This window comes from Pleurodeles waltl, chromosome 7 (assembly GCF_031143425.1).
Source record: "Pleurodeles waltl isolate 20211129_DDA chromosome 7, aPleWal1.hap1.20221129, whole genome shotgun sequence".
Lineage (NCBI taxonomy): Eukaryota > Metazoa > Chordata > Amphibia > Caudata > Salamandridae > Pleurodeles > Pleurodeles waltl.
The window spans coordinates 501,299,497-501,371,585 of record NC_090446.1 but is presented as its reverse complement, the minus strand read 5'-3'; the positions used below and the strand labels follow the sequence as shown (position 1 = coordinate 501,371,585).

General features: G+C 48.4%; 1 long non-coding RNA gene across 1 annotated transcript; it reads right to left on the bottom strand.

The window, feature by feature from the left end:
* Window positions 1-14,234: 14,234 nt before the first annotated feature.
* Window positions 14,235-52,980, bottom strand: LOC138304266 (uncharacterized). The gene is made up of 3 exons (XR_011205528.1): window positions 52,845-52,980; window positions 15,445-15,819; window positions 14,235-14,659 (listed from the first exon to the last, which is right to left on the bottom strand). It is a non-coding gene; the product is annotated as an uncharacterized lncRNA (long non-coding RNA).
* Window positions 52,981-72,089: the final 19,109 nt, after the last annotated feature.

Below are 72,089 nucleotides of genomic sequence, written 5' to 3'. Positions count from 1 at the left end.
GGGCCCTGTTCAGCGGTGCTTGACTTGAAGGGCCCTGTTCAGCGGTTCTTGACACGGCGGTGCCCTGTTCAGCGGTTCTTGACTTGAAGGGCCCTGTTCAGCGGTGCTAGACTTGAAGGGCCCTGTTTAGCGGTGCTTGAGATGAGTGTCCAGGTCAGCAGATCCGGCCATGCCATGGATGTCACTTGCCACCTGACATGTGGCTGCCGGGGCCTTCCTGCCCATCTGTCTTTTCGCTTGCGGGCCCTCCTGTGCTGCAGTACCGGGCCTGTGGGTGTCCTCCTACACACCTGGAATGGGGCTGGTGGGGCCCTCCTGGGCAGCTGGCCTGCTGCCGGACTTGTCGGGCGTGCTGCCCTTGCCACCCTTCCCTGCTCGTCTGTGGCCCTTTCCTCCCTTTGGCGGTGTGCCAGGTGGCACCCCACTTCCTGACGGAGCCAGGGTAGTGATTTTGGAGCCTGCTGTCTTTGGCCTCTCGCGCCGGGCACTGGGAATCTTTGCTTTTTTTTCCAGGGGTGGGCCGGCCGTGTCTTTGCTCCTAGCCGAACTAGCTGGCCTTGAGGGTGGGTGACTCCAAAGTCCTTGGACTATTGTCTTTGTAGGTCCGGGTTTTGTGGTGGCTGAGGTGCTGATTGGAGTCTTATGAGATGGACGGGGTGGGGGAGTTGTTGGAAAGAGGTCAAGTTTGGAAAGGAAAAGCAATTTTGAAAGAGAGGGACGGGTAGGTGTAGTGGGTATGGGAGTAGAGGAAGAGGATGTGGTTGTAGGAGAGTGAAGTCTGGTGTCTTTGGGTGCAGATGCTGGTGCTGGAGGCTGTCGTGAGGTGGATGGCTGTTGGGTGGGTGGCTGCCTGCGTTTGTATGGTTTGGAAGAGGGGGTGACAGACACACTGGGAGAGGACACAGGGGACGTGTAAATGGTAGTGGGGGTGGTGACTGCACATGTGCGGAGTGTTCTGGTGAGTGTGCTGGTGATGGACGTAGTGGCTGAAGATGTCGTGCATGCAAGTGTGAGTGGAGACGTCACAGGGAGGGAGGAGGGAGACGAGGAGGAGGGGGACACTGAGGAGGCAGTGGCTGTTGGTATGTCTGAATGTGGATGTTGCTTGAGTGAATGCTTGTGTGATGTGTGGTGCTTATGTCTGGATGAGCTTCCCTTGGGTGTTGAGGTGTGTGCAGGCTGGTCTGATGGTGTGTCTGGGATAGGCAGAGTTACAGGGGAGTGGGACTGGGTGGAGGAAGTTGGAGGGGGGAGGCAGGAGACAGGGACAATGGCTGCCATCAGTGCTGAGGCCAGAGCGTTGAACGATCGCTGATGGGCAGCCTGACCAGAATGAATGCCCTCCAGGTATGCATTACTCCAGTGCACCTCCCTTTCTACACCCTGGATGGCATTCAAAAGGGTAGACTGCCCAACAATGATGGTCCTCAGGAGGTCAATGACCTCCTCACTGAGGGCAGCAGGGGTGACTGGGGCAGGGCCTGAGGTGCCTGGGGCGAAGGAGATGCCCACCTTCCTGGGTGAGCGGACACGGGGCGAACGCTGAGGGGCTGCTGGGAGGGCGGTGCTGGTGCGCTGGGTGGCGGCTGTACCTGTTGTTGCGGGGGGCACGGATGTTGCAGCCACCACAAGGGAGCTCCCTTCCGAGGACGAGTCTGTGTCGCTGGTGTCACCACGTGTCCCCGCTGTGGAGCTCCCCTCGCCCTCCGTCCCACTGGTGTACTCAGAGTCAGTTGCATGGCCCTCCAGGGCCATGTGGGATGCAGCTCCCTCGTGCTCCGATGCCACTTCTCCTCCGCCTGATGATGCTAATGCACACATGAACAGGAAGAGCACAAAAAAAGGGGGGGGGGAGAAATAAAGACATGTTGAGTGCATGCATTGGCGACACCGTTGGCGGAGAGGACAGACACAGAAGCCCCCTGCACTACGCCGCGCACTTGGGGTACACTACTCAATCAGTGGAACATGGCCTACAAGCCTATGGACGACAACTCCACATATAGGGGACACAGGGCCATGAATAGCTGTACTAGGCACCCTACAGAGGTGGGGGGCGGGGGCACAGGGCCATGCCTTACGGAGGGGCCTAGCCTACAGAAATCGCCCTGGCCTAGGGATACCCACAGCCCTCCTCCCCCACCCAGACACCTCCACTGCGCGCAAAGATTGCAGAATGTGCTTGTACTCACCCCCTTGTGTCTGCTGTGATGTCCTCACGCGCCCATCCAAATCGGGGTAGGGCACCGCCAGGATCCGGGACATCAGGGAGGTCAAAGTACGACTGGCACCCCTCCTACGTTGGGAGGCCATCCCCAGCTGAGCCTCCTCCGTCTTCCTGCTCCAGCGTCGGATGTCCTCCCACCTCTTCCGGCAGTGGGTGCCCCGTCTGTTGTGGACCCCCAGGGTCCGGACGTCCTTGGCGATGGCACGCCAAATAGCGACTTTCTGGTGGGCGCTGACCTATGTGACATGTACAGGGGGAGAAAAAAATCATCACCTTCTGCATGCTCGATGTGAGTGGCCCCCGATCCCCACCCTTGCCATGTGGCACATGCTCTCATCTGTCGTTTGATGCATGCCTCAATCGCTCCCCTCCCCACCATCTTTCATTCACCACACTCAACACAGGCATTGGCCACAAAGCATGCTCCCACTGTACTTACCTGTTGGTCTGGAGGACCGTAGAGTAGCGCATACTGGGGGAGGACCCCATCCACGAGTTTCTCCAATTCTTCAGAAGTGAAGGCAGGAGCCCTTTCCCCAGTCGCAGCAGCCATTGTCCCTTCCAGGCCGAGGTCACAGCAGCACTTGCAGTATAGGTCCTCTCCTGTGGAAGATCAGGTATCGAGTGATTAAGCAGATAGAAAATGGCAGTCACGCCCGCGGCGGTGCGTACCGCGACCGCCGGCGCACATCGGCATTGGCTCCTGAAACCTATAGAGTTCAATGTTAACCAATGCGGCTTTGCGCCGTGGTCTTCGACCGCCTACCGCCACGGTGTGCCACGCCAGCGCATTGACCTCACATCCCACTGTCGCACTTCACAGGTCAGGCAGCCGCCATTTCAAGGGCCCACATGGCTTAATTTCTACTGCGTCACACATACCTAGGCCTTGCATCGACACTCATACAAGCCATTCAATGCATTGAGAATCGTGTACTGTGCAAGCTGTGGGAACGTACCTGTGGGTTGATTGACTCTGTGCTCCATGTTGTCCTTCATAGGCACCGTCCGCTGGGACATGCAAGGAGATGGAGGAATCTTCCCGTGTACAGACCGCTGGTGGACCTGTCGACAATGGTGGAACGACATGTCATACTGACATACAGGCTTGACCGAGCCACTATACGGGAACTATGTACCCAGTTGGAGCCAGACCTGATGTCACCCATCCGCCAACCCACAGGGATCCCCCTTCTAGTGCAGGTGCTGTCAGTGCTCCATTTCCTAGCAAGTGGGTCATTTCAAACAACAGTGGCCATATCATCAGGGATGTCCCAGCCCATGTTTTCCAAGGTGTTGTCCAGAGTGTTGTCTGCCCTGCTCAAACACATGCGGAGCTACATAGTTTTCCCTGTGGTGGTGGATTTGCCTACCGTGAAGGGTGATTTTGATGCCCATGGACATATCCCCAACATCATAGGTGCCATTGATGGGACACATGTTGCTTTGGTCCCCCCAGCAGGAGTGAACAGGTGTACAGGAACAGGAAGAGTTATTATTCCATGAATATCCAGGTGGTCTGTTTGGCAGACCAGTACATCTCCCATGTTAATGCCAAGTTCCCTAGCTCAGTGCATGACGCCTACATCCTGCGGAATAGCAGCATCCCGTATGTGATGGGTCAACTCCAGAGGCACCGGGTGTGGCTATTAGGGGACTCTGGTTACCCCAACCTTCGCTGGCTATTGACCCTAGTGAGGAATCCCAGGACCAGGGCAGAGGAACGGTACATTGAGGCCCATGGGAGAACTAGGAGGGTGATCGAGCGAACCTTTGGCCTCCTGAAGGCAAGGTTTAGGTGCCTCCATATGACAGGTGGATCCCTAATGTACTCACCAAAGAAGGTGTGCCAGATCATCGTGGCCTGCTGTATGCTTCACAACCTGGCTTTGCGACGCCAGGTGCCTTTTCTGCAGGAGGATGGTCCAGATGGTGGTGTTGTAGCAGCTGTGGAGCCTGTGGAGAGTGAAGAGGAGGAAGGCGAAGAGGACGACATAGAGAACAGGAACACAGTAATACAGCAGTATTTTCAGTGACCCACAGGTAAGAGTCCAACCCGTCATATTACATTTACTTAAACACTCCTACCTCTCTACTGTCTGACTTTTTCCTCCAGTGTATGGTAACTGTGTTGTGACTTTCCCTTCCGTTTTCAGATATGTGGGCCCCACTGCGTGACATCTGCTTTGTTTCCCCATGGACTAAAGCTGTGTGACAGCGGTTTGTTGGCATCACAATGTGAATGAACATTTTGGCACGGTCATGTCTAATACATTTGTTCAAAATCACAGCCAGACTCCAGATTGTTTTGTGCAACAAGTGTGTTTATTCAAGTGCTCTAAATTGGATGGGTGGTTGCAAATTGGTGAGGGGTGATGGTGGAGGATTGTCCATGGCAGAGTCCAGACTATCAGTATCACAGGTGCATTGTCCAAATGCCTGTGGGAAGTGGAGCAGGGGCAATTTAAGGTTGGACAGGGTGACAATGTGGGACAGTGGGATGACAATCAGGGCGGTATCCTTTGCTGGCGGGGGTCTTGACATCTTACTCTGTCTTCTTCCTGGATCTCAGGGCCCGCTTGCGGGGTGGTTCTCCTTCTGCAGGGGGTGGGGTTCTGGTGGCCTGTTGGTCTTGTGTCGGGGCCTCCTGTCCACTAGCGCCGGCGGAGGTGGTAGGCATTTCTTGGTCCATGCTAGTGTCAGGGGCCCTTTGTGGTGCCACAGTGTCCCGCAATGTGGTGACTACCTGATTCAGGGCCACTACGATGGTACCCATTGCGGAACTGATGTTTCTTAGTTCCTCCCTGAACCCCATATACTGTTGCTCCTGCAGAAGTTGGATCTCCTGAAACCTGGCCAGTATCGTCGCCATCGTCTCCTGGGAGTGGTGGTATGCTCCCATGATGGAGGAGAGGGCCTCGTGGAGAGTGGGTTCCCTGGGCCTGTCCCCCACCTGTCGCACAGCAGCCCTCCCAGTTCCCCTGTTTCCCTGGGCCTCTGTCCCCTGGACCGTGTGCCCACTACCACTGCCCCCAGGTCCCTGTTGTTGTTGGGGTGGTGGGTTAGCCTGGGTTCCCTGTAGTGGTGGACACACAGCTGATTGACGTGTCCTGGGGACAGAGGAATGGGCCCGCTGGGTGGGTGCTGTGCTGGTGTTCCCAGAGGGGGGAAGGTCTGCTGTGGCCTGTGACTGCCTGAGGGGAACCTACTGTCCCGAGGTCCCCGATGGACCGGGCTGGTCATCTAGATCCAGGTCGACAGAGCTGCTGTCCTCACTGTGGGCCTCTTCTGGGGGTGGAGTGGACATTTGTGGACCCTCCTGCACGGTGACGTGGCGTTCGGGTCCTGCAGGGGTACAAAAGTATGATTATTGCATCTGTGTGTGCCATAGTGTGCAATGGGTGGGTGCCCGTGTACCCCAGGGCTGGCATTCCTTTGTGGGGGCTGTTGTGACGGTGCTTTGGGGGGGGGGTGGGTATGTGCAGTGGGCATGCTTTGGTGATGGGTGTCCATGGTTTGTGGTCGGATGCAAGGCCAGGTTTTGGGATGGGTGAGTTGTGATGGTGAGACATTTGCAAGGAGTAGGTGTGATGGGGGTGGGGGTGTGGGTGGGGGTTTGAGTTGGCATGCTGGTGGGGTGGGGGGATGAAGTATTGAAGATTTGACTTACCAAAGTCCATTCCTCCAGATACTCCTGCGAGGCCCTCAGGATGCAGGATGTTCAAGACTTGCTCCTCCCATGCTGTAAATTCTGGAGGAGGAGGTGGGGGTCCGCCGCCAGTCTTCTGCACCGCGATGTTGTGCCTGGATACCATGGAACGCACCTTCCCCCATAGGTCGTTCCACCTCTTCCTGATGTCGACCCTATTTCTTGGGTGCTGTCCCACAGCGTTGACCCTGTCGACTATTCTGCTCCATAGCTCCATCTTCCTGGCAATGGTGGTGTGCTGCACCTGTGTCCCGAACAGCTGGGGCTCTACTCGTACAATTTCCTCCACCATGACCCTGAGTTCATCATCTGAGAACCTGGGGTGTCTTTGAGGTGCCATGGGGTGGTGTGGGTGATTTGTGGGGTGGTGTGTGTGGTGATAAGTTTGGTGATATGTAGTGGTGTGTGGTGTTTGTGCATGGAAGTTGTGTGGGTGATGGTGTTGTGTGCCTTTGGCTGCTAGTTTATAGATGGTGTGGTCTCTCTCTGGCCTTCTGTCGCAATTGTGGTCGTAAGGGTTTTTGGGTGATATGGGTGTGTGTTTTATATTGTAATGGGTGTGTGGGTGTGGTGTGTGTATGTGTATCAGGTGTGTGTATTTTGAATTGTCCAATGTGGCTGTGTTTTGTAAATGTGTGTGTATTTCGAGCGTGGCGGTGTGTACCGCCAATGAAATACCACGGTTGAAAGACCGCCGCGTGGATTCGTGTGTCGTGATAGTGTGGGCGTATTTCTGTTGGCGTGACGGTGGAGGTTTGGTCATCGCCAGTTTATCGCTTGCCTTTGGTGTGGCGGACTTTTGTGGATGTCGGGATTTTGGCGGTTTGCCTGTTGTGGGTCAGAATGACCGTGGCGGTTTACCGCGACGGTGTTATGGCGGTCTTCTGTCTGGCGGTAAGCGCCTTTTACCGCCGAGGTTGGAATGACCCCCTCAATTATGCCATATACAATGAGATCTGGAAGCTTTCTCAAATAGAAACAGCTGCGCATTTAAGGCATACTGATAAGGAAAATTTGGAAAAGATGTTAGCTATTGTCGATAATGGCATGAACACTCTTTCCAACAGAATATACTCCCTTAATAACACAGTGTCATCTGTAATAGACATCATTCAGAATGACATGTCCTTTTTACACCATGGACAAAGTCAACTGCGTTCCATCATGCAGTTAGGTTGGATACTGCAGATTCAGAAAAATGCCCATGTTCCCTGGAAATATATTAACAGTAGTGACCTTTTTGCTGCTTTTAATTTATCCAGGGAACCACAGACAATGACTTAAAGGGAAGCATGTTTCCCCATGCTTCATATAGAAAAATTGCCTTTCATGGTTGCAGAAAATCCATTGACAGTATGGCTTGTCCATGGTATTATAAATCTGCTTATTTCCACCTTTCGTTTTTCTCAGTGCTTGAAACATCTTGCCGTGGGCAGATGTGGGCAGCTAGGCGATAGCTATATATTAAAGAAGAGAGGGAGTTGCCCTTTGAATATAAATGTCTGAAAGGCGAAACAGAGGTCTTTCTCAGCGGAAGCAAATGTGAGATTACTGTTAGTCATTCAATGATTTGCAAACAGGTGCCCCTTCATATCCTTTGCAATGCAGGGATCACAAACTTGGCCTGTTTTCTGGAGGGTACTGCCGTCCCTTTGATTCGGCCAGCATTTCATATACTTTCGAATGGAAGTTATGTGGTCCTGAACGAACAGAGCTGTTGCGGTATGAGACCAGGAATTGCCTACGCAATTTCAGTCTCCAAGATTGTAACTTGTTACGGACATGTTCTATTCCCTCCACCCCACACAAGAGATAAGAGTGCCTCCTGTGGACCAAGAACTGTTGATGTTCCTGATGAGGGTTCATTCACGGTCATGCTCCATGAGACTGAGGTTGATTAGTGAGGCCACTTACAAGCAGCCCTTGATGGACTATCTGGCTCCCTCATGCACCTTGGATGGTGCTGCCCTCGCCGGTGATCCTGCCCTTGAGGCTGCTGCACACTACTGCTCCGTGGATCCATCCGCCAATCCTGCCATTAATCTGACATCTGACTGTGTATTCATTCCTGGATGCCCTTCATTTTGATGACTTCGGAGACATTCTTCAAGATCATGAATATTGTTCGATTAATTTGACCATTGGCTTTATTCTACAATTCCAAAGTCATGCCAAAAAGGCCTTTTTGATCGAATTAACTTTGGTCTGCTGCTGTCATGTTTGACATTTTGTCTCTTTGTATGTTTTAGCTATTTTTAACTGTTTTCTAATTAGATTGTGCTTTTAGTTCACAGCATTTTAGCTTGGGTTCAGGCTCCTTCTCTGGCATCATCATTATGGCATCATACTTCTCTTGGCAATGTGGAGGGTATAGTGGATCCTATTTAGTTTTAAATGGAATCAGGAGTTTAGCTTAGCTTTCTGTCTTGCAGGCCTGTGCCCCCGTCACCTAGTGACTTTTAACTTATTTAGCCTGCTCTGTTTTAGCACATTTATTTAGTTATTTCTTCTAAGATGGCTGCTGTGTGTATAGTTAGGAAGATGTTTTGATTTCACGATATAAGGGCCACCCTGTGAAGGCGTCACTATCAGCGTCAAAGACAATAAATATACGTAGGTATTCACATCATGTCCCTTTCCCACTTGTAAAAGGAACATAATGTACTTTTGGAAAGAATTGTTTATGTAATTGCTGCCCCAAGCATGCTTTCTTATCTATTGTTTGGGAACATAACTGTGTCAGGAGTCCTACAAGATCTGTATAAATACACCTCACACAGAAAGGTTTATCAGAGGGATTCTTACCAGATGTTATCAATCCTATCTATGCTACACATCGCCTTGATGCAGACCTAGCCTTCATGTCCCCACGGAGTCTGATCTAGAGACCTCATTCCAAGGGTTGGGGCGCTCTTCTCATGGAAATGGTACTGGCAGATTAGGTTTAACACACCTATCTCTCTTTAGGTTAGAGATTAAGTTCATCATGCTAGGATATTAGGGCCTATTTCACATCTCATGTTATTGCAAGATGGTGGGGATCTCCATATTCACGACTCTCCTTTTTACATTTCTTGCAGTGCTCATTATCCTAATCATTGCAGCTCATGCATTTTACAGTAGATTGCAGTCTTGTTAATAAAAACGATTGAAAACTTTACTGCATCTTCTTCATTGCCTGCATGTGACTGAGGCTTGTTGCTCATGTGAGAAAAGGGTAATCTCTGTTTAGCCACAACTTCCCTGAGATGTCTCACTCTTGAGCCCATGCATAAAGGAGGGTTGGGTCGACAGTTGCGATTTGTTGCAGGATTGGCCTAGTAACTGTAGTAGGCTGGCCTGGTTTGTAGTGGGTACCCAAGGTACTTACACCCTATTCCAGGTCCAATTATCCCTTATTAGAGAAATGTAGGCAGTGTTCTAGAAGCTTAGGCTGTCTAGGGGTAGCTGTAGCAGAGCAGCCAAGGCCGAACTAGGAGACATGCAAAGCTCCTGCAATACCACTATAGTTACACAGTACTTATACACAATAAAAGACAATACTCAGTCTTACTAAAAATAAAGGTACTTTATTTTAGTGACACAAGGCCAAAAATATCTTACAGGCAATACTCCTTCTGGAGGTAAGTATTATACACAATATATACACTAATAACCAAAATCAGGTAAGTAAACAGTTATAGAATAGTGCAAATAGTAGAAAATACAATAGATTGCAATGGGCCTGTGGTAACACAAACCATATACTAAAATAGTGGAATGCAAATGTTGAATTTCCCCCTAGGCAGGTGTAGAGGGGTGCTGGGAGTGTAAGAAAACACAAAAGGTAAGTAAAGTGCCCCACCCCAGAGCCCAGGAAAGCAGGAGTAAAGTACAGCAAGTTTCTGCAGAACACACTTCAAATTGTGATGAAGAATTATGCAAGAACCAAGCAACACTGCAAGCAACCACCAATGGGATTCCTGGACCTGAAGACCTGCGGGTAGAGGAGACCAAGTCCAGAAGTCGAAGAAGAGTCCAGGAAGAACAGGAGCCCCTGCCAACCTAGAAGAAGGTGCAAAAGTGGATTCTCTGATTAGAAGAAAAGTACAGAAGTGCACCAAAGAAGATGGCTGCGGGTATGTGCTTGGTGCAAGAGATGTCCCACGTCGAGATGTTGGAAGCAGGCTGTTTGCGTCACTGGATTCCGCCATCAAGCCTTGGTTCAAGCAAGTACGCATTTTGCGTCAAAGAGGAGCTGCTTAGACCCAGGAGGGACCTGGGGGTCTCAACTCAGACCGAGGAGACAGAGGGGGCTCTCAGCACTTCAGAGAGTCCTCAGAAGACCAGACAGCACCCACGGGAGTCCCAGAACATGGGACAAAGAAGATGCAAAGTGCTGTCGTCACAGCACTACACTGGAGGGTCTCACGCCGCTGGGGAACAAATCAGTGTGTCGCAGGATGGAGTGCTGGGGACCTGGGCTACGCTGTGCACGAAGAACTCTTATGAAGTGCACAGAGGCCCAAGAAGCTTCAGAAGACGCAGTGCACAGGGTTACTGTCGCAGCACGGGGGTCAAGCTCTTACCTCCACCAAATTTGGACAGCTGGACCTTTGGACAGTCTGGGTCACTTAGGTCCACCACCTGTGTTCCAGTGAGCACGCTCATCATCAGGAGAGGAGTACCAGAGTACCGCTCGTCATTGCAGAAGGGTGCCTGCTGAAGCAGGGTAGTGACTCCGTCACTCCACGGGAGATTCCTTTGGTTCCTATGGTGCAGTGTGAAGACAGGCAGTCCTCGGAGCGTGCACACCTTGGAAACTGTTGCAAATGCTGTCTGGAGCTGAAGTTGCAGGTCACAGAAGTTGTCCTGGATACTTTGTTGCATATACAGCGGTTCCCGGAGCAGTCTGCGGTTGATCTGATGGTCAGAAGCTGAAGCAGATGATGCAGAGGAGTCCTGGAAGAATCTTGCAAACCGAATCTCAGGAAACACACAGAGGAGAGGCCCTAAATAGCCCTGAGAGGGGGATTGGCTACCTACCCAGGTATGCACCTATCAGGAGGGGTCTCTGACGTCACCTGTTGGCACTGGCCACTCCAAGGTCTCCAGAGGGTCCCCACACCTTGGAATCCAAGATGGCTAATGCCAGGGACACTCTGGAGGAGCTCTGGGCACCCCCCTGGGGTGGTGATGGACAGGGGAGTGGTCACTCCCCTTTCCTTTGTCCAGTTTCGCGCCAGAGCAGGGACTGGGGGTCCCTGAACCGGTGTAGACTGGATTATGCAAGGAGGGCACTGTTTGTGCCCTTCAAAGCATTTCCAGAGGCTCTGGAAGGATACCCCTCCCATGCCTGTAACACCTATTTCCAATGAGAAAGGGTGTAACACCCCTCTCGAAAAGGAAATGCTTTGTTCTGCCTTCCTGTGATTGAGCTGCTGGGATTGGCCCCCCAATACCAGATTTGGATTGGGGGTCAATTCCATGTTTTTAGACACCCACATGTCCATATTCGGAGTTAACATTGTGAATCTACATATATGTATTGACATACATGTAGTGCACACTTATAATGGTGTCCCCGCACTCACAGGGTCTGGGCAATTGGCCCTGGACAACGTGGGGGCACCTTTGCTAGAGCAACGGTGCCCTCACACACAGTAACTTTGCACCTAGCCTTCAGTAAATGAAGGTTAGACATATAGGTGACTTATAAGTTACTTAGTGCAGTCAAAAATGGCTGTGAAATAGTGTGTGCACTATTTCACTCAGGCTGCAGTGGCAGTCCTGAAGAAAGGTTTGTCTGACCTCCTTCTGGGCAGCAAAAGAAATGCTGCAGCTTGTAAGGATCTCCTGGAACCCCAATGCCCTCGGTACCTAGGTATCATATAGTAGGGACTTATAAGGGGGATCTGGTGTGCCAATCAGAATTGGAATATGGAGTCACTAAACTGTAGTGACTAATTTGGTAAGTAGAAACAGCATAAGCACTGGAGTTCTGGTTAGCAGAACTTTAGTGACATGGTTAAGCATACTGACAACACACATAGACCACAAACTATGAGCACTGGGGTTCTGGCTAGCAGGATCCCAGTGTGACAGGCAAAACACACTGGCAAATAGGTTTTAAACTATGAGCACTGGGGGTTCTGGCCAGCAGGATCCCAGTGAGACAGTAAAAACACACTGACAAACAGGCCAAAATTGGGGGTAACCATGCTAGAAAGAGGATATGTCCTCGCAGTTGTCAACAAACAAAAGTGCTGTCACCCCTAAACCAACAGTCTTGCCTAGAGCAAGAGTCCAACTATGACAAAGATGGAGTAATTGCTTAATTTTGGTAGTTTCGCATTACAAGACTCAGGGCATGATTATGGAAATTACTCCGTCGTAATTCAAATTTTGCCCAGACCTAGTTAAAGTCTGTCATGTTGGCTTTGCCAGAGCTGGGGGAAGTACCAAAAAAAGATTACTTTCTGTATAGAATACCTGCAGGAAATAAAGAATTGAATGCGAGAAATTGCACAATTAGTTTACTTTTCGCATGTTAAGTAGTTCTTTCTGTATTCCAGTGGATGCACTTTTTGGAAGGAAGAATGACACACCAATTAGCCAATATAATTAGGTGAGAGAGCCACAGTTCTCTAAATGGAGCAACCTCTATATATACCTAAAATAACTGGTAACAGGTTGTCCCGGAGTCTGCTTGTATGTCAAGTCAAACCTAAAAAGGGATGTTTTGGATGCTCATATCTGATTTGTTGTGGTTTGGGATTTCTATTTATGACCTTCATCTATAAAGTTTGCGTGTGTCTTGCATTTTACGTGTGGTATAAGCTATTAGATCATCAATTATTTGCACAGCAAAGAACCATTCTGCTGATGACTAGTAGCCTTCCTGCAACCAAGACCTCTTCATCACAAGCCCACCCAAGAAACATTCTAACTTACTTTTTTTAAAATGAAATTTAATCAGTTCATGTAACGTGCATCTATGGTCCTGGTTTCCATTTTATTGTTGCTGCTAGTTCTTGTAAGAAAGAAAAATAGCCACCATTCCTGCAAAATACTAATAACACCTAGCCTTAACTCCTCATTATATCTCTTTAGCTTGCTTTTTTGCATGTTTATCTCTCCTCAGTTTATTTGTCAGCATTTTCCTTTCTTTTGCTTCCTCCTTTTTTCTACTTTTGTGTATTTTCTCTCATGCTGTGGACAAAGATGGGTAATAAAAAAATCAGTCACAGTCCCCAAAAAGGAATGCTGATGATCACCACCTGCGACCACTGACACCAGTAAGCACTGCACATTTCGATTCTTTGCCCTAGAAGTTAAGGGCCAGATGTATCAAGCTCCCGGTTTGCATTTCTTAAATAACAAATTTTAAGAAATCGCTATATAAGAAATGCAAAATGGGATGTATCAAAACTGCGAGTCGGTAATAGCGATTTCTTAAAATTCGCAAAAGCAATTTGCGAGTTGCACATACCGGATCGGAAAAAAATTGCAAATTGGTATTTGAAAATCGCAAATTGCAAAAACGGCAAACGGGAACAGGCTGATGAAACCACAACCAGGAAGTGAGTCAGCCCATGCTGGTTCCAGGAGCCACAGCCACAGGAGCAGGCAGAGAAACACAGCCCAGCACCAGGGAGGCAGCGCTGAGAGCAACGCAGGACCAAACAGCAACATGGTCATTGATGGGAATGTGAAGGAGAAAGGTGACAGGAAGCACTAGCTCAAATTCAGTAAGCAGGAATTGGAGATGCTCACTGAGTAGGTGGTCAGGAACCACGACAAACTCTTCGGGAAGAACTCACTCCAGGTACCTGAAAGTGAGAAGAGGAAACTGTGGTCAGACATCCAGACCAAAATATGTGCAGTGGGTGTTGCGCAGCACACCGTGAAGGAGATATGCAAGCGGCGGTACGACTTGCATTCCCGTCCCAAAGAGACGGTGGCCAGCAGGCTAAAGGAGGCAAGAAACACCAGAGGAGGACCACCTACCCAGACACCATCCACACCAATGGAAGACATGATGGAATCCACACTGCTTCCTGAAGCACCTCAGGGACACCCAGCACCACCAAAGGTAAGAGCAGCAATGATGTGTATTCCCCATATGGGCACGTAGAAATGCCCCCTAGAAAAAAGCTTTTAGCTCGATGCAGTGTGATAAATAGTCCATGCCACATCTTACATACAACGCAACAATGCCTTATGGGAGTGGTAGTCCACACCCCTAAAGTGCAACTACCACATAAATAGCATGATAGTATTCAGACAAAGAGAAACAACATAAATGACTCTTAGTGATACGATGTTAGTGTACATTTAATACAATTATGCAACTATTTGTGCAATATTTAAAAATGACATGCTGCACATTGTCGTTGTAGATGTCCCGGATCCTGACGCAGCAGAAGGTGGAAATGCAGGGGGTAATGAAACACAGCCACAGTCCGTCTCAAACACCAGTGAGTCCTTCATTATTGCACTAACTAGACGCAGTTCAAGAGTGTTACCTCTCCCAGAGTATAACCAGGACTCAGACGAAATGCCGGATGAAGTTCCCACACCACCCCCAGAGGCTAGAAGCACACACAGACAGCAGTCCCTGCCCCCTGCGTCAGTCCACTCTGCTCAGGAGGCGTCACAATGCAGGCAGATAGTGCACTGATGCAGGAGAGGGCCCATCACTCTTTGACGGCCTTGAAGCTGCCATCTGGAAAGCTTAGCATCTGCAATGTAAACATATGAGGTCAATGCACAGGCAGTTGGTGTCTTACAATGACAACATGGGAGTACTGCACAAGCAGTTGTAGTCTCTTAATGAAAACATGTGCAAGCTGCAGGAGGGACAGAAAACAGCAGCAGAAAACACAAAGCAGATGACAAACACCATTAGGGAACTCTGCACTGTGATTCAGCAGGAGCGTGTCAGCCACTATATGTGCCATCACCAATTGATGGGCAGGTTGGATGGGTTCTGCAGATTGGTCAATCGTCTCGCTACCTCAACTGCCTTGATATCACGACGTGCTGTGGGCATACAAGTGGAGTTGGCACATTGCAGTCGGGACGTTGCTCAGGGATTGGTGCAAACCACCAATGTTTTGGATACAATGCAGACAGCACGGAGTGCTACAAACAGCAAACTGTGTGGTTGGGAAGGTGAGGAGCTCTCTAGCCTCAGCATTCTCACAGCCCCTGTGATGGATCCTAGGCGTCGCAGTACCGGACACATTACTGTCTTTGAACCTGCTAAAAGAGGTGCCACCGAGGCCACTAAGCACTCAAGTGGAGTGCGTGGACGTAGGAAGTGATGATGAGGGGTATAGGGGGCTAGCTTAACATGTAGCAAAACTATTATACTATAATGCTAATAGTGTGACACTGTTACTCGCACCTGTTTGTGTCTAGTGCATAGCTATGTCCTATTCACACATATGTTACCTGAAGTCAAGGCAATAAAGATGCTACCTACAGCAATACATATAATAGACGTAGTATTGTCATTACTTACATCAGAAATGGTTGCGCGTGATGTCAGCACGTCTTTGCCCTCTGCTGCACTGCTTCTGTCTAGTGAGTGAAGGGGTGGTAAGGGATCATCATCCCCATTGGAGTTTGGCTCAGTGGGTTCCACAGGTATGCCCCCCATTGTAGCAATGTTGTGCAATATAGCACATGTAGCCACGATTTTGAAGGTTGTTTCAGGGCTGTATTGTAGTGCACCACCACTCTTGTGGAAGCATCTGAAGCGGCTCTTCAGCAGTCCGAAGGTCCTCTCCACAACACCGGGTTGTCCTGTGAGCAGCATTAAATCTCCTTTCGGCTGGCGTTGCGGGACTCAGGTAGGATGTCAGTATGAAGGACCACATAGCGTAGGCACTGTCTCCTGGAATGACATGTGAGAATAATGAGTACTTGTTATACATTACGTCTTATTTACATCAATGCAACATTGTCAACTATTACATTACACAGTAGATATCCTTTGCCAAACTCCCCAGCTAGTAGCCTTGTGTAAATTCCACTGTGGCGATAGATGTAGGAGTCATGTGTGCTATCTGGATATCTGGCCACGAGATTGGTTATGATGTTGGAGGCATTGCTAATTACTTGTATGTTCATGGAATGTGAATTTGTACGGTTCCAATAAACATACTCTGTGGCCGATGCCAGACAGATAGCTACGTGTGTGCCATCGATGGTGCCTATTACATGTGGGAATCGGGCAATCTGGTAGAAATCAAATTTTGTCTGTAGAAATTCCTGTGGGGTGCTGGGGAATCTTATGTGCTATTGAATTTTGCTCAGCATGGCATTGAGAAATGCATTGAAAAATCATGAGCGGGCACTCTGAGACCCCTACAGCTGCTGCTATAACCCCTTGATAGCTGTCTGAGGCTAATAGGTGCAGGGAGCATAATACCCGCACCTGGGTGGGTATACTATTGGTCCTGTGTGTTGTGCGCTACAATATGGGTTGTCAATCAGCTATCAGGTCAAGAATCATGGCTGAGATTAACGTGTACTTCTCATATATCTCCTCCTCTGTCTGGTCAAAAAGGGTTATGCGCACTCTGAAAATGTACTCCTGTCTCCTCCTCCCTCTCCACAAACCTGCCAGATTCCTCATCCTCCTCGCCATGACGTAGAGTGCGGCCATTGTGGAAAAGGGGCTGAGTCATTCTGGGTTTCTTTACATAGGTTATTTGCGAATGCATAGCATTGCGAGACAAATTTGCGTGTCGCAATCTGGGTTTCGCAAATAGTGACATGATTTTGCAGATCGCTATCTGAGAATCGCAAATCTAGGTCACAATTTGCGTTATGCAGATAGCAATTTGCTAAATCATGTCGTTATTTGCGATACCTAGATTGCAACAAGTAAATTAATGTCGCAGTTGCATGGAATCACAATTTTAGCGATTCCTTATATTTGCACTGCAAATGCCTTTCATACATTCTGAAAGGCATTTTTGCATTTGCAAACAGCTGAAATTTGCGATTTGCACCATTTGCGAATGGAAAAGAGTTTGGTACATCTGGCCCTAAATCTTAGGAAACAAATTAAAATTCTCAATTATGAGGCTTCTTCCTGGGTCCTGAACAGGAAGCAATTGCTGGGCTGCATCTGTGGTGGCGGCTACTTTTCCATTTATGCCCTAGAGCCACAGGTGCTGTTGCACACTGGTTAGATGTTTGGTTTGGTCTCTGAATACTGGACTGTCCAAGGATGACAGGGCTAAGTAGTAGAGAAGTTTTCAAGGGTTGGTGGAGGATTTGGTACTTTGGTACAGGATGGCATAGTGACTGCACTCTTCAAACTCCATGTCCAGCCTGGTGTTGCCTTATAGTGTCTGACTCTATACTTGATAACTGCAATATCTGTATTCAACTTTATTTGGTTTAGTTACAATGAGTGCAGATGTGCTTACTAGAGTTATTAAGGTATAAATGTTATAGAAATCTACAAGAATCTTTTCCACTTTTGACAGGTTTTGAGTAATCAGTTGTTAAAAGAAATGCAAGATAAGCTTATTCCGTTCATTAAAAAGAGGTGTTTTTGAGGAATGAAACACATGTTTTGAACTACTTGTTTGAAGAGATAATGGTTCACTAAGTGTTGAAGATGTAATGAAAGGTTTTCATCAAATTTAATTTGCTGTGAAGGCCAGGAAAGTGGCTCTGGAGCCTACTATAGGGCGTCTAAAGAGCTCTTAGGGTTGCTGAATAAAATTGAAGTGGGGAGCTCTTCATACTTGGGCCTTAAACTGAGAGTCTGAGGTTCAGCAGACATTCATGGATGTCTGATATTCTAATAGGTCAGCATTCAAAGGAAGCAACAGGGTAAGTATGTTTGACATATATTTATGGTAAACTGGAAACAGCGCTACCACCGTCCACTCAGCAGCTTTCTCCTAGCAATCTCTGGAACTTTTCTCTGAATCTATGTTTCCACACAATTGTCAGTCACACAGCTGACTTGCCCCACCTGAGATCATATTCAACACACGGACATCAAATTACACCGATGTCTTTATAACTAGAAATTAACACAACACTGGTGTTTCATAATCATAGTACAATCAAGATACATTTTTGTTCGAACAGTTGAACCATAACTCAATTACTCTAATTTCCAGGCATTACACTTCTTCCTTCACAAGCCTTGCCTGAAATTCTTTCTTACCTCTTCATCATTCAAAAGTACAGTGAAGTTCTTCTCTGTCTATAGAAACAACTAATTCTCCAAAAAGCAATGCTGAATCCTGATTCAGCATGTTTCCATCCTGAGACCTCCTGGTTGTACTTATCCCTTACGTCCTCCACATGAACCGGCTTGAGCAATTTGGACTTCTGCACACAATCTTCAGTCATTCACATTCACCCTAAACTACCTGAATATTTTCCTGCATTTCCAAAAAAGCAAAACTCACTTTGCCTCACTAGCCATCTTGATTAAATGCTTGACCATTGCCTGCCACACAATACCTTCTTGTCTATCTTCCTCGTCTCAGTATTTATATCATGAGCTTTAGCCTCCCAGAAACTCTGAAGTCCAAAAAGTTAGCACACTGGTTAATCATCCCTCCAACATGGCTGACTTCCCGCTCCCCCTCACTGTGCATAAAGATCACATCCTGTTTTTTAGTTTCTGGATCATGAAACTTTGAGTCAAGTACTGGAAGAGCCAGGTAAAGATGATACAGGTTGCGGTAGCGGCTGCTTTTTAGGAAAGGGAACTAGGTTCTTCCCCTAAAAAGCTTCGTCTTGAGCCTGTGACCCCTGCAGATTGTGAGGCAGAGGAGGAGGAGGAAGAATTTAAGGGGCAATATGTGCAGGGTCAGGAATTGAAAGGAGTCCTGCAGCATAGCAGGCACAACTTGGAATTCCCTGAGTTGGTTATGCAGGAGGACAGTGAGGATTTTTTCACCCATTATCAGCAGAAGGAACCTGAGTCCCTGCTGCTCCACTCTTCTGTTAAAAGGGTGATGGAAAATGAATGGAAGGAGGTGGACAAGCATGCTTTTCCTAGATTATTGGCAAAGAGGTATTTGTTGCAGGGCATTGCAGAGCTATTTTCAGAATCCAACAGGGGGCTGTTATTTCTGAAGACACTGCCCTCACAGATCCAGTGGATAGGAGGGTTGATGTCGCGGTTAAATGTTCCTTTGCTGTTAGGGTGACTGCTTATTCCTCCTATGCCATTCACTCCTTATGAAGGACTTCAGACTCTGGCAGACTCTGGCAGAATTAATGGATCAGGGGAAGATGTTACTCCTACTTTGGCTCGTATGGAGCAGCAGGTGCGTCTGTTGTCAGATATTTGCTTTGATTTCCTGGGGGTCGGCAGCATCCTTAGCTGGTTCTTCCATTGCGATCCAACAACAGTTGTGGTCACCTTCTTGGAAAGCAGATGCTGCACAGAAGGTGTTATTGATGGAAATTTCCCTTTTTGGGGTTAATCTCTGTGGACCCCTTTGGAGGAAATGATCCAAAAAGTTGGCGGTAGACCTCAAGCTGAAGGCCCCACAAAAAGTGGGTAAACAGACATTTTTTCACTCATAAAAGGGCGTTCGGGACATCCAGGCAGGGTAAAGTCCAAGAGCCCCTTTGTGGTAGAGGGTATGGCCAGGGTGCCCCTTACACTGACAAATCGGCAGCCGCCTCTCAGCCTTCCTCCAAGCCCTGACTATATGATTGATATTCATGCCTGATGAAGAGACGACTGGCTTGGTTCTCCAAGATTTGGGAGGAGACAGTGTTGGATCAGTGGTTCCTTCAAGTTATGAAGGAAGGTTTCCCGTCTGGGTTCCCATCTTTCCCACCAGATGTATTTCAGCCTACCCCTTGTCCAAGAGACGGAATAAAAAAGCAAACTTTGCAAGATGGAGTTTAAATACTTCTGGAAAAAGCACTCAAGCAAGCAAGGCCTGTGACCAATCTAAAATGGTTGAATCAGTTCATCCCTCATCTGAAGTTCAATATGATGGCACTGCAGAAAATTCTTCCCTTCATCAATCAGGGGGATTTTCTGGCATCCTTAGACTTCCAGAATGCTTACCTTAATGTCACTGTCTACCCACAGTAACAACGGTTTCTCTGGTTTTCTGTAAGGAACAGCATTATCAGTTCAGGGTATTACCCTTTGGTTTGAGTTCTTCCCCTAGGGTTTTCACTAAAGTACCTCCCCCCCTTATTGGTGTCATGCATATGAGGGTGATTAAGGTGTTTCCATATCTTGATGATATGATGATATTTGCCTCTTCTTTCTCCAAGACGGAGCTTCAGGTCCAGGAGATGTGCAGTGTGTTGCAAGTTCACGGACTCTTGATCAATCAGAGAAAATCAAGTCTCACTCCAGCACAGGACCTAACTTTCATCAGGCCACATTTCCAGACATTGGTTTGGTGGAAGGGTGTTTCTACCTGTGGACAGGAAACAAACTTCGGTGGCAGAAGTCCAAGGTTTACTGGTGCAGCACTGCCCCCCTGTGAAACAGTGCTGAGGGTACAGGGCCTGATGTCAGCCTCTCTTATGGTCCTTCCCTAGGCATGTCTGAATATGTACTCCATGATCAATCATTTGCTGTCCCACTGGGTGACGAGCACTTTGGAATATGCCCAAGTGGTTCCCATGACATCAGTTGTGAGGGAGGCTCTGAGCTGGTGGTCAGACAATATGAATCTGTCAAAAGGCCAATTTATTCCAGGTAGTGCCATACAGAGCAGTGGTCACAGATGCCAGCAAGCAGGGTTGGGGTGTGACGCTGGGGGACCTGTCAGCTCAAGGAAGATGGTCAAAAGTTCAGGCGGGTTGTTTTTCAAATTACAGGGAGTTGAAGGCAGTTCAGTTGGGTCTCCTGGATTTTTCCCCTTAACTTTGACGGGTCATCATGTGCAAGTCCCGACAGACAACAAAGTGGTCATGTGGTATGTGAATCACCAGTGGGGTTGCAGGGTTCCCTCCCTCAATCGCCTGAGTCTGGATATTTGCAACAGGGCAGAGAGGGAACTAGAATCTCTGACTGACATCTACTTACCTGGGAAAGAGAATGGGGTGGTAGGTTCCCATCCAAAAGCTCATTGTCTTTGATGATGGAGGTGTTTTGTCTACTGCAGAAGAGGTTTGGGACAACAAGAATAGACCTGTTCACCTTGAAAGACAATGCCAAACTAACACGTTTTTGCACAATTATTCCTTGCCGTGAGGCATGGTAATTGGATGCAATGCTGTTCCAGTGGCCGGAAAGGCTGCTTATTTCGTTTCCACAATCCCTATGATTCCCATGATATTGCAGACAATCAGGTAGGACAAGGCTATGGTAGTTCTGGTAGTTCCAGGTTGGCACCAGCGATCTTGGTTTGCCCTTTTATTGGGATTGGCGATTCGGCCACATTGGGAGATTCCATGTCACCCGTACCCCCAATGGGTCCTGGCCTCCTGGTCACAGTCCTTCTCACTCTGCATCTTTAAGCCTGGTTGTTGAGAGGTTAGGGCTGATGGATAGGGACTGTTCTGCAGTAGTGGTGAACTTGATTCAATAGTCTCACCAGCCTTGTACCTTGTAGGCTTATGCTAAGCATTGGGCGCACTTTGTTACATGGTGTGTTGGGTGGTGTTGAAGTAAGCCTCAGCAAGGCCTACTAGTGCAAGGGGTTCAGCCTTCTCTGCACAAAGTCCTCAGACCATATAGGAAGAAGTTGGCACAGAAACTGAAATAAAAGACAAAGTTTATTAAACCTCATGAGGTGATACTACAGTTCAAACAGCACCCTTCGGTAATGTTTGAAGTAGCACACTGAACTGAGAGAGCATGGTCCTTTTATACCCACGCAGGGGCTAAAAGGAGGTGGTACAATTATAGAAGCAAGACTTGCATACATGTAAGGTCATGTGGAAATGCACAGTCGACAGGTAGGAGGGGCTAACAGTTTTCAAGGACTAACAGCTGCAGACCTTACTGGGCATGTGCGAAAGTGGGAGATGCTAAATATAACTTGTCACTAGGCAGATTTTCAAGAGTAGTTAGCAGAAAGGTAGGACAGAGCACATGGTGAGCACATGGCAGCATGTGGCAGAGAAAATGGCTGCCATGAATACAAAATGGATTCCGCGAAATATTCACAATAGTTACTAAATACAAGATGTCTTCTGCTAATGCTTAATCTAATCGCTATTAAGTTACAGCAGTGGGGTCTTGACATGGACAATGTTGATCCTGACTTTTGATGGATTTGATGTCGGTCTGTCCTCTTCGACTCTGAGAGAACAGTGGGCAGCACTACTGGCCTTGCTACTCCTCGGTTTGATCCTTTGGAGCAGCTAGTAGCGCAGCTCTTAAAATCCTGTTCTTTGAAGAGACCTAGACCTATTAGCAACAGCCCCTTCATGGGAGTTGCCTTCTGTTTCAAAAGCCTGCAAGGGGAGCCCTTTGAACCTCTAGACTTGGTGAAGATTTCCTCAGCAGGAGGATTGGTGAACGGGGTGCCTTTTTAAGGTCTGAACCATTTTTGAGAATTTTGGCTGACAGGGTGATTTTGAGGGCTCTCCCTACTTCTTTTCCTAAGGTCTCTTCCTATTTCCACAGGTTGGCAGGGGTGGTCCACCCTGTTTTTCCCCCAATCCTACATCCGATGAAGAGGCTTTGTTACACCTCTTGGATGTTAAAAGGGCATTGTTGATTTACTTGGCTAGGATAAAGTGTTTCAGGAAGGTGGAGAGTCTGTTCATATGCTTTAATCCAGTGAGGAATGGTTTGAAGCCCTCTAATTCCATGCTTAGCTGATGAATCAAGCTGGCATTTCAGTTGGCTTATGAGCCTCGGAGACAGGTGCTACAGTGTAGGGTGCAGGAAGATCCACTAGGGCCTTGTCCACTTCCTGGGCTGCGTTTGATGGAGTCTCTAAGGAGGAGATTGCCAATTTAGCCATCAGGGCTACTTCTCATCCTTTTATGGAACTCTATTGGTTTGAAATCTGGGCGGTGCCACTGTGTCTTTCGCCATTTCTATACTAACTTCTAGTATGATTTTATGTGCTGTCATACATTATTTTGTGTGCTATTTCTATATTAAAACATCCTGTTTCTGATTCTGGCAGGTTGGCCTTTGTTCTCTTTTGTCAATGCAGTTGATTCTGGCTTGGGTATCAGCTCATGATGTAAATATTGAGGTGAGGAAAACGGATGAGAAGGTAACGCCTTGGTTACTTACCAGTAATCGTCATTACTTCAAGTCCTTGTCATCCCTGCCCCAGTATGCTTCCACATTCCTCCCTGCCCTTTGGGAACTGACTTCATTGGGTTTTGTGGCATTGGGATGCAGGATGTGATATGGGTCAACTTCCTCTTTAAGCACGCTGACGGGCAAGGGGAAGTCAGCCATGTTGGAGGGATAGAAACTAGTGTGCCAACTTTATTGACTTGGGAGTTTCTGGGAGGCTAAAGCTAATGATGTAGATACTGGGGCGAGGAAGACCATGACTAGGAGTAATAAAGATTACCAGTAAGTAAGCATGGCAAGGTTCAACAAACAAGGCACCTTTTTTCCCTTCAATACTTATGTATTTGACAGAACCATTTTCACAGAGTTAAAATCTGTGAAAAACTGTTGTGGAATGTGGTCCACATGTGAGCAAGGAGCACCTGGCACAGGAAAGTACAGGCAGGTAGTCTTCTCTTAATCTCTTATCAACCTGCAAGAGTCCACCATTCTGCAAAAAGTATCAAGTTCCCCAAAAGCAGTGGCAACAATCAAGTACATGCAACACAGGTTTAGTATATAAAATCTAAAAGCAGGTAAATTAAAATAAAATAAAAATGTTTTGCAAAGCAATACCCTACCAAGCCGGAGCCCAACTTTCCATGCATCCATGCAAAGTATGTTCCTTTTTAGGTTGAGCCTGGGCACGGCGCATGCGCTGTCTGTTCAAGACATGTTGTGTTCAGTTTGTGAGGTTTTAGCCCACACTTTACTTGTGATTGGTTATATATTTTATATGTAAAGGGCTTGCTTATATGTAGTTGTTTCAGCTGTAATGTCCCTCCTTTTGTTGTGTTGTTTCCACCCATGGAGCACGCCTGCATTTCTTGTATCCTTTCACTTGAGTGTGTTTATGTTTGTTGTACACACTTTTTTTTTAATGGATTTTGTGTGCCATCCTTGGAGCATGCAGAATTGTTTCTGCCTCCCATGGATCACACCAGTATTACTTGTCTTCACTTTTCAATTGAGTATATGAGTCTATTTATTTCTAATGGATTCTGTCGGCTGTCCAGTGACCATATCTGCATCACTTGTCTTCTTTGCAATTAGGGGTATTTTTGTTTTTTGTGTGCCTTATTTTTTTTAACAAATTTTATCTTTGTTTTGGCTAGGGGGTGTTATGTTTTTTGTCATATTTGTAATATGGCAAGGGTTGCTGTTTGTTTTGTTGTTATGTTTATGCTATGTGGTGTTGTGTTATATAGTATCAGGTTGTTTTTGTTGTTGCAGAATATTTTATATAGCTAGCTATGGGTGTTTAATTAATTTTTCCGTGTGGTTGGAGTAATGTATATTTTTGGGGCAGAGAGTGTTTGGTAGTGACTTATAGAGACTTGAGGCTTATTTAAAACTACGAACCCTTGTTGGTGCTCCGATATTTATATCGCTAGGCAGGGGTGTTTAATACATTCATCCATGTGGTTGGAGTTATGTGTATATTTTTGGCAGACTGTGTGTGATAGTGATTTAAATATTTCTGAGGTTGATGTAAGATTGTGTACCCTGTTTGTGCTCTGATATTTTATACCACCAGCTACAGGTGTTTAATGGCTTTATCCGTGCTGTTGAAGCACTACGTATTGTCGCCAAGGGAGTTTAATGCATTTAAACATGTGATTAGAGTTATGGTTTTTTTGGGGAGGCATAGAGTGTGCAGTAGTTACTTAAAGAGACTCGAGGCTGATTTAAAACTATGCATTGTTGTTGTTTGTGCTCCTATATTTCACACCGCCAGCCATGGGGGTTTAATACAATTATCTGTGCAGCTGGAGTTATGTATTTTCTGGGGCAGAGAGTGTCTGGCAGTGATTTAAAGAGACTTGAGTCTGATTTAAAACTATGCACCCTCGCTTTTTGTGCTGTCATATTTCACAGTGCCAGCCATGGGTGTTTAATGCATTTAAACGTGTGGTTTGAGTTATGGTTTTTTGGGAGCAGAGAGTGTCTGGCTGTGACTTAAACACACCTGATGCTGATTGAAAACTACGCACTGTCGCTTTTTTGTGCTCCAATATTTCACAGTTCCAACCACAGGTGTTTCATGCATTTTTTGTGCAGATGGAGTTATGTTATTTTAGGGCATAGAGTATGTGGTAGTCACTTAAAGAAACTTGAGACTGATTTAAAAATGTGTGCCGTGTTGTTTGTGTTAGCGTGTCTGTCCTCATTCGGTCTTTTATTGTTTAATTTATAAGGGGACGCGTAAGAGTTTCAATAGACCTTTTGACTACACTTAAAGTGATTCCACCATAAGTCCTCAATTCAATGCAATTATAACATCATAATCAATAAACATCATCAAATACTCTTTGGAGCTAGTAACCTTCACACACCATGACCCATTTAGCCACAAATAACCATACCTTTATGTAGCACAAAGGGTTACAAAGTTGCGCAATGCATACATTGTGCCACTTTTTAAATTTGCCACTGCGATTTTTGCCTTGTTGGGCCACATTAGCATCAAAGGAAATGATGCTAAGATCACTCAAGGATGTGCTAGGGGCTCTTAAATCTGCCCCCATGTGTTTCCGAGGGGTTATCGTTCATTGATCTTTGTTGAGTATTCTTTTCCATTCCCCTATATCAGGGTAACCAATTCCATTGAATTTTCTGATTTTGGGGGAAAATCCTTGTGTAATGTTAGCCCCATGGGAGTATAATGAGAGTCCCTCTAGCTGTAATCAGATACTGAAGAAAAATCTGGAGACCTTACTGCTGCCTTGCAGTTCAGTTCTGGTCCAGTGCATTGATAACCCACAGGTGAAGTCAGTAACTTGAGAAACACGTAAGCAGGATGACATTGCTTTGTTGAAAAACCTTGCAGAGGACGGAAACAAGGTATCCCCTACAAAACTACAGCAAAGTCAGAGGGAATTTCTTTACTTGGGACACCACATTGAGAAGTGAGTTAGGAGAGTGTCCCAAGAATGTACCTCCACAGTTTTGAGAATGAATGCTCCCATGGCACAGAGAGAGAAGTCAGGATGCTTCTGGAAATGATAGGTTACTGTCGTCGGTGGATTCCCAACTTTTCCCTAGAGGCAAAGCCCTGCAGAGACTTACACACAATGATGTGACTGATCTGCTACCCTAGGACAAAGAATGCATGAGTGACTTCTTAGTGCTCAGAGAAAACCTCTGCCATGCTTCAGCACTGGGAATGCCTGATTGCAAGACTTTTGTTTTGTACTACCTCAAGCATGCAGGAAGCATACGATCTGTGTTGACACAGACCTATGGGAAAGCAATACGGCCAATGGGTTACTTCTGTGCTTCACTTGATCCAGTGACTGCAGCACTTCCTGAGTGCCTAAAAACCAAAGCCACTGTTGGTGTTAGCATCCAGCAGTCTGAGGGCATAGTAATGGGCTATTCACTTACTATGATGGCACATTCATTGGAGATCTTACACATGCAAACTCAGCACATGACAAGCAGCAGACTCACTAAATATGAGTAAATGATTTTGGGAGCAGAAAATGTTTTTCTTAGGAGGTACAATTTTTTAAACTCTGCTACTCTTTTGCCTCTTCTGGAGAGTGGTTCACTTCACTATGCCTTGTTTGCCTGATTGCCTTGTTGTTGCTGAGTGGTGCACAAAGTCAAGATATGACATTTGAGATGGTCCTCTGGAAGAGCCCAATTTTACTTTGTTTGTGGACAGCTCTTGTTGAAGAGATGGGCGAGGGATTTTGAAAGCAGCTTAAGCTGTTTTCCCCAGTGAAAGTGTGGTGGAAGCCTCCTATTTGTGCAATGTAACATCCACATAGGTGGCTGAACTAATCATACTTACTAGAGCATCCAGTGGTTCCAATAGTTTGAGTAGTCCACCACATCGGGTAGTTATCATAGTGGGGTTTCCTGACCTCTTCTGCTTCCTCAATCAGGAATCTGAAATGTACCATGGACTTGCTTGAAGCACTGCAGCAATAGCAGTTGTGAAATGTGTAGCGCCCAAGAGTGGGGTGGGATTGTGTTCCTGCCAGAAAACGCTATGCAGGAGAAATGGCTAGGTATTGTACTTTTGAGCCCTGTACATTTAGCCAGAATGGGCAATGAGAAACTGACAATGACACTTTTTCTAACATTACTGAATTCTGCAAATACATATCTGAAGTTGGGAGAGTTACAGAATGAAATGCCAGAAACTGAGAAAGAAAAGTGAGTGAGCACTGGCGGGTAGAGCATCAGAATGAGATTTCGGTTTCATGGGTTGGATTACCTGTTTTACCTGATGCTATTCTGTCCCCAGTGGCCAGGGATCTCCATGGCTTTACCCATGAAGTAAGAGACACCATGGCTCTAACTCTGTAATTACTGGTATGATTCCCATTTCCATGCCATCGCTGAGAATTTGTCTCATAGGTGCATTACTTGCCAGTAGCTAAATGCCGGCAAAAGAACAGTTGTGACCATGAGTCACATAGAGAAGTCCAATTGGCCCTTTCATCACATGCAGTTAGGCTTTATAGAGATGTCCATCTACAATGGACTTCAGTACATTTTTGTATTAGTTTGCCTCTTCTGATGTTGGGTTGAAGAGTACTCATCCAGGAACTGTGATAGCATCATAGTTGAGAAATTATTATTGATTCAACGAGTCTACCTTACGGTTTTTTTTAGAGTAAGATCCGGGATGCATTTCAAGGAAAAGGTAATAAAACTTTTGTGTATAACTTTAAAGATTGACCAAAGATTCTACTGCAGTTAATGACCAGAAGCATCCGGCATTGTAAATCAAATCAATGGTGCCCTGAAGTCCAAAATGGGCAAGGTGTGCTCCTCTACCTCTTTAAAATGCCAAATGCTCGTCCTCTTGTTCGTATGAACTTTCAAAGCACTACCAAACGTAAGTCTGCACTCCCCCACCCCACCTCTCAACATCCTGATATGGAGACCCATGAGAATTTCATCAGTGCCTTCAGCTTCGCTTGTGGAACATAACTGATGATATGGTTCTTGACTACTGCAAAGGATGAGCTGATGTGGTGCTTTCTGTTTTTTATCAGTTGACTTGGTGACCACATCTTCGAGACAAGAGTTGCATCATGACGTAAGTGCAGGCGGCTGCGTCCAGGTGTAGAACACATCAGGAAAATGTGCCTTGATCCCCGTTGGAGAGGACCCTTTAAAGTCATCCTTGTGAGGAAAACTGTTGTTAAGTGTGGCGGATTACTGACTGGATCCATGCATTCCTTGCCAAGAGAGTGAGACAAGTGGGTGAACAAGTGGTGACAACAGCTGCCAATTTCGAAGAGTCAAACCCAAGCTCAGAACAGACGTTTAGAGGGAGGAGACGATTGAACACAAGACTCCCAAAATCAGACTGTAGCAATTCAACAGAGAATAACAACAAGAATCAGTGAAGCAGCTGAGATTGACAGTGTGCATCAGTAAGAACACATTGCAAACACTTCAGATGGCAAAGTGCAGGGGGAAGAGAAGTGGCCAAAAAGGTGGAGCGAGACTGAGAAAAGTCTTGACTGAAGAACACATTCCAGAGGGGATTGAGGAAGAACCAAAGCCAACAGAACAGCTTGCTAGTGATAGGGAACCACTAGAAGTCCTTAGACCTAAGAGGAAAAAGGTACCAAATCAAAGATATTCAACACCGGAATGGGCTTCCTTTGTCAAACACAATTCTGATCTGAGGAGTTATGAAACTGAAACACATGCAAGTGCTTTTGAAAAGTCCCTATGACCAATACTACAGAGCTAAAGATTGAATAATTTGAGTGATGAACTCAGTGGCATACATCCTTATGTTTGAAAATTCCTGTTTTGTTCTGACTCCATAATCAGCTGATATCCTGTATGTGTTTGAGTGCAGTGCCACTTCTTTTCGGCCTACATATCCAAAATGTTCCAGCCTACCATGTCTCATAACATTAGATTTTACTGCCTTGATAAAACTTTAGCGAAGAGTCCATGGAACGCTCAAAAGAAAAATGTGAGCTTCTCCCTACTGTGCTTAAATTACATACAGTTATATGGCCTGCAGTCAACATTCAGTAGATTTGCTAATGTCTGTTTGCTGTTAGTTTGACGGTATGTTTATGGAAGGACTGCTCATGAATAGTGTCTTTTAAGCTTAGAAAATACACCATGGGAGACCCAAGATCTGTTGATGCAGTGTCATGATGACCGCGGAAACTAAGACCATCCCCAGTAACTGAAGAATGCTTTTTCTTATGAACCAGAGAGCCTTTAGAATTGAAGTACCTCTTCCCATATGCTTAAACCAGCTCCCCTTTTAATTTGGTGGCATTGGATTTTCTGCTTCATATTTGTCCTATGTGCCTACTGTGGGACAGAAGTAAAAAGTAGCCATCTTTGTTACAGTTGTGGATCCAGTGCCTGCCATGCCACCTGAGTCAAGCTACTCTGGCTGATGAGGGGTGATAGCCCAAAACCGGACCCAGGATGCTTGTTTCTGATCCACAGAGGACCTGGCCTGGCAGTTCAGTCTAGACTGTTCCCATAGGGAGCAGGGTCAAAATTGATTTGCAAATAGCTGGGTCCAAACTGGAATGGCATGGCAAGCAAAACAACTGATGGATTAATCCCGGGTCTGTGACTTGGGATGAATGTTTGATTTGTTCCACATTATGTCCATCATCTGTTCGTTTTGCACTTGTCGCCCCAAGTTGTCATCTTTGTTACAGTTGTGCAACATTCTCTCCACAGAACCTAGGTCTAAAACACTACAGGTTTTCTCCAAACTTCATGACGCTGATCTCCATTGAACCCACTCTCTGAAATGTGAACTGAATTCAAGATCTCTGTTCATCCACAAGTAAAAGCAGCAGGACTTCCTCATTTCTGAAAAGCCAGGTATTTTTTGCTTACTGAAAATATTGCTCACTTCAAAATCTCTAATAAATAAAGTTTTATGAGAACATTGCTTCTTGCTTAGGGGACAAATTGTTAAGAGTTACAAAATGGCTGCAGAGATCATAATACTAGTGACAGAATGAGAGAGAAAATAGGCCAAAGCCCCATTAGTGAATCATATAGCTAAAAATGGGGCCCATGTTTGCAAATCAGGGCAGTTTTGAACTTGTAAGGACGTTCTGAATAAGTGTTTTGGGAGGGATGAGAGACTGCATGCATTTGTGATTGCTGCTGGTAGTGATTGTGGCAGTATTAGGGGAATCAACAGTAAAACCAGCCCACCAGACCATAAAAAGACCCACAAGCGAAAAGGTCCACGTACCGCCCTTTCAGGCAAGCCCTTCTGGCACTGCCAGATTTCCCATTAATTCAGTCCAACCCTGTAAAAAGCACTAAGCTCACTATGACCTAAGGCTAAGGATTTCTTGGCAATGTAGAAACAGGGAATTAGGAAATAAATAGTTATATGCGTTTTTACACCTAGGAATTCTGAGTAAACAATTTTATGGATCTGCAGCTTTGATAATTTTCCATCAAACTTCACCATTTGAATTTAGAGATTACAAGTGTCATGTCTGATGAGAATGAACACAATGACTGATTCAGCTGGTACCAGGTGAATAATATTTTATACAGACAAAAAAGCTCATTTTTAATGGTTTGTAGCCACACGGTAACGTAATGGGTCCATCCTCTGAAGAGAAATGTCTAGGCCTTGAGAAAATTCCTGTTGCACCTGCATAATCCTAGGTAATTATAGTAATTGAGCATTACTCTTCTTACTCGAAATTCCTGAGATTTTGAAGGAAGAGCCAATATCGCAGAACAGGAGGTTGAAGCCACTGCACAGACTGGGTGACCTGCTCGTGTTTGGAAGAAGTAATGCAGACTCCCTCTGCACAGTGTCACATGTTTTTTGACCGTCAGTTGTCGGAGGCTTTTCTGATTGGCTCAAAGAAAGCTAGCTCCCTTTGGCTGCAGCTGTTTCTAGCTCCAGGGAGGAAGACTCTGATTGGTTAAACCATGTACAGCCATGATTGCTGTCCTGGAGTGGGGGTAGGTTTCAAACTGGCACTCTTTAAGGAAAAACCAAGACCTGAATACAACATTAAAACATTTTGAAAGCTGCATCAGCACAGGTTTCAGAGAAAAGGTGGGTACATAGGGGTTCAGTGATCTAAGGGGGATGAAAAGGATTACCCTATTGAGACAGGGGTGTTTAGGGTTCCCAGACCATCAAAGGAGTTGGTTAGTAGTGTAAGGTCAAGTAAGGGGTTACTTCATGGGGAAAGGTTGTGGAGAGACGTCAATTTCTGTAATAGTTGTCACCCTAAATCCGGTGCATAGCAGTGGCTGTTGGTGGGATATTTAAATGGAGGTGCACAAAAGGCAAAACAAACATTATACATAAAAATAAGTTACACTTATCTTTCATATCTTTCATTGCCGGCCACACGTCCCTGATGTTTAGCAGCACATCCTCGGTGTTGTGTTGCTTGCTCCGGACTCCAGTCCGAGCGCAAGGTCTCACAGACAACAGCTTTTTCCAATCCAGATGCTGCTCTCTTGCTGTTAAGCTGCATGAGTGACGTGTCTGGATTGGCTGGAGCGGGCTGCCTCAATGCTCTGAAAAGCACTGGTGGCCTCTGTATGACAGCTGTACTGGAGTAGTTTGAATTGCGCATGTCGGTTTGGTCATAGTACGGTAGCCAGCCAAACCAACATGCACACTTCAAACTGAAGTGACCACTCCTCACTGCTGCCAATCAGCAGCAGTGACACACTGGCCCTGCCCTCACAGTCTGTTTGTTGATAAAGAGTAAAAAATAAAATAACAATAATAGAATTTTGTTGCTATTTTATTTTCACACTTTCTGTGCAGCAGTGTGGGGGTGCAATGCTCCTCTGTTCCTATGGCGGAACCGCAGCTGGTTAGTTAGCAATATTCCAGAAGGTTCAGTGTCACAAGGGCCCAGGGAAGGAAGAGCTCACTGCACTCTGACTGCTTATTTGCTTTTTTTATTACTGAGGCAGGGTTATTCATAGAAGTTTTGTGTTACAAAACCAGGGATTTAGCCTCAATATCCATCCTTTCTGCTCAGCCCCTGAGTCACAGGCTATGGGCTGCACTGAACACCAGGCTCACTCAGCTTTAGACTCTATGCATACCTCCCAAAGTTTGTCCCTCCAGGTGTGGTGAGATTTAGAGGGATTCTGGTAGATAGAAGCAGGGTTGGGAGCACACTGCCTAACATCCCAGCAGAGTTCGCCGTTCTGTGTTATGGTAAATGTGATACACAATTAGCGCTTATTTCAGATTTGTCTGTAGTTTTTCACCAAGGTTGGTGCAGGTAGTGCAGTATATATCAAGATGCATATGCATGTTCCTAGATTTCGTCCTTCATCCGTAGATGGCAATGACATTTAATGTTGGGTTGCTGTAAAAGCTTCCTAAATCTTCACAGGTCACAGTGCCACTCACAGGCACACAGGTGCATCTCCAAAGCTCATCAGCTTGCTGGCTCAGGTGAGCCTTTTAAACAGAATGGGGGGTCAGGGCACATTGCCTCACAAACCTTCACAGGGACCCTCAGCTGTAAAGGCTTTGGCAGCATTTCCAGCAACCTCAGATGAAAGTTTGGTTCTCTCTACAGATGAAGGAAGAACTCCAGAAACATATGCACATGTCTAGAGACATACAACATTATCTGCACCAACATTGGTAAAAAACTACAGTTATTATTGAAATGAGTGCTAATTTTGTACCACATTTACCATAATGCATTGGGGGAACTGTGCTTGGATGGGAGACAGTCTGCCCCCAAACTTTTCACTTTCTCAAACTGCACACCCTTGTATACCAAGACCTTTTTTAATTGAATTCTTGCCAAATATCACTATTTTGATTTTGTTTAAGTTGATCTTAATTGCATTGTCATTACAGTATTGTGCCAGGGCCTTGAGAAAACTCTGTAAGCCTACTTCAGTGCGAGCTAGGATAACCATGTCATCTGGTTATTAGAGTATTTGAACTTCCTGATTGACCAACCATGGTGGGCATGATCTGGGGCTGATCAGGTTGCTTTCCAAATCTACCACAAAGAGGTTAAATTACAGGGATGCTAAGATATATCCTAACTTAAGACCTTTATCTATGGGGATTTTCTCTGAAGTGGACCAGTTTGGTGTCAGTTTGATTTTCAACCCAAATCCCACAGGACAGAAAGTCAATTGCTTTCAGTAGTCGAGGACCAATTCCCCAGCTGTGTAATTTGCCCACAGCCTGCCCCTAGGAGCATTGTTGAAGGTGTTAATGAAATCAATAAATGCTGTGTACAGTAACCATGCTTTTGGGCAAACAGCATCCTAAGTTAAATAGGACAAGGTGAGCAAATTGTCCTCATTGTGGCAGTTTCTTTGGAACCATAGGATGAATTATTATTCATAGGCCCACGCTTCTAATTCCTAATTCAGAAGTTGTGCATAACATTTCCCCTGTACGTCCATTAACACTATCATTTCATAGCTACTCTGATTGTTGGCACTCCTTGTTATGATTTGGAACCAATCTTGAGTGACTGACTATGCACAAAACATGCATCCTCCCAGCCATTGAGTGATTGTCTGTTGATAGTTGTTAGAAATAGATTCTTTGGTTGGCAGTCAAGTTACCCCATATCCAAGCAAGGACCCTCACACTAGTCAGGGTAAGTCACACACAATCCAAATTATCCTGTGCCCACCCTCCTGTAGCTTGGCACTGAGCAGTCAGGCTTAACTTAGTAGGCAATGTGTAAAGTATTTGTGCAATAAATCATGCAATATCACAGTAGAACACCATAGAAATACACCACACAGTGTTTAGAAAAATCTATAATATTTATCTGATAAGATGCAGGTCAAAATGATCAAGATTCAAAACGTATACGTTGAGATATCACTGTAAAAAAATTATAGAAAGTGTCTTTAGTCTTTGAAAAAGCAACAAGTGTCTCTTGCAAGCACAAAGCACCTGGTTTGCTTTCAAATCCTCCGCAAGGTCCAGTGGGCCATGCGTTGAATTTCCTGTCGCAATGCTGGCGCTGTGTCGTTTTCCTCTTCGGGAAGTCGGGCTGTGTCGATCCAGTTTCTCACAGCGATGCAGGCTGTGCGTCGTTTTTTGCAGGCTGTGCATCGATTTGCAGGAATGAAGTATTTTTGGTCCTGAGACTTCAGGGAACAGGAGGCAAGCTCCAGCCATGCCCTTGGAGAGCATTTCTCAGCACAGCCAGAGAGCAGCAAGGCAGCAGGGCAACAGCAAGGCAGCAGTCCTTCTCAGAAAAGCAGTCCAAGTGAGTCCTTTGGGCAGCCAGGCAGTTCTTCTTGACGAGTTGCAGGTTCTGGTTCACGGATTCTTCACTAGTGGTATTTTGTCCATAAGTGTCTGAGTTGGTAGGGTCAGAGACCCTGCTTAAATACCCAAATGTGCCTTTGAAGTGGGGAAGACTTCAAAGAGTGGCTTGGAAGTGCACAAGGTCCCCTTTCAGTTCCATCCTGTCTGTCAAGGTCCCAATAGGGGGTGTGGCAGTCCTCTGTGTGAGGGCAGGCTACTGTCCTTTGACATGTAAGTGTCAGGCCCTCCACCCTCCCAGCCCAGGAAGACCCATTCAATATGCAGGTGTATGCAAGTGTGACTGAGCATCCTGTGTTTGGGGTTGTCTGAGTGATTGCACAAGGGAGTTTCAACTAAACCTAGCCACACGTGGATTGTAAGGCACGGATGGATTTAAGTGCAGAGGAAGGCTCACTTTCTAAAAGTGGCATTTCTAAAATAGTAATATTAAATCCAACTTCACCAATCAGCAGGATTTGGTATTAGCATTTTGGCCATACTAAATATGACCAGAATCTACCACTCAAACAGTATATGAGGGTAGGCCTATTGTTAACCTATGAAAGGAGCAGGCCTCACAGTAGTGTACAAACGAATTTAGGAGTTTTACACTACCAGGACATATAAACTACATAGGTATATGTCCTGCCTTTTATCTACATAGCACCCTGCCCTATGGGTTACCTAGGGACTACCTTAGGAGTGACATATATATAGATAAAGGGGAGTTTAAGGCTTGGCAAGTACTTTTAAATGCCAAGTCAAAGTGGCAGTGAAACTGCACACACAGGCCTTGCAATGGCAGGCCTAAGGCATTGTTAAGAGGCCACTTATGTGGGTGGCACAATCAGTGCTGCAGGCCCACTCGTAGCATTTAATCTATAGGACCTGGGCACATGTAGTGCACTTTTCTATGGACTTACAAGTAGATTAAATAAGTCAACTGGGTATACACCAATGTGACCATGTTTTAAGGGAGAGAGCATATGCACTTTAGCACTGGCTAGCAGTGGTAAAGTGCGCAGAGTTCTAAAACCAGCAAAAACAGTGTCCAAAAAGTGTAGGGAGGCAGGTAAAAAGTTAGGGGGGACCACCCTAAGGCTGTCAGGTCTAAAAGTAGTCCTCACCCTCTTTGACCAGCAGTAAGCAGACTCCAACACCCCAGTTTCTCAAGGGGCAAAGTAAGGATTTGCTTGAGCACATTTTTCCAATGAGTGACTACCTCATATTGACAACCCTCATTCCCACTAATAATGTTTGGATTCCCAATCCAATGGATAATTGGGTTGATAATACGTTTTGGACACTCTTCACCCAAGAGTGACACGCCAAAGGCAGAACTCATACCAAGGTGACAGGCTGTCGACCAACCTTCCGACCCTGGTAACAGGTTACAGCAGGCATCACGCCTGAGTGACATGCTATGAGCAGGTCTCACAACTAAGTGGCAGACTATGGACAGGCCTTCTACACAACACATTGGGGGTCATTCTGACCCTGGCGGCCGGTGACCGCCAGGGTCACCGACCACGGGAGCACCGCCAACAGGCTGGCGGTGCTCCCTCGAGCATTCTGACTGCGGCGGTTCAGCCGCGGTCAGAAACGGAAAGTCAGCGGTCTCCCGCCGACTTTCCGCTGCTCGGCAGAATCCTCCATGGCGGCGGAGCGCGCTCCGCCGCCATGAGGATTCTGACACCCCCTACCGCCATCCTGTTCCTGGCGGGTCTCCCGCCAGGAACAGGATGGCGGTAGGGGGTGCCGCGGGGCCCCCGTAAGAGGGCCCCAAAAGGAATTTCAGTGTCTGCTTTGCAGACACTGAAATTCGCGACGGGTGCTACTGCACCCGTCGCACTCCAGCAACTCCGCCGGCTCCGTTCGGAGCCGGCTTCATTGTTGCTGGGTCTTTCCCGCTGTGCTGGCGGGCGGCCTTTTGGCGGTCGCCCGCCAGCACAGCGGGAAAGCCAGAATGGCCGCCTCGGTCTTGTGACCGCGGTGCGGTCATTTGGCGGTAACCGCATGGCGGGCGGCGACCGCCGCCCGCTGCGGTTAGAATCACCGCCATAGTCTGTAGACAGGCATTGTTCCCTGTACAAGCCTAATACCCTTGTGACAGGCTAGGGATGAAGAAGAGGACTAGGATGAGGAAGAACAAGAGGAGGAGGATGATCAGGAAGAGTAGAACCAAGGGGAAAGAGGACCAGAATTAGATTCAGCAGAACTAGGAGGAGAATGAGGCAAACCATCAAAAGGAGGACCAGGATCCTAGGGAGGACCAGAACTGTCAGGGGGAGGAATCCAGGCAGAAGAGGACCAGAAGGACATTTAAAAAGACAAGAAAAACCAGCACGAGAAGTAAGAGGATAAGCAAGTCAAGTATTCCTAGGACCAGGAAGATGACCAACAGGTGGACCATAATGGAAGATGCACCCATTGCACAAGAATATAAATCAGCAGCAGTCCTGTTGCTGACTATATTTCCCAATGGCCAACCCTGTAGTCTGGTAGTTGAGTCCTCGGGTCTGCCTGGTGGGTTGTGAGATCCCCACATGAGAGTCCTGAGGTCTAACACAGATCCTGAAGTCCAACAGGGGGTGCAGCAGACAACAATAATAAAAGTGTGAGTTATCTTCCGGGCTGCAGTAACTAGCTAAAGCAATCTGTATTGCCCCAGGAGCAGACGCAAACAGTAGCAGTCACAGCTGCCCTTGAAGTAGTGTATGGTGACATAGGGACCGAAGATGTTAGCAATGGCAGTATTTGCTGAGATAATGCCATTATCAAGTATCCATTAAAGTGGGTGCTGGCCAGGAGAAGTTACCAGCTGTTACGGTTGTGGCTGAAGGAGGAGCATAAATGGCAATAACATAAATAGCATAAAGAAAGGCATGCCCTAAAGACTTCAATGTCCACCTATAAGAGTGTGTGTGTAACTGTTTACTGCCATGTGAACAGCAGTCACCAGCAATAGCACTGCATGCTGTTTTTGGGGCAGCAGTCCCCTTCAGCTATTATGATAACTGTCCTGGGGGAAGCAGTCACCAGCACTGGCAATGGTCCTGGAGGCCGGAGTCTACAGCAATAGTATTATATGCTGCTTTGAGAGCAGTAGTGCGAGCCATTATTGCAGGTTTTGTCCTAAGAGAAGCAGTCGCCACACTTGGCAGAGGTAACTGCCCTGGGGGCAGTGGTTACCAACTATGGTTGTGATAGCTGCCCTGCAGGCAGCATCACCGACCACATAACTGCATGTTGCCCGGGGCACCAGACACCATTCCTGGTAATGGCCTTGGGGGTAGAAATCATCAGCCATTGTTACAGGTTCTACCTGGAGCAAAATAGTTACCAACTATGGCAGGGGTAACTTCCCTGCTTCTAAGGGCTGCCCTGGAGGCACTAGTCACAAACCATCACTAGGGGGAAGCTGTCACTAATCATTGCACTGCAGGCTGGTCTGCCGACAGCAGTCATCAATCATGGTTGTGGTAACTGCCCAGGGGCAGAAGTCACCAGCTATAGCACGTTACCCGGGGGCCAGCAGCCACCAGCCATTGTTGCAAGTACTGACTGCCCTTGTGATAGAGTCAACACCCACAACACTGCACGCTGCCTTAGGGGGCTGCAGTGACCAATTATTTTGGGGGTACATGCCCTTGGGGCAGCAATCAACAGCCATAGTACTGCATGCTGCCTTGGGGGCAGCAAGCCATCCGCACTGCTGAAGGGTCTGCCGAGGGAGCAGCAGTCTCCAGCTTTGGTTGTAGTAACTGCTCTGGAGACAGTGGTTATCAGCCATGGTTGTGGTAGATGCCTCGCCAGTCAGAGCACTGAATGATTCTTTGGGGGCAGTAGTCAGTACCCTCTGTTACAGGTTCTGCCCTGGGTGCAGCAGTTACCAACAACGATTATGGTAGTTGTGCTGGGCACAGCAGTCACCAGTCATAGTGCTGCATGTTGCCCTGGGGGCAGCAGTCATCAGCCATTGTTATGGTAGCAGCCCTTAGGGCAGGGGTCACTGGACTTTTCGTTGAATGCTGCCGTTGGGGCACCAGACAACAGCCATTATTGCAGGTTCTCCCATAAGGGCAGCAGTCTCCAGTCATGGGTGTGATTACAACGTGAGGGCACCAATTATCAGCTGTAGTTGTAGTAACTGGCCTGAGAGCAGCAGTCACGAGCCATACAAATGCAGGCTCCCTCAGGGGCAGCAGTCACCAGCAATAGCACTGCATGCTGCCTTGGGGCAGCAGTCACCAACCATAGCGGTGGTAACTGCCCTTGGGGCAGCAGACCTCAGTTAATATTACCGGCTCTGCCAAGGGGCAGCAGTCTCCCCTATGGTCGCAGAAAATGTCCTGGATACCCCAGTAACCAACCAAGGTTAGATAGGTGCCCTGGGGGCAGAGGTCACCAGCAATAGCACTGGTTGCTACTGAGAGGCAGCTGTTACCAGCCCCTGTTGCAGGTCCTGCCCTGGGGCAAGAGTCACAGTTACAGGGCCGTGTGCTGCCCAGGGGGCACCACTCATTAGCCATTGTTATGTGAGCTTCAATAAGGACAGGGGTCATCATTCAATGTAAAGGTGCTGCTCTTAAATCGTAAGTTATTTACGGGCCTATGGACAGCCGCTGCAGTCGCAAGTGAATGCAAGAAAACAAGCTTTGGATACGCGAATAGGAATGGCATTAGTCGTTAGACATTAGGCAATTCTTGTTATGTTTTTTGAAAATTATTATTCAAGAAGCTGCCAGTCCTTTATCAATCTAAATAAATGGCTAAAGGCAAAAATGTTTTTGGTCTCAAAAAAGCACACATTACCGTAGTACTCCCTAGCACTTAAGGGGTACTTTGTGTGAGGATGTGCTCCTTCTGAAAGGGCAGTATGCCGCAATTCATGGTGCAGTCAGCCAACGGCTAAAGTGGGTTGACGCAGTGCCCCCTGATGTATGCTGGAGTGGATGGAACAACCACAGACGAATGAATGACATGTGACTGAAGCCCCCTATAAGTAATTGTGTTACATTTATAATTTTATTAAAATCCAAATGTTTTGGCTAACGCAGACCTAAAAAAGCCGATCATTCTATAGCCTCTTGGCTTTGAGAAAGAAAGACTGCAAGAGAAAGAAAGAACATGAAAAGAATTAAGGGAAAAAAAAGAACTCAAAAGTAAAAGAAAGAGAAAGACAGACAAAGCGTTACAAGTGCTGTAAATAAAACACAATGAAGACTGTTTTCTCTGTGAGCAAAGATTATTAAAGAAACTGTGCAGATTAAAAGTGTTCTGAAGAATTGTTCGCTTATGAATTCATATGGTATAATATTGAAGCTTTCGGTTTATGTACTGCATAGGTAGTGAAAAGCGGATAAATTAATACAGAACAGTTTCAAGTGGCTGCAAACTGTTATTCATGGGCTTGAGAAAGAAACTGATAAAGATGTAATGTGCCCTGTGCTGTCATCTGGAAGAAAGTGTCCTGCTATCACATCAGGCTCTAAACACAATTGCAGCATTGAAGTAATTACAAAGTACAAACCAAAAACGTGCACTGAAGGGCCGTACCCCGTCTGTAGATGTGCTCATTGGAGAGAGCAAAATACAGTCACTCAAAGTGGAGTTAACCAGTGACTTTATTAATATGACCCACTGCCTCCTGCTGTATGCTGTACTGAGTATGAGTGACACAACAGACTAATGGATGAAGAGATGTGGCTGAAAGCCCCTTTAAGTAAGTATATTAGACATATAATTTTAGAAAAGTCAAAGGTTCTTGACTAATGCTAAAAAGTGAAACTTCAGTATCTCAGGCCTCAGCCTAATGGCTCAGCATACCTACGTGGCCCAATGACAGAAGGGCTGGGCGAGTTTGCGAGGTTGCTCACATTTTTGGAAACAGTCAGTAAGAGGCACCAGGCTGCAGCCAATCCGAGCCTGCGGTGCTCCACGGGCACAACTGAGGGAAAAAGACCCCAGCCCCTACCCTCACAGAGTCAAAGGATTGGTGTAGGAGGCTGGCCTAGCTTGTAGTGGGTACCAAGGGGTACTTACACTCTGTACCAGGTCCAGTTATCCCTTATTAGTGTAGAAGATGTGGTTCTAGCAGCTTAGGCTGATAGAAGGTAGCTATAGCAGAGCAGCTTAGGCTGAACTAGGAGACATGCAAAGCTCCTACTATACCACTGGTGTCATATGCACAATATCATAAGAAAGCACAACACACAGATATACTAAAAATAAAGGTACTTTATTTTTATGACAATGTGCCAAAAGTATCTCAGTGAGTACCCTCAGTATGAGGATGCCAAATATACACAAGATATATGTACACAATACCAAAAATATGCAGTAATAGCAAAAGGAAGTAATGCAAGCAATGTAAAGTTACGGTAGATTGCAATAGGAGCACATAGGTATAGGGGCAACACAAACCATATACTCCAAAAGTGGAATGCGAACCACGAATGGACCCCAAACCTATGTGAGCTTGTAGAGGGTCGCTGGGACTGTAAGAAAACAGTGAGGGTTAGAAAAATAGCCCACCCCAAGACCCTGAAAAATAGGTGTAAAGTGCACCTATATTCCCCAGAGAGCACAGAAGTCGTGATAGGGGAATTCTGCAAGGAAGACCAACACCAGCAATGCAACTAAAGTGGATTTCCGGACGAGAGTACCTGTGGAACAAGAGGACCAAGTCCAAAAGTTGCGACAAAGTCGAGATTGGGCAGATGCCCAGGAAATGCCAGCTGAGGGTGCAAAGAAGCTGCCACCGGATGGTAGGAGCTGTGGATTCTGCAACAACGAAGAGGGCTAGAAACTTCCCCTTTGGAGGATGGATGTCCCACGTCGTGAAGAAGATTGTAGGGGTGTTCCCACGCAGAAAGACCGCAAACAAGCCTTGCTAGCTGCAAGGGTCACGGTTAGGGTTTTTGGATGCTGCTGTGGCCCAGGAGGGAACAGGATGTCGCCACTTGGATGAGGAGACAGAGGGGGCGCCCAGCAAGTCAGGGAGCCCTTACAGAAGCAGACAGCACCCGCAGAAGTGCCGGAACAGGCACTATGAAGAGGAGTGAACCGGAGCTCACCCGAAGACACAAAAGGGAGTCCCACGACGCCAGAGGACAACTCAGGAGGTTGTGCACTGCAGGTTAGAGTGTCGGGGATCCAGGCTTGGCTGTGCACAAAGGAAATCCTGGAAGAGTGCACAGAAGCCGGAGCAGCTGCAAATCATGCGGTACCCAGCAATGCAGTCTAGCGTGGGGAGGCAAGGACTTAACTCCACCAAACTTGGACTGAAGAGTCACGGGACTGTGGGAGTCACTTGGACAGAGTTGCTGAGTTCCAGGGACCACGCTCGTTGTGCTGAGAGGGGACCCAGAGGACCAGTGATGCAGTCTTTTGTTGCCTGCGGTTGCAGGGGGAAGATTCCGTCGTCCCACAGGAGATTTCTTCAGAGCTCCTGGTGCAAGAAGGAGGCAGGCTACCCCCAGAGCATGCACCACCAGGAAAACAGCCGAGAAGGCGGCAGGATCAGCGATACAAGGTTGCAGGAGTCGTCTTTGCTACTTTGTTGCAGTTTTGCAGGCGTCCTGAGCAGTCAGCGGTCGATCCTTTGGCAGAAGGTGAAGAGAGAGATGCAGAGGAACTCTGATGAGCTCTTGCATTCGTTATCTAAAGAATTCCCCAAAGCAGAGACCCTAAATAGCCAGAAAAGGAGGTTTGGCTACCTAGGAAGGAGGATAGGCTAGCAACACAGGTAAGAGCCGATCAGGAGGAGTCTCTGACGTCACCTGCTGGCACTGGCCACTCAGAGCAGTCCAGTGTGCCAGCAGCACCTCTGTTTCCAAGATGGCAGAGGTCTGGAGCACACTGGAGGGGCTCTGGGTACCTCCCCTGGGAGGTGCAGGTCAGGGGAGTGGTCACTCCCCTTTCCTTTGTCCAGTTTTGCGCCAGAGCAGGGCTGGGGGATCCCTGAACCGGTGTAGACTGGCTTATGCAGAGATGGGCACCATCTGTGCCCATCAAATCATTTCCAGAGGCTGGGGGAGGCTACTCCTCCCCAGCCCTGACACCTTTTTCCAAAGGGAGAGGGTGTAACACCCTCTCTCTGAGGAAACCCTTTGTTCTGCCTTCCTGGGCCAAGCCTGGCTGGACCCCAGGAGGGCAGAAACCTGTCTGAGGGGTTGGCAGCAGCAGCAGCTGCAGTGGAACCCCGGGAAAGGCAGTTTGGCAGTACCCCAGTCTGTGCTAGAGACTCGGGGGATCATGGAATTGTCTCCCGAATGCCAGGATGGCATTGGGGTGACAATTCCATGATCTTAGACATGTTACATGGCCATGTTCGGAGTTACCATTGTGACGCGGTACATAGGTAGTGACCTATGTACAGGGCACGCGTGTAATGGTGTCCCCGCACTCACAAAGTCCAGGGAATTTGCCCTGAACGATGTGGGGGCACCTTGGCTAGTGCCAGGGTGCCCACACAATAAGTAACTTAGCACCCAACCTTTACCAGGTAAAGGTTAGACATATAGGTGACTTATAAGTTACTTAAGTGCAGTGGTAAATGGCTGTGAAATAACTTGGACGTTATTTCACTCAGGCTGCAGTGGCAGGCCTGTGTAAGAATTGTCAGAGCTCCCTATGGGTGGCAAAAGAAATGCTGCAGCCCATAGGGTTCTCCTGGAACCCCAATACCCTGGGTACCTCAGTACCATATACTAGGGAATTATAAGGGTGTTCCAGTATGCCAATGTGAATTGGTGAAATTGGTCACTAGCCTGTTAGTGACAATTTGGAAAGCAGAGAGAGCATAACCACTGAGGTTCCGGTTAGCAGAGCCTCAGTGAGACAGTTAGTCATCACACAGGGAACACATACAGGGCACACTTATGAGCACTGGGGCCCTGGCTGGCAGGGTCCCAGTGACACATACACTAAAACAACATATATACAGTGAAATATGGGGGTAACATGCCAGGCAAGATGGTACTTTCCTACAGTTGGCAGGTCTATTTTATATTCTCAACTTTAACAAAATGTGTCTGAGAATAAATCAGGATTTTAAACTTTAATATAATGTGTTAAATATATGAGCTTTTTGCTTCCAGGGACACAGCAATGCCGCCCCCAGTGTCAGTGGAATGTGTCCCTTGGATTGAATGCTCACGGCTGCGTCACAAAGGCGCCATGGCATTTGCCTCAAAACACATTCTGTTGTGAGGTCACCAGCTTCCTGCACACACTGAAGCCTCCCAGGGGGATGACGTCACAAGTGACATCACAATGGCTGCAGTTTTTGAAAGCGCTCAGAAGCAGCAGTTAGTTCTTGGCTTTTCCTGAGTGGAGCTGGTCAGGAGAGGCGACTCTTGTGGCTGGTGACCGGTTATTTCTGTTTCACGTAAGTTTTATGACCCTTGTCTTTCCTTTTCTGTGTCTTTTGAGTTGTAGGGTGAACTCCTACTTTTAGTCTTATTTTGAATTTGATTTCGCCTTCATTCCATCTCTTTCAGCTTTAAATCTCTAAAAGCAATAACCAAACCAGAGCAAAAGTAAGAGAACTCGACAGATAGTGCGAGGAGGAGAGAGAGGAAGGAAAGAGTGGGGTGGTCCCACGTGTGGGGCGGTCCCACATGTGGGGCCCACGGCTGATTACAGAAGAGGAGCAGGTCAGTCAGAGCATGTGAGTGGAGGGTTTACTAGAAGCTGGTTAGTGCTTGGAGGGGAGAGGGTGTTGTTAGAGAGAGAGATGCACATTGTGCAAACAGCAGAAACGTGAACATGTATTTTATTTACACTTCTGATCAGTCCTGACTGTAACCTGCAATGTGTTTGTTTTTAATATATGAACTAATATGCAAAAGTGAAGGAAGTGTTTCAACATTTAGTATTAATGAGAAAGGCCTTTGATAACCCGGCTCCTCTTGTCTGAAGCCTCGTGGGAGTGTTTGAGCCACTGTAACCCGGAGCAAGGCTGCCCCCTGGGCTGAGGAGTACTTGTGCTGCACACTAGAGGGGCTCCACTCATGCAGGGCCGGACTGGGACCCCAAAGCAGCCCTCACCTACCCCCATAGGGTGCATAGGGAGCGACCATGACCAATACAATGGGGCTTGGGGGGTTCTCGCCTCAAAAACAAATCGGGAAATGTGGCAAAAATGGTGCCTTCTACAACATATTTTTCATTATATATTGAATTGCATTCGTTTTTAAAACATACTAAATGATGACCTTACAGAGTACCAGGGTATGGCAGTCTTTATTGGGGTTCTTTGATGGTTCCCTCACCATCACCCTGTGACGGTGCCCCTCATCTCTCCCTAGCCCCTCTCTCATGCATTTAATTTGTTTAATAGCGCCTCTCTAACCAGCATAGGGTGTGGGGCACTTTACTTCACTGACACATAGAGACAATGGATCCTACAGGTGTAAATCAGTGAATAGAACATGTTACATAAGACAAAGGGGCTGCAAGGTGTAGGATTCACGTCATCCTTTTAAGAGTGCTCGGTCTGGGGAAGCATAAACTCTGGATTCAGACCCTAGCACAGTGGTTAGGGTTGACTTTACTAATAACCATTTATTTCTACCCAAACAAACCCCTTTCAGCAAAATTAGGATAATCAAAGACTAGTAAAAACATAACCTGTATCACGCGGTTTGCACGCAGCTCTTTGTGGCAGTTTATAGCTCACTCTGCTATATTATGATTGTAACTTATAAACTGCACAGTAGCAAAAGGTGTGGGGGACAAGCGGTAAGACATGACGGGGAGGGGGTCAGTGATGAGGCTTGTCTAAGGGGTAAGAGGGTCAGAGGAGACACTGTCAGTGAGGAGGGGGACAAAGATGGAGCTTCTCTGGACCAGAGATGAGACAGGACAGTGGAGAGAGGGGGTTGTGCTGATACGTGGCTCCTGAGGATGAGGAACCAGATGCAGGGGAGTAGCTCCTGGGGTGGGGGTATTTAGGGTGTTACAACCCCCTAATAAATGTATGTTCTGATAAATAGTTAGGCATTGTGAGATATCAGTGTGATCTGAGCAGGATTTTTTGCATACACACAGACAGAAACATGCACATAGTTTCTCAGTCTCTGTCTCGAAACCCCTTAAAAATAAAGCTTATTTGACAAAATAAAAAATATTGTGTTTTGTCTCTTGCGACTCCTACCAATCCGCATTCCTTTCCCTTTCCACTGCCCCTTAGGCCCCTCTCATGCACTTTGCTTGTCGTATAATTTATTTAAACATTTAATGCCAGCCTGTCAGAACATCTGAAGCCCCCCATATTACTGACCAAGCTACGCCCCTTACTATAGGGGAGGCAGGGTTAAATGGGGTGGGCGACAGGAAGTGAGATGAAGCTACAGTATAAAGGTGTCAGACAGGAAGTGAGGTGGGCCCGCATTAGGAGCATGAGCTCAGGAGCCAATGAAACCCCTGGGATATATCACCCCAGAGTTTGGAGTAGGGAGGACTCAGGGGGCAGTATCCCTAGATGACGTTCTGAAGCTAAGCTGCACATCTCCAAGTCTTCCTGAAGCCTGTCACAGAAGCTCTGGGGCCTCTGTGTTTTGTTAATGATTTCACTGCAGTCACTGGAACCTTGAGTTTCTCCTACAGTGGTCTTGGTTGTCAGGCCAGATGAGACAGCCGGGGAGGCAGCGATGCCATTTTATGTTACTGGTACTTCTGGCTCACCTGAGTAAAGAAAGAGGATGATTTAGGAGAGGATCGACGCCCCAATGGCTGCAATTAAATAATTGGCAAAAAGCAAAGAGGCCTTGTGGTCCCCACAGAGCTTCCTCCCTTGGGTACAGCTCTTCTCGGAGACCCAAGAGAAGTGCAAGATGGCTTCAGACCGACGAGCCTCCGTCGCTGGGATTTATCTTCATTACAAATAGAAGAGCCCACCTTTCAGTCTTGTGGCCGCTCGTATGGTGGTCTATGAGTGTTTAGTGTCAGCTTGAGTTAAGATGTGATAAGTGTATTCATTGCACTCCATGTACTAACACAAGTTTATGAAGTAACTGAATACAAATCCCGACCACTGGTGTTAAAGAAGAGAGACGGGTGTTACCCTCCAGTGGCTGAAGTGTACAAAGTACACCAGGAAACCTTGGCTCAAATCCCAGCCCCGCACTGGACCATCTTGTGTGATGATCCGTCCACCACTTTATTACACTTTGCATCATTTCCCTTACTCAGTCAGTCTGAGAGCACACTGCGGTATTTCAGTCGAGGATCTGCTCTCTGGTAATAGTTCTCTTGTATATGATTAACATAAAATAATATTGCCTCACAATTAATAACTATATAGATTACATAAAAAGATAGAACAAACTGACCAAGTTTTAGGGTAACTCGTCTCAAAGATGATAGGGCATGTGGGTACTGAATGTTTCTTTTAAAAAAGAAAATTACTTTCAATAGATGTTACTCAGTGCAGTAATATATAATGTATACTTAACAGATGAATGTTGATATTATACTCTATCATATTTTGTTATGACATTTGTTGCCTGAGTTACCTCCTTTGATCTCGTGGCTCGTACTTTGAGTCTTAGCGCCAAGACCGGCCCTGACTCTCTCTCCCCAAGGCCTTCTGTCCCACCAGAAACGTAGTCACCCCTTCTGCAGAGGATGGCAGTGGGTGGGAGAAGCTACAGGGACAGAGGGGCAGAGGTGAGAGGAGACAGAGGGGTAGGAGGGCTGAGATGAGTAGGGGCAGCAGGGGAGGGGGCAGAATCAGGCTCAGGGCTGAGGAGGGTGGCAGCGGTGAGACTGCTCTATGGGGGAAGAGAGAGCAGAGGTGACTAGAGAGAGGGAGGCCAGAGATGAACTGTTACGGCACAGGGGGTGGGATGCGAGGTGAGTTGGGGGAGGATGACAGGTGGTAAAATAGGACAGTGGAGCAGGGGCCAGAAATGACACAGGGCAGAGGGGAGGGGCAGAGATGAGACTGGGCAGCAGGGGAGGGGGCAGTGATCAGCCGTTTGAGGTGGTGACAGGACCCTGGGGCCCGGAGGTGAGAAGGGCAGTGGAAGGTGGGTTCAGGCGTGACAGGTCTACAGGGGTGATGGCCGAGGAGACACAGGGCCATGAAGGGAGGGGGGGTCAGAGTTGTGACACGGATATGTAGGGGGGGGTCAGAGGAGACCGCTCGGGAGGGGTGGTCTGAGGTGAGGCGGGGCAGTGGGAAGAGAGGGGTGAAAGGGCAGACAGGGCACCAGGGCAGAGGCAAGACAGGGCAGAATGACGAGTGGCAGAGGAGACAGAGGGCAGTGGGGGCAGTCAGGTATGAGACAGCAAGGGAAGATAGCGCCCAGAGGTGCGAGAGGAGCCAGAGGTGAGACAGAACAGTGGGGTGATGAGGACCAGATGTGACAGGGGATGGGGTGGGGGGGATGCCCAAGTTGAGATTGGGCTACTGGGAGGGGAACCACAGGAGTCATAGTCAGACTGAGAAGGGGTCAGAGGTGAGACAGGGCTGCAGGAGAGAGGATGGGCAAAGGTGAGACACGGCGGCAGGGGTGTGGGCCCGGTCTGAGTCGGGGCAGCAGTGGAGTTGGTCAAGACCTTAGCTGGAGCAGTGGGTGGAGGGGGTCAGAGGTTAGAGGGGAGGGTACAAGAGGTGAGACAGGGCTACAAAGCGACGTGCAGAGGAGGCACAGGGCTACATGGAGGAGAGGACCAGAGGTGTAACAGAGCGACATCAGGTTAAATAATACTGGGACAGTAGGTGGGGGCTCCAGTGACAAAGGAGGCAGCGGGGGGAGGAGGACAGAGTGTGACAGGGAACAGAGAGAGGGGAACAGGGGTGAAACGACGTTACTGGGGTGGTCAGAGGAGACAGAGATGAGAGGGGTTAGATGAGGGCAGGGTATGGGCAGAGCCGGAGGTGAGCAGGGACAAGGAGGGGTGCAGAAGGGTAGCCGGGTAGTGGGGAGAAGGAGGTCAAAAGTGAGGGATCCAGAGATGAGTAAGGACAGTGGACTGAGGTGACAGAGGTGAGATGAGACAGCGAGGGGGTGGACGACAGGAGGCTGTAGGGGGCGGGAGGTGATGTGGGGCAGTGAGGAGGGGATCAGAGGTGAAACAGGCCTGCAGGGAAGGCGGCCAGATAGAAAGGTGAGACGGGGCAGTGGGAGTAGCGGGCTTGAGGTGTTATGAGTTACTGTGGAGGAGGAGTCAGAGGAGACAAGTGCTAAGTGGAGGAGGGGGACAGAGCAACTGGGATGAAAGGGCAAAGCAGTGATGGGAGAGGGTGGCCAGGGGTGAGGCCTGAAAGCAGGGGACAGATGGCAAGGGGCATAGTGGTGACAGGAGCCGGAGGTGAGATGGGACCCGCGGGGTGACAGGAACAGAGGTGAAGTGGGACAGTGAGGAGGAGAGGGGACAGAGGTGAACTGGGACCGGGGTGACAGGAACAGAGGTGTAGTGGGACAGTGAGGAGGAGAGGGGACAGAGGTGAGCTGGGACCGGGGTGACAGGAACAGAGGTGTAGTGGGACAGTGAGGAGGAGAGGGGACAGAGGTGAGCTGAGACTGGCGTGACAGGAACAGAGGTGTAGTGGGACAGTGAGGAGGAGAGGGGACACAGGTGAGCTGGGGAGGCAGGTGGCGGGAGGCCAAAGGTGAGATATGACAGTCTGTCCAGGGGAACTACATGTGGCCCTAGACAGAGTGAAGGTTTGAAATATGTGAGAGGTGTACAGGAGGAGGGGAGAGAAACAGGGGCCAAAGGTTAGAGGGAGGTCAGAGGTGTGATTGGGCTTCTTGGAGAATGGGGCCTGAGCTGTAATATGAAAGTGGAGGAGAGGAGGTCCTAAGCTGTAATATGAAAGTGGAGTAGAGGAGGTCCTAAGCTGTAATATGAAAGTGGAGGAGAGGAGGTCCTGAGCTGTAATGTGAAAGTGGAGGAGATGAGGTCCTGAGCTGTAATGTGAAAGTGGAGGAGAGGAGGTCTTGAGCTGTAATGTGAAAGTGGAGAAGGGTGCCAGAAGTGAGACAGAACATCAGGAGGGGCAGAGGGAAAACAGCACAGTAGGGAGGTAGGATTTGAGATGGGGCTAAGGTGTAGGGGGATTAGAGAAGATACAGTGTTAGTAAAATATGAGGTCATTGGATTAAGGGGTTCTGGTGAAGGGGTTCGAGAAGTTGTATGGTGGAAGGGTGGCTGTTGGGATGTGAATATCCCCAGCATAGTGTAGATCTGGTGTCCTGACCCTTATTTTGGCTCTAGCATCACACCAATGCTATGCCTGCCCCAGACTGTGAAAAGAACTGGCGTGCCCTCTTCTCTGGAATTGGACTGTTGTCACTGTTGCCTGCATAATGTAGTGGTTGCAACGTTAGGAGAAATCATTAATGTGATGAGTTGTTTTTTTTATCTTTGTCACTAGTTTAATGTTTATCTTTTATGCGTATGCTCAGTTCCTTGCACTGACATCCTGAGTGGATGTGCCAAGAATGTGTATGCGTGTAGCAGGAGTAGCACATACATGGTGTTTGACTGAGTGAGAGTAATGGAGGCCAGTGGGATCCATTTTGTATACCCCTGTCCTGGCCTAGCCTAGCACAAGATGGAAGGTGAGGGCAGTGCTCCCAGGGAGTCAAAGTATATTACGTGCATTACGGTAGCTGGAGATAGGAGATCCACACACTCAAGTAAGAGGACTGGAGAACGCTGCTTATGAAGGTTACACAAGGCCTATTGGTTGACAAGGAGCTGCTGATTAGTCTCCCTAAGGTCCACCATATGGTGGATGTAGGGGTGAGGGGTGGAACTGCAGACTCTGATACGTGGGGAAGCCTATAGGTGAAGCCTGCAGGTGAAGTCTACCCTTTTGTCTGCATCTAGCTGGAGGGAGCTCACACCTCTTTGTGACTTTAATGTGGATGCTCCAGAGTGGAGATAGCCCCAGTGCTACCTGCTGTGAGAAGCATCACTCTACGCAAAGACTGTCTGGAAACCAGCTTGAAGAGTGCACTCAAAAGGAGATGCACTGCAGTCCGGTTCCACGGTTTGTGACAGTGGATCCACGTCCTCTATCTGGTTATGCATGCACAGGGTACTCTATCCACCTCATTTTGTTCCATTTCTAAGTCCTTTGTGACCAGTAAAGGGAGTGCTCTGCAGTGTACTCAAACAACTGCTGTGCAATCCGGGCTGGTATCAACCTGACAGCCAGTCTCAGAGAGGTGAGGCAACATCATATGAAGTTTTGACTCTTTACCAGAGAACCTGTGGCATTGTCCCATGAAAGTGCCCAGAGCCTGCTTACCTACTGAGTGTGAAGGAGCCTGCGCGGCCTTGCCGAAGAAGAGACTGTCCAGGAGGAGTTAGGTCCAGCAAATACCTCATGGCTATGGGTGTCCAAGAAGACGCGTTCTACTGAAGAGCACTCCCAGGAGGACCCAGGTGCCTGTGAATCTCCGCCTCCCACTTTCTTCCAGGTCTTTCATCTGGTGGGAAACGTTGCACTGTGCTCCTCGTTGACCCAATCAGGACTTCAACTGTGTGGTTGCTGTAAGGCTGAATACAGCTGCAACTGTGTGAGTCCCTTAGGTCTGGATGAGAGCTGAAACTGACTATGAGTGTCGATTCACAAAATGTTGGGGTAGTGGAAGTGACATCATACAGCCTTTGACCTTAATGATGTCACAGAAAGCGATGTCACATGACCTTAATCCTCATGACATCACAATCCATGCACTCACTCTCACCCTGACTCCATCATTTGCACCCTCTTGCTCACTCTTACTCTCATTCCACTATACTTGCTCACTTTCACACACACACACTATCCAGCTTACTAACATACATGCTCACACATACGCTCTGCCACCCAAATTCTCTCTCACACACATGCACTCACATAACATAAACTGAAAAATATTTTAATTTACTTACCTAAGATGGCAGTGAAGGTTCTGTTCCATATCTTATCATATCAAAAAGGTACACTGTTCCAAAGAGGTGACACCAGTGATAAGTATGGTTCCCTTAGAAGCAAAGGACCTCAAGTCTCATCATTGGACTTTCTCCACGTCAGACTTGTGCTGCAGTGTCTGACGGGACCCACATTGGGGTCACTAGACCAAACAACTGTGCAAACCAACAGCAAGAAAAGGTGGAGAGAAAAGTGAAGTTAAAATTGCCTCAACTCCCCTTAGGTGAATCCCTTTAATTAAAGTTGGTGGGAGTTGGTCAAGATTAAAAACAGAAAAGCGAGTATAGGGGGATAATGACCCTTTTACTCTTGCACAAGTGGTTGAGAATCACTATTTCTTATGCCACTCTGACAGTCAACATGTTTCGCGACTTACCTCGTCCGTACAGATCTTATGGCGCTTCTTCAGGACTGAAACAAGATCTTCTCCAACAAAAACAGATACAATGATCTATAATAAAGATGATGTTCTCAGAGGTATCTTGTGATGAGTCTCTACTCACTCAGTTGTCCAATGAGTTATTTTGCAGATGAACCAACCTGGAGTCACAGAGATCAAAAGCACAAACAAAGAAGACGTAGTATAATGTTAATCAAAAAGAATGTGCAAACCCCATTAATCTGGGCTATCTATACAACTATAATGATGTATGAAAAACTTCTGGAACACGAAGAAAAGGGCAATTGTAATGGGAGATTATTAAAGGTATGCTTGCCACCCAATTTTGTGGCCGGTCTTTTGCTAAGTCAGGCGGATTCTCAATTAATCATAATTGCTATAGAAAAATAGTATGGAAAAAGAAACCAATATAAATCCACACAGTACAAATGTGTGTTGTAGATATTCTTCCACATACTGAGAAAATGATACTCTCAAATTGTTGTCAAGCAGTATCTGTAGATGTTAAAAACATGGCCACTCTATACACAGAGATTGACTAAAGCATTGTGCATAAACGAACTAAGCGAGGGTGTTAGACAGCTGTGTTAGGGCCATCGAGACTGGAGACCGATTACATCTCCACTGCAGATCTTTTCACAGGGGAATAGAGATCTATCTCCGTTGAACACCTGGCGCTCGTGCACCGGAAGGCCCATTGCACGGGCCAACACTTACACCACACAACCACCTCTCTTACAAAAACTAGAGGTGGCTATACATAACTGAAAAATGCACTATCGAACTCCTGCAAAGCAGAAAGTCTCATGTCAGTAAACAAGTTTGTAATAATTAGATACCGCGTGTCGGAAGTATTGCGAATCACACAGAACTAAACTCAAAACGAGAAAAAAAATCAACAGAAACGGAGAGAGCCTCACAACAATAAAATATTTAGAAGTAACCAGGTGCCTTATACCGAAAGTATCGTTGTTCCCGCAACCTTAAACTCAGGAGAAAAGTAAATCAACAGTAATTGAGAAACCTCTCACCCGGAAAGGCCGAGCGAGGAGAAAAGTCCTTCTATATCCAGCTAATACGCGTCCGAAGACAGGCCGGCAGACATACATTAAATACCGTCAGGAGCAGGATCCTCATTTCTGGAGTATCCGGGGTGCCGCCAACCTCTGAAAGGAGAGGGACGGGGTAGCGAAGGTACAAATGAACGCTGGGACGGGAAACGTCCAATCAAAAAACAGAAGGGGCAGGACTACCGCGTCAGCTCATGGTTCTGTTCCATGTCCTGCTGCGCCAACTTTTTTATTACAGTAATAGTGAAAGGTAGAAAATGAATTACTATTATTGTAATAAAAATGGAATATAAAAGGAGGCTGAGGCCTGAAGTTGGTAATGCGAGTCATAACTGTGTTTTTGGCACCAATTATTCCACTTCTGGGCCAGGGGTCGCAAAGGGCAAGCAAGAGGTCACAGGTGTGACCCCTAAGTGACGTCCATGCACCTGCCTGGTTGCCATAGTACCAGGGGACGACTGCAATTTGCTTGGCTGCACTCAGCACCGCCATCGCCAAGACTTTTGCCCCTTGGCTTGAGGGACGGACTTGTTTCGGCAGAATCACCAATTCTAGGATGACAGCCACAGTTGGGCCCATACCCGCATCTGCTCGGAAACTGGGCCTGGTACTCTGAAAACTGGGTCTGACAGGAGACACATGTGGGACAGGACAGGTGAGGGATGAAGCCCAGAGGAGGTGACAGAGCACATTAGGTAATGATGGCAATAAAAACACAGAAACACAGCAAAGAAGAGGTCAGACGGGGCTGCGGGTGGACGGAGACTAGAACTGGGACAGGACTACTGGAGGGGGCAAGAGAAGACGGCATGAAACCAGGAAAGGGCCACAGGGGAGGCAACACTGCAGGAGAAAGATGGGACAGTGGGGTGTGATGGGACTGTGGGGTGTGGTGTGATGGGACAGTGGGGTGTGATGGGACAGTAGGGTGTGGTGTGAGGGGACAGTGGGTGTGATGGACAGTGGGGTGTGATGGGACAGTAGAGTGTGATGGACAGTGGGGTGTGATGGGACAGTAGGGTGGGGTGTGATGGGACAGTAGGGTGTGATGGGACAGTAGGGTGTGGTGTGATGGGACTGCAGGGTGTGATGGGACAGTGGGGTGTGGTGTGATGGGACCGCAGGGTGTGATGGGACAGTGGGGTGTGGTGTGATGGGACAGTGGGTGTGATGGGACAGTAGGGTGTGGTGTGATTGGACAGTGGGGTGTGATGGGGCAGCAGGGTGTGATGGGACAGTGGGGTTGTGGGGGTGGGGGGAGTCAGAGATGAACCATGAAAGCTTGGGGGTGGGGACCAGAGGTGACAAAGGATGGGGGGTGGGGTAAAATGTGAGCTGGAGCAGCGGGGGGAAGTACCAGAGCTGGGAGGGGCACGGGGTGGTGAAGACTACAGGAGACAGGGGTCAAAGAGTGAATGGGGCCCGAGATGAGAAAAGGTGGCTAAGTGAGAGGGGCCAGAGGTGAGACTGGTCCATCAGTGTGAAGCTGTAGGATACAGCTTCACGAGGGGAGACCATGAATAGTGCAGAGCTGTGGGGTGAGCGGGAGCAGTGGGCGGAGTATCTAGAAATAAGGTGGACAGTGCAGAGGGGGCAAGAGGGGGGCGGGGCAGAGAAGGAGGGAGCAGAGGTGAGTCAGGACCCGGATCAGGGACAAGAGGAGACGTGGGAGAGCGGAGGGGCATCCAGGGGTGATCAGGGCTGCGGAGGACCAGAGCTGAGCTAGATGAGAGGGGGGCGAGAGGCAAGAAAGGGCTGATGGCGGGAACCAGCCCCAGAGACCAGGATCTGTGGGTAGAGGAGGCGAGGCACAGAGGCAGAGGTGGTGCCTGGAAGGAGGGGCTCAGAGGTGAGGAGAGGAGAAACAGCAGGGACGGGGGCTACAGTGACACGGGACAGGGTAGAGGGGCTAGAGGGGAGAAAGGGCAGCAGGAAGTGGGGGTTCAGAAGGAAGACAGAGCAGTGCGGGGGCATAGACTAGAGGGGCAGATGAGAAGGGGCAGATGTGTGGCCGGGCAGCAGATGGAGAGGCGCTGGAGTTGTGCTGGGCAGTCACGGGGAGAGGGGAAGAGGTTAGATGAGGCCACAGTCGGAGGCCAAAGGAGACACCAGGCGATGGCCGAGATGGACACGAAGTGGCATAAAGGTCGGGGGTCTGGCGGCTAGCGGGAGGGGGGGCAGCAGAGGAGAAATACTGCATTATTGGGAAATTCACCATCAAAACATATCTGAATCCGAATTCGAGGATGTAGAAGACACCGATGACAGCACCACCGCCGATCCCAGACCACAGTACAACCCCACGAGGTGATCAGAGATGCCCCAAACCCCCCGAGACTCATTGCAGAAATGTGATTCACTAGAAGGATGAGAAATCTCACGGGCCAACGAGGGGAGATGTGATGGCGCCAGCTGAAAGACACTAAGTGCTCCACCTGATCAGAGGACACAACAACAAAGGACAGCAAACAAGCGGGGGACAAATGTGAAGGTGCGGTGGACCCCGAGAGGAAGGCTGAAGGCACAAGAGTGGAAAGGCAGTGGTACGATAAGGGGTGGGCACGAACTGCACATGGAAAACTGTATTCTGAAGATCTCAGAGTGACGTCCCCATACCTGCTCAGTCTGTTGTTCAAGGTATCAGAGGTAGGGCATTGAGGGGACCACACCGGTGTGATGGTGTAGCAGGGGGAGTGGTAAAGAGGTGCGATGGGACAGGGGACAGAGGGGAGAAGGGACAGTGAGGCAGACGAGGGCCAGAGGCAGCAGGGCACAAGTCGGGGTACACGTGGGTGGGCAGCATTCACCCACTAATTTCACAGCGAAGATGCCGCCCACTGCTAAGAAGTTGGCCAGTGCTTAATTTGTGCTTGTTATTTTCCGGTGCTGAGCACCAGCTCTTATTTTTTAGGGCCAGCGCTTATTCTTCTGCCTCAAGCATTTGCTGCGAGCAAAAGAGACATATGGCAAAGACGAGGAAGAGAAAAACCAAAAAGCGTCAGAAAGGTAGAAAGCAGAAAGCTGCAAGAGTGAGCTGAAGGGGCAGGGAGTGGCTTTAAATGGACTGAAGAGGCTTCAGGATTACGCTGCCTCAGTATTCCGTGTTCGCACATTTAAGTGCAGCAGCCACGTGTTTAACAGAAGGGCCTTGGGCACGGCACGTTTTTATTTACAAATTAAGCACAGGTTGGGGCTCAGTAAAATAATTGTCCAGGTGTAATTTGCGGACGCCGGACCCAGCAGCATCTGCACCTTGTCTGTTTTCCCTTCACAACAGCAACGTACTGGCAGGGAGGGGGTGCCCATGTTTAAAATTCCAGCTGGGCCCAAGCCAAAGATGGCATTTAATGGGCCATAAGCTCTGCTGCTGTTTCAGAATGATCCTGGATGGGAGCTACCGGGACCTCACATATAGGTACCACTGCAATTTAGAGGAAACAGAGGCACAGGATATCTTTTCACAAGTAGTTCAAGAAGCTGCGATTTGGAGGCAAGCTTTTGACTTTGTTCAATTGCTGTGCATATCCATGTGCATGCACCTTTAGAATATGCAATGCATTCCACTGGACCAGTATTTACACACACACCCAAAAAATTTAAATAGCACTATTTTTTTACATTATCTTTCTTACATACCTACTTATCCCACCGAGGGTGTCTGGCTGCTTTACTTCACACACACATACTTTAAATTATCAATAAATCATACAAGTATGTAATTCAATGTGTAGAATGTAATTGTAATTATATTTATATAATAATGCTTACTACTCCTGACAAGGCGTCAATGTGCTTTTCAGGGAGTAGCACGCTACTGTGGAACCCCAAAAGGATTAGTGGTGGATTAGTATGGGGAAATATCACAATGTTACAGACTGTAAGGATCACAATTTGAACGAGTCACGTCATTCATAGACCATTGGGCTATATTAGAAGGGTTGCAATTTATGAACTGCAGGTAACACAAGGATCTTTGTTAAATTCAGTAACCCACTTACCTTTTTACATAAAATAAAAATCTGTCATCTGCATTTACAAGGTGTGCTTTGCAAAAAACACATGAACGCTATATGCTGCTTTGAGTCAAAACTGTGACTTGACAAACTTTGATCTCTCCAGCAAGTGCATTAACCACCAGAGTTATCTTACCATTACTATTATGCCATTAGATTTTCCGGACACACAGAGATCTCTGCAAACCCAACAAGATATTTTAAAATGTAGTCTTTGCCACCAATTAAGCCAGAATTGATTTACTGTCATGTTTCTTCTTGTTGCCATTTTTGTTGTAGCAGTTTAAAAAAAAAAAGTATACGTTGAATGTTAGACTCCATTCCCTGACTCTGCCACTTGTGATTCTACCCCGTTCCATTGCCACATCTTGATCCCAAACATATGGGTTTCCAAAGTAAAGATTTTCAAACTCCAGCTCTGCTGTACGAATTGCTCGCACAGCAGTCGCAAAGCTGCAAAGCCGTTTCAGCAGCGGGATGTAGCTTCAGGGTATGGAGTGGGGTACTCCTTTCATTTGTTTTTAGTCAGATCTTGGCCTGATAGTAAAAGTGGGATCCACCGTGCGCTGCAACAGTGACAACAGTGACCTCAAATTACTACAGACCGAGTATTGATGGGCGAGTCACTATATTAAAAGGGACAGCTGAGCAAAAGGTCTGGCTTGGCTCTTGGAGCCCAGCATGAGCAGAGCCATGAAAATATTTGCCATGTAAATAAAGCAATATAAAATTGTGACAAAGTTGCCTCAAAATTTCAAAACAGTGCATTTTTGTAACATGTGGATGCTTTTCACCTTCATATTCAGATTAGATTAATGCAGTTCTTAACAGTAATAGTTTAAAAACTTGAACTTAGACATATTGAGGCATCCCCACATGCTGATAATGCCATTAGTGAAATCACACTGAAGTTTACGAAAAAGTGATGGATGGAATGAATGCTTGTGGGTATTCTGGTGGTACAGATTACAGGGAGAGCTATCCTTTGGGTGGATTAGTGAATGTGAGTTTGGTTTACCTATACTTCTGCCAAGAATAAGAACAAGATAAATATCTGCTACTAGTTGTGAGTGACAACCTTTTGGGGGCAGTGTGTGTGCCTAGCTTGCAGCACTTAGTGGTTTATCTACTGTAGGTAGTGAGACACCAAATGTCATCCCAATGTGAGATGTTATTTCCTTTAGACAGGGAACTCAAGTCACAGGCTTAAGTAGTGATCAGCTTTCATTTGTTGCATCTTGTGGGGGACTCAAATGTACTCATGACATACCTGCTAAAGATATGTGCGAGGTCTTAAGCTTTGACGTCACTTCTTATGATATCACTTCCTCTGAGGTTATGGGTTGTGATGCCACTTCCTGTAATGTCATGCTCGATGTAGCAGGACCAGAGGTGACACAGAAGAGCGGGGGAATGGTGAGACAGGGCTGGTGATGGGTGAGGGGCTAGAGGTGAGGCAGGACTACTAGGACCAGTGTGCAAAACCCACCTCAGACCTATTGAAGGAGCAGGGCTAGTAACAAGATGGAGCTGTAGGGGCCTGGGAGTACATGGAGGGGTGGGGGTCAGAGGAGTGACAGGGCAGTGGTTGGAGGGGGGATAGGATAGGATAGGAAGCAGGGGAGGGGCCCTCACATGATATAGGACAACACTGGAGGTGCCTAGAACTGAGAGGGAGCAGCAGGAGTGGACGAGAGTTGTGATTGGGCATCAGATGTAGGAAGGCTACATAGAAATGGAGACAGTGTAAAGAGGGGCCCGAGGTGAGACGGGCAAAAGGGTGAGTGGGGTCAGAGGTTTGACAGGTCTGTGGGTGTGCTGATCAGACAAGGCGGAAGGCTATGATGGGTGGGCAATAAAGGTGTGACAGGACTATCGGGCAAAAAGGGACCAGCGATGGAAAGGGGCAGTGGGGGAGGGGCACAAAGGTGAAATGGGTGGGAGAAGCTGGCAGGAAGGGAGGACAGTGGGGGAGAGGGCACTCATTGGTGACCAAGGACTGGAGAATTTCTGAGGTGAGAGAAGGCAATGGTGGGTGGGGCCTAGATGGGGGTGTAAGATACGAGGGGAAAAGAGGGCAGAGGAGACACAGCACTATGGAGGCGGGGGCAAAGGTGTGATAGTCCCGCTGGGGCAGGTATTCAAGAGGTGACCTAAGGGGAGGGGTCTCAGAGTTATGATTGGTCATTAAGGGGTGGGGGCCCAGGTGAAATTGGACAGTGGGGAGATGGGGACACCAGTGACAGGACAGAATTTGGAAGTGTCTAGACATGAGAGGGCAGGAGGAGGAGGAGGAGTACAAGATACAGAGTGCTCTTGGGGGGCAACACCAGTGGGGAGAAGGTGCTGGTATAGGAATGGGGCAGGGGGAGGTGGACTAAAGGAGACAAGGGATGGAGGGACCAGAAGTTAGATGCGACAGAAGTGTGACGGGGCTCCAGGTGGATCAGTGCCTGAGGTGACATGGGACTGTGAGTGGAGGGGTCAGAGGCGACACAGGCAGGGGATGGACTGGGACAGAGTTCAGAAGAGGCTTCAGGTGCAACACAAGCACTAAGGAGCAGATGCCACAATGGGGAGCTAGACGTGAGAAGGGACAGTGGTTGGAGGGTGAACAGGACTGGTATGGAAAGGTGGAGAGGGGGCTAAGAGAGGAGGTAGGACAGAGCGGCCATGGTGGGGTGGATGCCAGTCAAGACAAGGTGCCAGTCCTTTTCCTTCTTGCCAGTGCAGGCTTGGAGTCACACCCACCTCAAGCTTCATAGCATCAGCAAGGAACATCTATTCTGCAAATGGAGTAGTTGTGTGCTGTGTGCGACATAAATTATATTCATTCATGCATTCAATTATTCATTCATTCATTCAGTGAGAGGTTAAGACAAGAAGTGAAACAGGACCGTGTTGTGGGGGGGGGAGGCAAATATGAGAAAGGTTATTAGAGGGAGTGGGCCAGAGGGGGCATGGGGCAGTAGAGAAATGTTAGCCAGTGGTGACCTAGGGCAGTGGTGGATAACTATGAGACATGACAGCAAGGTAATGGGGAATCTAGAGGTGAGACAGTACTATGGGGGAAGGGTAGATAGAGCAAGGTAGGGGCTACTGGGCAGGGGGCAGAGGTGACATACGGAGGGAGCTAGAACTTAGACAACACAGCGAGGGAGAGGGAACAGTCACAAGATGGGTCACCAAGCGGGGACAGATTTGAGGGGGACCAGGAGATACACTGAGAGGAGCGGGGGAAAGTGGAGACATTCGATGTCGGACACTGGGGAAGGGAGAACACATTTGAGACTGAACTCCAGAGCAAGAGGAGCGATGGGGCAAAGGGAGGTGGAAGCAAAAGGTAAAATGGGACAGTGGGGAAATGCAGTGAGGATGTGGATTGGGGCTGCAGTGGGACAGGGTCCAGAGGAAAAACAGGGCTACAGGCACCAGAGGTGAGACAAGGCACGGTGCACAATCACAGGTGACACAGCACAGCAGGGGGCAAAGGAGATGCAGATCAACAGAGCCGTGGGCTCTAGCAACGAGATGGGGTGAGAGGGGAAGGGCCACACTAGACACAGTGCTCCAGGGGAGGAGTCAGAGTGGGAGGGTGAAGGGGGCAAGAAGTGGGACAGAACAGAAGGATTAGGATGGCAGAAGCAAGGCAGGAGCTGGGAAAAAGATCCAAGATGTGAAATGGGAGAGCAGGAAGAGCCTGAAGTTGAGACAGTGCAGCGAGGGCTGGTGGGGGGGTCAGGCATGAGGTGGCGCTGTGAGTGAGGTGGAGCCAGCGGTGGGGTGGGACAGCAGAGCAAGGGGTCCAGAGATGATGCAGGACGGCATGCAAGGAGATCGGATTGGTGGCAGCGTGCAGCATGGGTAGGGGCTGCAGGTAACAGGACAGTCGAACCGCCCAGAGAATAGATCATCCTATGTGAGAGACGCCCCAAGAAGAAGCAGTGTAAGAGGGAGAGGGGCCGGAGGTACGACAGGGTTACTGGTAGGGCAGGACTAGAGGTGAGAAGGGGTTGAGAGGGGCCAAAAGTGAAATGGGACAATGGGGAGGGGCCAGGTGTGAGAAGTGAAAGTGGAAGGAGGGGTCAGATGTGAGATGGTGCAGTGGGTGGGGGGACCAGAGGTGAGCTGTGACTTCCAGGGGAGGGGACAGAGGTGTGATACAACAGTGGTTGCAAAGGGTGGTAGAAGTGACGCAGCCCACAGGGATGGGCCCAACATGAGATGAGACAGTGGGTAGAATGGAGCTGAGCTGGGAGAGGCTTCAGAGGGACAGTCACACCTCCCCCTGCAGGAACTGTAACACCTAGCAGTGAGCCTCAAAGGCTCAGGCTTCGTGTTACAATGCCCCAGGGCACTCGAGCTAGTGGAGATGCGCGCCCTCTAGACACAGCCCCCACGTTTGGCGGCAAGTGTGGAGGAGATAATGAGAAAAACAGGGAGGAGTCACTGGCCAGTCAGGACAGCCCCTAAGGTATCCTGAGCTGAGGTGACTCTGACTTTCAGAAATCCTCCATCTTGCAGATGGAGGATTCCCCCAATAGGGATAGGGATGTGCCCCCCTCCCCTCAGGGAGGATGCACAAAGTGGGTGTAGCCACCCTCAGGGCTAGTAGCCATTGGCTACTAACCCCCCAGACCTAAGCACACCCCTAAATTGAGTATTTAGGGGCCCCCAGAACCTGGGAAACTAGATTCCTGCAACCTAAGACGAAGAAGGACTGCTGAGCTGAAAAACCTGCAGAGAAGACGGAGACACCAACTGCTTTGGCCCCAACTCTACCGGCCTGTCTCCCCACTTCAAAAGAACTGCTCCAGCGACGCGTTCCACAGGGTCCAGCAACCTCTGAAGCCTCAGAGGACTACCCTGCATCTAAAAGGACCGAGAACTCCTGAGGGCAGCGACTCTGCTCCAAGGAAGAAGCATCTTTGCAACAAAGAAGCAACTTTGAAAGAACACACGTTTCCCGTCGGAAGCGTGAGACTTTGCACTCTGCACCCGAATCCCCCGGCTCGACTTGTGGAGAACAAACACTACAGGGAGGACTCCCCGGCAACTGCGAGCCCGTCAGTAGCCAGAGTTGACCCCCCTGAGCCCCCACAGCGACGCCTGCAGAGGGAATCCCAAGGCTCCCCCTGGCCACGACTGCCTGCTTCAAAGACCCGACGCCTGGTAAGGACACTGCACCCGCAGCCCACAGGACCTGAAGGATCCGACCTCCAGTGCAGGAGCGACCCTCAGGTGGCCCTCTCCCTTGCCCAGGGGGTGGCTACCCCGAGGAGCCCCCCCTTTGCCTGCCTGCATCGCTGAAGAGACACCTTGGTCTCCCATTGAAACCTATTGCAAACCTGACACCTGTTTGCACACTGCACCCGGCCGCCCCCGTGCCGCTGAGGGTGTACTTTTTGTGCTGACTTGTGTCCCCCCCGGTGCCCTACATAACCCCCCTGGTCTGCCCTCCGAAGACGCGGGTACTTACCTGCTGGCAGACTGGAACCGGGGCACCCCCTTCTCCATTGAAGCCTATGCGTTTTGGGCACCACTTTGACCTCTGCACCTGACCGGCCCTGAGCTGCTGGTGTGGTAACTTTGGGCTTGCTCTGAACCCCCAATGGTGGGCTACCTTGGACCCAACTTTGAACCCTTTTACACATGGAAACAACCACAAATGATGAACGGAATGCGGAACTAATCAAACATTCACCCCCAGTCACAGATCTGGGCTTAATCCGTCAATTCTTTTGCTCACCATGCCACCCTAGTTTGAACCCAGCCATATGCAAATCAGTCTTGACCCTGTTCCCCATGGGAACAGTCCAGCGTGAACTGCCAAGCCAGGTCGTCCCTGAACCAGAAACAAGCATTCTGGGACCAGTTTCAGGGTATCACCCTTCATCAGCCAGGCTAGCTTGAATCCAGTGTTACAGTGAGCCTGGGACCCACGTCTGGGCATACCCGGCGCACTTATGGCGATAGAAGCAAAGAAACATAAATGAAGGGTCACAGCTTTACAGTTCTTTGGAGACAGTCCGATTCCCACAGCACATTAAATAGTGGCAACTCCTGCAGCCATTTGGGGTTGCTGCAGTATTTCCAAATGAGGCACGCGCCTTTACCGCATGGGAGGCAGGGTCGCTGAAATGGTGCCTCACAGGCTTCACTCTCCCTGCATGGCAATTAGTTCATGGCTATGTTTAGGATGCCCTCTCCTGGCATATGAGGCTTGCTGACTTGGATTTGCCCATGTCCATTTACCAAATTGGTGCAGCAGGCATCTACTCACACCTCACACCAGGAGTCCTCTTAATAGGGCTCCCCACTGGACCTTGCTCCCTTCCACACTCTCCTCTTCCTCGCAGGGCACACTAGTGTTGGAAAATAGACACTAGTGCTCCAGAGCAGGTAGTCTCGGTTTCCCAGAGTGGCGTCCTCTCACCCACCAGGAATACTAGCAGGCCTTAACCCCTTAGTCCTGGTATCAGGCAGAAGTCTTGCAGAGCTATCCCTCCTGACACAACCCCTTTGGCTGCTTGGCGGATGGCCAATTCTTGGGGTCTCAACCTCCTGTTCTTATAGCCATTTCCAGACACCAAATGTATTTTAGAGTCTGGGTCTATATAGGTTTATGGTGGGGTTCTGCTTCCTTTGAAGTGTACACTTCTCCTCTCCCTCTTCCTCTTAAAATGCCTTCTGTCATAGCAGGAGAGATTCTGAAGCTGATGGTCTCACAACACAGGCCAAGAAAGTGACTAGAATTCACATCTTGATGTCAGCCACAGTAATATGTGCATCAAAATGTTAATCCCGGGCTCCCAGCCCTACTATTTACGATTTCCATATTACGCAAATCTTCCTGAGATGTGTGCATGCAGCTTTCCTCAGTGAAGCAAAGAGGACCCTTTGAAGTGAAGGGACGTCTCTCTCTCCCTCCTCCAGTGTGCCCCACCGAGCTCACAAGAATCCAGCTATACACACACCTGTCTGGGGGATTCCTCTGCCTCCTCATGTTTTCATCAGGCAGGCTTGGGCTTCTCAAAATTGATCCCAGGGTCCTCCCTGTAATATACTATTTCTGATGGATACAACTACCTGTGGATTCCTCACCTAATGAATACTCCCATGGCGCCAGCATTCGACGGAAATCTTCTTACTAGTCTCTGCACGTCGACGAGGATGTCACTCTAGCCCACGCGACGCCGTCTGACGTCATACAGGCAATAAGAGGTCCTCGACGACGTGCGGACGTCAGTTCCCTTTTTTCCGTGCATTCGAAACGGTTATCTTCGAGGGAGCAACTGTTACTTTTGTGGTTACAGTGTATATCTTGCTGCGTAGTCTTTCGCTGTGGTAATAATGTCGCAGAGAAAGTCTGGTTTTAAACCTTGTCGTGAGTGTGGAGGCAAGATGTCGGTGACGGATCCTCATTCCGATTGCCTTTGGTGTCTGAGCTCCGACCACGACGTCTCGACTTGTGATTCATGCCAGCACATGAATCCTAAGGCCCTCAAGGAACGTGAGGCGAAGCTGTTTATGGCAAAATCAAAGGAGAAACATCACAAGAAGTCTTCTTCTCCAAGACATCGGCGTCATCGAGACTCCCGGCGCCGTAGAGAATCTCGGCGTCATTCGAAGGAGACTCGTTCCAGGTCTTCGGATCGGCGCCGAAGGACATGGGAGATCAGTCCCACGGTTACGCCGCATCCTTCGACGCCGTTGCCCTCTCCGGCGTCTCCAACTTCACCTGGACAGGCGTCAGTGATTGAGGTATTGGAGCCTCAAATGTTTTCGCCGGCGCAGACGCCGAGGCCGGCGTCGGGGTCGCCTCCGAGACAGGCACCTCAGTATCCGGCTTTTCCCACCCCTGGAGCCGATAGTTCCGCATTCTTGAATGCGATGTATGCCATCTTCCAACAGATGGCTCCAGGGGGTGCTCCGGCTGGGCCTTTGGCCTTTTCTTTGGGTGATCCTGCGCCTCTTCGGCCGGCACCCTTTATGCCCTTTCTCCCGTTTGGGAACGTGGGCTCGGCGCCAGTGTCGGCGCCGGTGGCCGCTCCGGTGGCTTCAGAAGGATTGGCCCCGGGGATTTCCATCCCGTCGACGTCGACGTCGGGATTTCGGCCTGTGACTCCGGTGGGTCCATCTGCTTCAGCGGGTCTTTCGTCGGCGCCGAAGTTACCTGTGGCGCCGGACGCGGCGTCGGTGGCTTCTGAAGATCGGCGCCGATCTTCGACTTCGGCAGAGGCATTGTCGACCCCGCGTATTGAGCAACGGCTTCATTCAAGGAGACGTGCTCTCCGTGTATTAGAAGAGCAGGAGTACCAACGAGCCCTAGAGGAAGGAGAGCTAGAGGACTCGGGTGAGGGGCTGCGTGGACTGGAGTCGGCCAGTGGGCTGGACACTTCCCCTGAGTGGGACCTTTCGTCCCCGGGGGAATATACTGAGGAGGCTGCTTCCTTTCATGCAGTGGTACGGAAGGCAGCTAGTTTTTTGGACCTGCCTTTGCCGGTGGTGGAGGCAAAACAAAACCTTTTAACAGAGGTGCTACATCCGGCCTCAGCCGCGGCGGAGCCTCTGTTGCCATTTAATGACGCTCTGCTGGATCCGGTGTTAGAGGTGTGGAAGAGGCCGGCATCTTCCCCAGCAGTTCACAGAGCCGTGGCCAGGAGGTATCGGGCGGCTCCGACTGACCCTGGTTTCCTATCTAGGCACCCTACGCCGGAGAGCTTGGTGGTGCAGGCCTCCTGTTCGTCCAAGTCAGCGCCTGGTTCTTTCCCGACGGTGCCTGGGGACAGAGATTCAAAGAAGCTAGAGGCGCAGTCGAAGAAGATTTTTTCGTCCTGCAGTCTGGCGTTAAAAGCCACCAATGCAACCTGTATCCTGGGGAGGTATATTCATGCTCTGATGGATGACATTTCCTCTTCGTTTACAGAGCTTCCCCAGGGTCTTTTGGATCTTGTCTCAAATGCCCAGGCTGCTGCGACCCAAATTATCCAGACGGGACTGGATACCACCGATTCGGTAGCCAGGGCAATGGGCACAACTGTGGTGGCAAGGAGACAGGCCTGGCTCCGTAACTCGGGCTTTTCTGCAGATGTACAGTCCACATTGTTGGATCTCCCGTTTGATGGGGCCAAACTGTTTGGAGCCAAGGCTGATTCGGCCTTGGAACGTTTTAAGGAAAGCAGGGCCACGGCTAAGTCGTTAGGGCTCCAAGCTCCTTCTTCCACGGCCTCTTCCAGATTCTTCAGGAGGTTTCGTGGATTTGGGCGTGGCTCTTCCTCCTCTTCCTTTCGGGGAAGATATCAGCAACCTGCTTCTTCCCATCCCTATAAATCTTTCAGGGGGAGAGGTAGGGTCCGCACCAGAGGAGCCTCTCAGCAGCACTCTGCCTCTTCCTCATCCTCTGGCGGGGTGCAGCAGGGGAAGCAGCCTTAGGCTTCCACCATTTCCCACTCACTCCTCTCCTGTAGGGGGAAGATTACAGCATTTTCTCACCAAATGGAAGACTGTTACATCGGACACTTGGGTTCTCAGTATTGTGGGAAAAGGCTACACCCTTCCCTTTCAGGAGTTCCCGCCCCTCATCCCGCCCCACCCTTCTTATTGTTCAGAAGAACACCTCCTGTTGCTAGAACAGGAGGTGCAAGTCCTCCTTTCAAAGGGCGCGGTGGAGTTGGTCCCGGAGCAGGAAAGGGGTCGAGGATGTTACTCAAGGTATTTCCTGATTCCCAGAAGGATGGTCGTTTGAGACCAATTCTGGACCTGAGGATCTTGAATTGGTTCCTCAAGCAGGAAAAGTTCAAGATGCTGACCCTAGCACAGGTGCTTTTGGCGTTGAACATGGAAGACTGGATGGTGTCTGTCGACTTGCAGGATGCTTACTATCATATCCCGATACTCAAGTCACACAGGAAGTATCTCCGGTTTGTGGTGGGATCGCAACACTATCAGTTTGCGGTCCTTCCGTTTGGTCTTACTTCAGCACCTCGAGTCTTCACGAAGGTGATGTCGGTGGTTGCGGCAGAACTCAGAAGGAAGGGGATAGCAGTATTCCCTTACTTGGACGACTGGTTGATCAAAGCCAAGTCCCCGGAGCTTGTGTCGCATCATCTGCAGTCAACAACCCAGTTGTTGTTCGACCTGGGTTTTTCGGTGAACGAGCCCAAATCTCACCTAGAGCCCTCTCAGCGCCTCCTGTTCATAGGGGCAGTACTGGATACAACATTGGGTCGGGCCTTTCCTCCGCCTCAGCGGATTCAAGATATTCAGGATTTGGTTCCGATGTTTCGAAATGGAGCGGTAGTTCCAGTCCTCAAGGTCCTTCGTCTGCTCGGTCTGTTTTCCTCCTGCATTCTGTTGGTCACGCATGCTCGCTGGCACATGAGGGCTCTTCAGTGGTGCCTCCGAAGGCAGTGGTCTCAACACAAAGGGGATCTAGAGAGTACTGTCAAGATCTCCAGAGATGCTGCTGTGGATTTGAAGTGGTGGATTGCAAGCAACAATCTTTCACAAGGAAAGCCGTTCCAGCAGTCGCCACCAGTGGCCACAGTCATAACGGATGCTTCCACTCTAGGGTGGGGAGCTCATCTGGGGGACCTGGAGATCAAAGGCCTTTGGTCTCCAGAGGAACAGATGTTTCACATCAATCTGTTAGAGTTGCGGGCTGTACGTCTGGCTCTCAAGGCCTTCCTCCCTTCCCTTCGTGGTCAGTCGGTACAGGTCCTAACGGACAATACTACCACGATGTGGTACATAAACAAGCAGGGAGGAGTGGGGTCGTACCTTCTCTGCAGAGAAGCTCTTCGACTATGGTCCTGGGCAAAGGACCATCAGATTTGCTTAATAGCAAACCATCTGGCCGGAGTCTTGAACGTGCGTGCGGACAGTCTCAGTCGCCAATTCTCGGCAGACCACGAGTGGCGTCTCCATCCACATCAAGTCCGTTTAATCTTCCAGAGGTGGGGGTTTCCTCGGGTAGATCTGTTTGCCACTCGAGAGAACGCGCATTGTCCGTTATTCTGCAGCCTCCAGTATCCGATGCAGGGAGCGTTGGGGGACGCGTTTCAAATAACCTGGTGCGGCCAGTTCCTTTACGCGTTTCCTCCCATACCCTTGATTCCTCGAGTATTGAGGAAGATTCGCCAGGACCGGGCTCTAGTCATCCTAATAGCTCCGGATTGGCCAAGGAGGGTATGGTACTCCGACCTTCTCCAACTCTCAATGTGCCCTCCGCTCCGTCTCCCTTTCAGGGCAGACCTCCTCTCGCAGTCGCTGGGGCAGGTTCTACACCCCAACCTCCAGAGTCTGCACCTTCATGCCTGGAGATTGAACGGGGCAACCTGAGTTCCTTCTCTCTCCCGCCTGAGGTAGTGGATGTTATATTAGCGGCCAGGCGACACACCACTAAATCTATCTACGCTAATAGATGGTCTAAATTTGTTGCGTGGTGTGGAGAGAGGCAGATTGATCCTTTGCATTCTCATCTATCGGACGTTTTGTCTTTTGCTCTGTGTCTAGCGCAGAAAGGTTGTGCAGTGGCTACCATTAAGGGTTATTTATCGGCCTTGTCAGCCTTCATATGTCTTCCAGACCAACCATCTTTATTTAAATCCCCGATTGTTATCAGATTCTTGAAAGGTCTTCTAAATAAATATCCTCCAAAGCCATTCGTTATGCCGCAATGGGATTTGTCCTTGGTCCTGACTTTCCTTATGGGGTCCCCTTTTGAACCTATGCATTCTTGCCCCTTAAGGTATTTGGTTTTAAAAACAGTCTTCCTGATAGCTATAACATCAGCAAGGAGAGTGAGTGAGTTGCAGGCCTTATCAGTAAAGCCCCCTTATACAACTTTTTATGGGGATAAGGTGGTGTTGAGGACCAAGGCTGCTTTCCTCCCGAAGGTTGTTTCACCCTTCCATTTGGCTCAGGCAATTACTTTGTCCACGTTCTATCCTCCGCCTCATCCTTCCAAAGAGGAAGAAAGACTGCACCGTCTGGACCCAAAGAGAGCGTTGAGATTATTTATTGATAGAACAAAGGACTTCAGGCTGGAGGATCAGCTGTTTATTGGATACGTGGGCAAGAGGAGAGGAAAGGCAGTCCACAAGAGAACACTATCCAGGTGGGTTGTTCTTTGCATTAAAATCTGTTACTCTTTGGCAAAGAAGGATCCTCCTGAGGGCATTAGAGCTCATTCCACCAGAGCTAAGTCGGCCACTTCGGCCTTGGCCAGAGGTGTTCCTGTGGTCGACATCTGCAAGGCCGCAACTTGGTCGTCCCTTCACACTTTTGCAAAACATTACTGTTTGGATTCTGAGGTTAGAAGGGACGGCCATTTTGCACGGTCAGTGCTGCAGGATTTCTTGGTTTGACCATTTAGGCACCCACCGCCGGCCGTGGTACTGCTTTGGGACTCTATTCATTAGGTGAGGAATCCACAGGTAGTTGTATCCATCAGAAGAACGAGTTACTTACCTTCGGTAACGACTTTTCTGGTGGATACATTAGCTACCTGTGGATTCCTCACGGTCCCACCCGCCTCCCCGTTGCCTTTCTGGTCTTACCAAGTAATCCTTGAGTGCGCTCCTCTTGGTCTTTGAGGGTGCAATAGATGTTGTATATATTATATTTATATAAATGTATATATGTATATATCGTCGTGTATATACTTGATGTGTATATATATTTTGAAAAGAGAGAGTTATATATATATATATAAAAGATTTACAGTTATTCATGCAATGTTGTGTATTTTTACAATGTAATGGGATGTTGCCTTGCTCTTTCATTGCATTGCCTGGTTGTTCTCATGCACGTAAAAAATGATTGGTACTGACGTCCGCACGTCGTCGAGGACCTCTTATTGCCTGTATGACGTCAGACGGCGTCGCGTGGGCTAGAGTGACGTCCTCGTCGACGTGCAGAGACTAGTAAGAAGATTTCCGTCGAATGCTGGCGCCATGGGAGTATTCATTAGGTGAGGAATCCACAGGTAGCTAATGTATCCACCAGAAAAGTCGTTACCGAAGGTAAGTACCTCGTTCTACAGGCACAATTGCAGTCTGTGTATGCACAAGGCATTCACAAAGTCCAGCACTGTTACCTTGATGTATTGTGCCACCTCATGCACATATAAATTTTACACACTCACTCACTCTGCACACACTGCTCTGTACTGTAACCTTTCTGCATTGTGTCACTTGCAGGTACACATACAGTCAGCATGCACATTCCCCTTGAAGGCGCTGCACAACACTACACTCATCATGTATTTACTCCTCGCAAGTATGAGTACACCTTGTACTAGCGCTCACCATGCATGCACCGCCTAGCTTTACATCTGTCATGCACTTCTTGCAGGTTCACATACACCCAGTGCATGTCCTCATCATGCGTGCACTGCACAGCAATACATCTCTCATGTATTGTACTTACCCCTGGTACACATACACCCAGAATGAGCACTCACTTCAAGGGACTGCTATAACTCTCTACTGTACAATACCTGGGCACACATACAAGCCACCTCTCCTGCACTGCGAAGCACTTCACATCTAACTGATGTAGACCTAGGGTGACTTAAATACACAGCAGCAAAACTTTAAAAAGTTGAGTGAGCCCTTGGGCGCCACTCTAGTGACACAGATTAAAAAGGACCTATTCACTTTACACCGTATGCTGCCACCTTTGCTCTTGTGCTGCTTAACTCCTGGTGAAGGTAGTGTCCTTCCACCACTTTTAGGGTAGAGCTTTGGGCGCCACTTGTGGTCCAACAAGACCACAATCCATGAGACGAGCATATGTCATGGCTCACACGCACAATCCATGTTAGCCTATGAAAACAAAAATCAGCATAAGGGATGCAGACAATAGTACAGTGGGGCACTCAGGAAGGGTGAACAGGTCCATAACCATGCAGAGGACTTTTCCATCCCAACACCTGGACCTCTCCTGTCCCTTGCTCAGGCTATGTAGTCAACCCACTGACCTGCAAAGAGGGGTGCCCCAACTCTGCAACAGGCAATGCAGGGTGGGAGGAGAGGTGACACACCACACATCACATGAAGGAATCCCAATCTTTGGGGCCATGTGTCCTCACCAGCAGCAACAAAGGGACTTCTGAACACAGATGCCAATGGATAGAGACAAAAACGCGGCTCAGCTTGGTCGCCATGCCTGAACTGAGATCTTAATCAGATGCAAAAGCATGGGGAGCCAGGCTGATCCTCTGGACACATGTGCTCCTGTGTGGCAGGAGGCAAAACCTTTTGCAGGTTAGAGGCCAAGGACCATGGCTGGCCCGAGCAGAAGCAGACACCTAAGACCTGTGCATTCAGACAGTTCTGCGAAACTACAGAAGTATGCTACTGATCCAGGCATACCTCTTTCAGACAGTGAAGCTTGATCATCTGCTTGGTGCTCTGCAAGGTCCTCTGCGGACCCCTATTTGGGCTGATCTGAGGGCCTCACTAAACTATCCAATTATTAGTAGCTATGGGAAGTGCATACAAACTGCAGTGACTTCATCAATGAGAGCTTATAACCCCCACACACTGGGAATTCTTCAGTCACGAGAAATAATTGTAATCCTCAAGCCCCTATCATGAATGGTGGTCAACAGGATACCCACACCTGTCTGTTAAGGGTAGACTTGTGTTAATCCATCCAATTAAGCCATTGCAGAGCCCTAACATGTAAGAGCATCATAAACCTATTGTTGCGTGATTACATATGGCTAAATGCCTCTTGTCCCTCTAAGACTTTCAACGTCAACCACTTTGGGGTCGCATAACTTGTTAGCCTGGAGGATTCTCACTTGTTATCGGAATTAACCAGACACATTTTTCCACCATCTATGAACAGCCATGCACACCTCCCACAGAACTGAGAAAGAAACACTAATCTGCTAACACTTCTATGTGCAAGTGTAGGAAAGTACCATCTTGCCTGGCATGTTACCCCCATATTTCACTGTATATATGTTGTTTTAGTTGTATGTGTCACTGGGACACTGCCAGCCAGGGCGCAAGTGCTCATAAGTGTGCCCTGTATGTGTTACCTGTGTTATGACTAACTGTCTCACTGAGGCTCTGCTATACAGAACCTCAGTGGTTATGCTCTCTCATTTCTTTCCAAATTGTCACTAACAGGCTAGTGACCAATTTCACCAATTTACATTGGCATACTGGAACAC